The sequence below is a fragment of the Bidens hawaiensis genome, unplaced genomic scaffold (assembly GCF_021521415.1).
Source record: "Bidens hawaiensis isolate Kalapana, Puna unplaced genomic scaffold, B.hawaiensis_p1.1 tig00050919_1, whole genome shotgun sequence".
Taxonomy (NCBI): domain Eukaryota; kingdom Viridiplantae; phylum Streptophyta; class Magnoliopsida; order Asterales; family Asteraceae; genus Bidens; species Bidens hawaiensis.
In genome coordinates this window covers 2229-74317 of record NW_027499141.1, presented here as the reverse complement: position 1 = coordinate 74317, position 72089 = coordinate 2229, and the positions used below count along the sequence as shown (strand labels likewise).

Below are 72089 nucleotides of genomic sequence, written 5' to 3'. Positions count from 1 at the left end.
ATATCAGAGTTAATTAAAAACTTTCGCGGAATATTAAAACTTCGTACAAAACATTCAAACTTGTCTTTAACACATAACATAAATAGTTTATTAAAACATCATGACAAATCTTCTCTGGATGCCAGTCCCTTCAAATCATGTCATGTGTCTGCCTCTCAAGCCAAGTGCTTCAATCTATTCAACCGCGTGCATACTAAAAGTCAGCTACGCTGAGTGAGTTCTAGTTAAAACAGGTAACATATAATACATTCACATACTTACTTATACATTCACAAACTTACTTATACGTATCCAAAGATACATATTACTTACTTAACCTGTTCATTCTTTCTTTCGTACATACATAAGTATATACCTTCATTCTTTCTTTCTTTCATACTTTCATAATTTATCTTACTTTACATACATACATATTAGTTTTAAAGAGCCTTTCGCCTTATAACCTCACAAATATTATTAGGGTCTGCCACCCTCCTTCACAGATATTGTTAGGGTCTGCCACCCTCCTTCACAGATACTATTAGGGTCTGCCACCCTTTTTCACATATATTATTAGGGCCTGCCACCCTCTTGCCTTCAATTCATACATACCTTCCTTTTCTTTTATATGTATTTACTTTCATACATACTCTTAATCTTTTCTACATCATTCATATATCATACATACATCACTCATAGACATTCATATATCATACATACATCATTCATAAACATTCACATAGCATACATTTACCACTTAAGGTAGGTGTATTAACTAATCACATAGAGTATGCACACAACCACGAAAACATAACAAGGAAATGGGACTAGAAACTCACCTGGATCCTGTTACGTTCGGAGCCAACAATAATCCCTTTCTTTAATTGTGCACGGCTAACTGTTATATATATTTGTTAAGTAGCCGTATAATTAATTAAGTTGGTATTTCAGTTAACCAATGTACTAACCAAGTTAGGCTCGTTCGTTTAATTTATACAGATGGGCTAGCTTTGTTTTAAATTAGGGTATGGGCTTAGTAAACTTGTGGACTTAGTTAGATAAGGCCCAACTGTCAATAAGGGTATATGGGCCCAACTAGGAATCAGGCCCAAAGCGAAACAGAAAACTGAGTGGCCGATAACTCAAAGGCAGAGAACTCAATGGGAACCGAGAACTCAATGGGAACCGAGAACTCAAGGGGACCGAGAACCCATGACCGAGAACTCCAACAGAGAAGTCATGACCGAGAACTCTGACAGATAGCTCGTGACCAAGAACTCTAGACAGAGGTTTCGTGACCGAGATCTCATGTCTGATGCTTTTCCCTCTTTCATTCTTTTCTTTTCTTGCATCAACAGATGATCTTTATCATTGTTATTATTAATCATTGCTATTTTTCTTATCCATATTACTCTCATTATTATTATATCATTAAAATCTAACCCATTTTTGGTATAAAGCTTGAACCAACACTAACGGACGTTAAAACTTAATTGAAAAACTTCTCACATACTTAACATGTGAGGTATGTTGGTGATTTAAATCTTTAGTAAAATCATTTTTTGTTGAAGTCAAAATGGGTGTTTGCTTTTCAACCAAACACGTAAATATTTGTGCATACTGATGTTGATTCTTAGAACATCGGCTTCCCCTCCCCAGCGTTTTTGATCAATTTTTTTAGGTAGCACCTTATACGTAACGTTCAAATGGCACGTTGTTGGGCATAACAAAATTAAAAAAAATCTTTTTTATTTATATAATTGACAGAATATCAAAATACGTCCCTTATGTTTGAACGTTTTTTCAATGGACGTCATTTAGCAAAAAAAAAAATGACAGAAAACATACTCGGTGTTTTAAATATCTTTCATGTTAAGTCATTTAGCACTAATCTATTAAGTTTTCATGTTAAATCTGATCATTTGCAATGCACATAACGGTAGTTTTGTAAATTAACACAATTAATTATAATAAAACTAAAATATTACTCCCTCTCTCTTCGTTTGTCATGTGCGTCCACCATCACCACCCACCGTATCTTCATTCTTTCAACATCCAAAACCACCACCACCTGTTGCCGACTACCACCACTACCCATCGCCTACTACCGTCACCGCCACCGTCACCCCATGTTTCTGACTACCGTTGCCGCTCCTCCATTTGTCATCAACATCAGGATTTGGGGAAGAAACCGGTCAATAAAATCATACCATAATTAAGATCTAGAAATTGTTAGCATCCCCTTAACATCCCTAAATTTTGAAACATCTATGACGTTTACAATCTGCTACCAAGAAATCAACTACAGAGTTTTGGTTATTTCACCAAATTGGCCACCATATCCACCTATTACCGACTGCAACCATCATCTGCCCGTTAATCAAACCCACAAGATAAAGAACCCATGGAGATAAAAGAGAAGATTTTCAATTTAGGGTTTTTCTAAAGAGAGAGAGAGAGAGAGAGGCGACAGTGATGACGCCGAACAGAAGATCGACAACTAGATCGCTATTTGTGGTCGTTGCAGAAAGAAGCAGTGGGGATGGTGATGAACAGAAGACCCGCAATATCAGCCACGGTATCATCTAACTCTGCTCGTATAACATGAAACCCTCTGCTACAAAGCTTATAAGGTTCAAGCTGTGGTGGTTGCTGTCGTATGTGGTGGTGGGGTGGTGCTTGGTGTTCGTTATTTCTGTCCGAAACTGGTTATCGTTAGTTGGGGATAGGGTGAGAACTGAGAAGTGAGAGAGAGAGAGAGAGAGTCTAAAATATATTTTAAATAAACCTGATAAAAAACCAATCTACTCTCATGTGTCTTGCATATAATCATATTTAACAGAAAAGTTTAACCGGGTTAGTGCTAAAGAACTTCACATGAAAGGGATTTGAAACATCGAATATTTTTCTGCCACTTCTTTTGCTAAAGAACGTCCATTGAAAAAACGTTCAAACATAAATGATGTTATTTTGCTATTCTGTCTATATAATAAAAGAAACCCCCATTTCAATATTTTTAAACCATCTTCTTTACCATCTTCATTTTTTTAAATAACCCAACAAATACCCATCGGGTCACAAAGATTTACCCATGAAGAAGACATAGCATTAGCGAAGGCTTGGGTTTATGTTTCCGAAGACTTGGACCCATGGAACAACGAACGTCGGGATTTTGCTACGGGTTTGTAACAATTTTGTTTCAGAAGGAGAACCAAACGATCGTATAAAGCACCAACTGTGTTCGAAAAGGCAAAATATGGCCCGACAAATTAACGCTCTCGATAACGACCCATTTGAATTCATAACGAAAGTCAAACGCCGATGGAATTGGGAATATTGTTTTTGTGTATTTTTGTTTACTATATGAAGAGTTGTTTCAAGTAATGCATTTTGTTTATTAAAATATAAAGCTTAGGTAAGTAAATAATAATTATACATATATATAAATGATTGGGTCAAGTGGCGGCACCAAAGTGGTCCAAGCTGTTTTTTTTTGTTTTTTTTTTTAATTTTATAATTAAATTGTTATTCGTCTCGACTCGTCATTGAAACGCCCGAGATATACAAAATTATATTTTTACCAATGTATGGGTTTCACCGACATTTTTGTTTACAAGATCGTAACCGAAACTGACCGAATTCGCGTTGACTCGCCGCCGCAACGCTCGGAACCGGCAACACTTAGGTTTTACCAACACCCGAGTTTTACCAACTCACCATCGCAACACACGGAACCGACAACGCTCGGGTTCTAGCGACCGAACAAATGTTGTTTTTTATATTTTAATGTTTTATATGTTAATCAACCGAACCCATATTAATATATAACTGCAACGCAAGGGGTACATAAACAAATTCGACCCACCCCGCGCGTTATCCAACTTGTCCGGCGCAACGCGCCAGGTAAAAAAACTAGTTAAATATATTATGAAATTCTAAAACTATTAAAAAAACCTAACGTCTGATCATTTTCACCTTCGGCTTCTGAGTTCTACCAATTGCCTCACCATCAGACCAGGCAACCAGCCCTTCACGACAACCCTCCTAAATCATCAATAATTATCCATTAATTATCCATCTTTAATTTCTATTTTCAAATCCATATGAGCAAGTAAAAATTCAAGTTTAGTTTTTGTTCGACTGTTTATTTTATCCTTTATGATTTATGTGTAATTGTAATATTTTTAAGCTTGATTGGAATTATATGTTTTATATTTAGGATTATGTACGTATTGATTGTGTTAAATTTATGCATTTAGCAGTTTTGTTGATTTTTATAAAAGAAAGTCGAACCTTAAATCGACCCAACTCGAAAAATTTAACGTTGGATTGTAATAAACCAAGCACAAAAAAAAAAAAAAACTGAACCTAAAGATCTTTTGTGGCCCTACCACTACATACGAGTTACATGTTTATGGAGTTGCACGCTTATGAGTTTACAAGCTTACGGGCATATAAGTTTACATGTTCACATGTTATATATGCTTACAAATGTTAAAAGTTTACAAGGTAGCGTTTGGTATGCATGAATGGAGGACGGAATGGAATGACCCATTGTTAGAGAATGAGAAATAGTGTGTTTGGTTGACCAAAGAAATGAAATGACCCATTACATAGTCCATTCCATTCCCTCTAAAATACCCCGATTTCATTCTATCCATACCCCATGTTTTTTTTTTTCATTCCATTCCCTTTTTCACCCTACATCACCTCCACCACCCTCCCAACACCACCACCTCCCAACATCAACACCCACCACCACCACCAACCACCGACGCCACTGCCACCGGCCACCTCCATCGCCGCCCACAGCCGCCACCACCCACCTCCACCAACCATCGCCATCGGTGCCAGCCACCCAGCACCGCCTGCCGCATATATCAACCATCTCTCCACCATCACATGTCACCCATCGTCACCACTGCCCACTATCGCCGCCACTGCCACCAATCACCACTATCGTCGCCACCACCCACCTCCACAAACCATCGCCATCAGTGCCAGCCACCCACCACCTCCAGCCGCCCACCGCATCCATCAATCATCACCCCACCATCACACACGCCACCCACCGTCACCGCTGCCCACCACCACCTCCACTGTTACCGCCACCACCACCACTCACTACCATTTTAATTTAATTTTTTTTATTTTTTTCTTACCTACCAACAATACAAAGTATTGATTCATTTCATTCTCGTGTGTAACCAAACATTTCATTGGAATGGTAATAACCCATTCCATTTCTTTGTCTATTCCATTACCACGTCCATTCCATTTCGTCGTCCATTCCATTACCTCATACCAAACAGACCCCTTAAATCGACCCAACTCGAAAACTTTGACGTTGGATTGTAATAAACCAAGCACAAAAAAAAAACTGAACCCGAAAATCTTTTGTGGCCCTGCCACAACATACGAGTTACATGTTTATGGAGTTGCACGCTTATGAGTTTACAAGCTTACGGGCTGATATACATCTATTTATACATCTCGAATCCCTTGTAAAGTTATGTGTATTTAAGGTTTTGAGTTCGGTTTAGTTGGTGTTTCGTTCATCTTTTATTAATTTAGGTTTTGAGTCAAGTTTATTAATTTTTATGTGTTTTAAATCTTTTGGTGTCTTGCATGTTAAACTCTAATTCTTTCTTTCATTTAATGTTTTGGTGAAGTTTAAGTTCGTTTTTTCTCGTCAATGGTTGGATGATTACTTCACTTAGTGCTTGAATTGTTTTCTTTATAGATTCATGGCTTGAGAGTTGTCACACCCCAGTTTAGGGCCTAGGCGTGTGACCAATAGTTAGTACCTTTTTTGTAAATACATCAGAGTTGCGGTTTATTTTAGCGGAAGACTTTGGTTGAATAAATTATTAATTTATTTGAAGACTTTCTCGGATAATAAATACCCGGTGTTTGAGTTATAAAGCTTGTTGAAATACCGTTTGCAATATTTTAATAATTAAAAACTGAGCCATCTCTACCTTGCGAGCGTCTATCTCCATGAATGTCGATGTTCCTTGCTACCTGTGCTAATATGTTTCCCTGAAATGTGGGGAAAAATACGTCAGCTATATGCTGGTGAGCACGTATGACTCAATAAAACATTTGAATGACATTACAATACAAATATAGTTTTCTCTACAAGCTCAGCAGAAGCATTTCTACTTCTGGTCTATGTACCGCTGCCCTACATACACAATTGTTCTCGAGCCACGTAGCCCTTACTGGGAGACTAGTTATGACCATTAGCCCGCGGCCACGTAGCCTTGGAATGATTTAGGCTGAACGGTTATGTTTGGATCCAGACACATGTATAATTGGTCTGAGTTGATTTTATTCTCTATTTTTTATTATAACGTTTTAGAGATCACAAGACCTCATGTAAACATTGATTGACTCGTTAAGACAAACACCCGTTCGTCTCATTGAGTATAAATATATTTGACTGATAAAAAGGTTAACGTATTCACGTTATAAAAGGTTTGAACGTATTCACCTGTGATTGACTGTTCTGAATGATATGGTGTCACACCCTCAAAATCCATTAACGGAGTTTTACCATCAGAGGGTGTGAACTAACAAGATCGGAATCATTAGTTATAATCAAACACCATAAATAAAGTTTTCAAACCACGAAACATTAAGTTTAAATAAGTGCGGAAACGTAAAATCATAAACCAAGTGTTGCGTCATGCAGGACGACTTAAAACCCAATTAATAGCAGTTTAAAAACAAGTTTGCAAAAGCGATAGTGTTCAATGAAATGCATGTTCCTATACCGCGCGCCCGCCTCGGCTACCTGAGAATAACATACTAAAAGTGTCAACACAGGGTTGGTGAGTTCACATATATAAATAAAGAAAATGTTTGCGTTTGAGTGTTTGCGTTTGCGTTACCAGATAATGTTAAGTCAATTATATATCAATAGGTAGCTAGCCTATAAAACAAGTATTACTAAGTGTTCGACACCGAAGCTGACTGTTTATCAAATGCCTTGCCACCATGTCAACCACGACCATGGTAATGTGTTAGCCAAGATTACACCCACTCGACCTCCAGTCGAGTATAGAATTGGGTGGGATTTGTCAAACCCAGTAGTACTACTCAACAGTGACTCGCTATTATACAAATACTAAACGGTTCGATGTTATGAAGGACTTTAGTTGGTTCGTTTGCCACTTAGCCTTACAAGTGATATATAACTAATAACAAAATCTAAAGCGTTTGGAGTATGTTATCTCCCCCAAATAAAAAGCGTTTAAAAGAGTAAAAAGGGGACGTGAAACTCACTGTTTGCGAAGATAACCAAAAAGATCCGAGAAAAGATGTGCGTCACAGAAAATCCTCACTAGTAATCTATTAGCACCTTATTTCTTCAACAAAAGCTTGAAAATCCTTATATTTGTGTGTGTGTGTGTGTGTTTACAGCAGCCAAGAAGAGAGGGAGGGGGGGGGGGGATCGGTCTAGGGAGAGGGGAGGGAGTGTAGGGTTTTGTTAATTATTATAATAATAATATGTTACACAATGGCCCCTCTACTTTTAGTTATTAATTTTCTAGTGTAAACAATTAGTTCTTGCTTCTTGTGTTTAGCATTACACATAACATATCAAGTAACATATATGTTAACACATAATTATCACGTATTTGTTGTTTTGATGTTTGTCGTTTATTCACCAATGGTTTGAGTCGACTCGTGTGCGTTTCAGTGCAATCCCGAAAGACTACATGTGTAGTGATTGTCAAGCGTCATCTAAAACCCTAGTTTAAATATAATGAGATGTGCGTTATAGATCAAGTGATCTTAAGTTTGAATTGACGGAGTTTGGATTAACGGAGTTAACCTGAAATTGACGAGTGTCACATATGGTGATTTCATTTGAAACCTTGACTGTGAATGAATGATTGATTGATTGATTGACTGATTGACTGATTGACCTATAATAAAATAGGTATATGAATATCCGGATCGTCTCTTGATCCGGCTATAGACCTTTAGTCTGGTTTAAATATCTTTAAACCTTGATTGATCATTTGTTTGAATAAAATATTTAGACCCGTAGTCTTTATGTTTATTAACCAAATCATATGATGAGTTTTTTCTTCATGAAGAAACATCTATAATCTGTTTCTTCTTCAAGAAGAAACATTCATTGACTGCTATACATGTAAAATCTTATGTTTCTTACACATGAAGAAACAATGTTTTAACTATATTCTTTGTATACGAATGCTATGTTTCTAAATCGTGAAGAAACATTATTTCCATATGAGTGTGGAACTGATGTTTCTTAGTTGTAAAGAAATATTATTATAATCCTTTGTATGTTTAAATCTTATATAAACATAATTATGATCAAGGTTTGGGCTATACCCTGACTATGGTCTAAGCCATATAATAATACCATAATGACTTAGGTCAGAACCCTTACCTTACATGGGTATTCGAAGTTAGATACTGAAGTTTGTATGAGCAGCACTTCTACTCTATGTCGCGTACTGGTGCTTAGATTGTCGGAACTTCGGGGCTTAGCACGAACTTCGAGGTTGGCACGCAAAATGAGGCAACATATAGTGGCCGTCGTGACGTGCACGTACTTCGAGATAGAATGTCGGGTTATTCTAGTGTAGCACGCACTTCGAGGTTTCATCAGTGTATGTTACAGATTACGAGGTGACGTTTGTCGGGTCAGGGTACGGAAACCGAGGTAGTGAGAGAGTAATTTCTAGAGAGAGAATATAGAGAGGGAAAGTTTGGTGTCGGGGTATGAAACGTAGAAACTCTAGAGTGGTGTCGGGACTCCAACTTGGTGGTACAAACTTTGAGGAAGTGATAGTGGTTTGGTGTTCGGGATGCCACAAATGAGCAACCCACGACCACTATTTATAGTTGTTTCTTATACCGCCGGTTGGACCGTCTCTTGCCACCATTCATTCTTGTGATGACACATGTCCTTTCATGTGACATGTGGCGATACATGTCAATCTATTTGATTAGTCACCGTACATGTGTCAATTTCACTAGATTAGTCATCAGACACATGTCGATTCCATCCTATTAGTCATCGGACATGTGTCGCTTCAATAGCGTTTTATATTTTTATTTATAGCTAAATGATTAAATGGTCCCTCAACTTCCTAAATTGACAAAAATTGGTATGAATATTTTCGGGATGTTACATCCTCCCCACCTTGGAATGAATCTCGTCCTCGAGATTTGTTGTGAGTGATTTCTCACATCTCGATTTATGATCAGATCTTATCAAATTTGTTTCTAGTGTTTAACTTAGAGATGTTTGAATGATTTGAATTCTTGATTTGTTGTTAACTCACATCTTTGAATGCTGTATTCAGTTAATAGTTCAGAACGTCATAAGTAATTGTAAATTGCTAAGCACAGTGGCCAGTTGTGTTTAACTATTTACCTTACCTTGTGTATTCTAAACATTCACTGATGTTAACTCGATTGTATCTTGAATTCAGTCCATCGAGTCCTTTATTCATCTCGACAACTTTCAAGATATCCATTCTTGAATCATGTAATCTTTTACTTCATGATCTTGACGGATATTAATGATACCTTTGAACTTTCATAGTTTGGACATTCTTATGCCTTAGTTTTTCATCTTTCCATAGATGATGATTGAATAACAAAGTTTCTTGTATTTTGAATTCTTAACTATCTCTTTTCTTTTGTATATAACCATTCTTATGTAAAGATAGTATATGCATACTAATACCTTTATTTATATATATTAAATATTTGATTACCCTTTTTCTATTACATATTTTCTCCTTTAAACATGAGTAACAAGAGTTGAATATCTATTTCTCATGCCTTTGAGTTTTAGATATTTCTTAGATATACTCTTATTTGTTTCTATTCCTGATTGTCATATGTTCCTTATACTTCCTCTTTCTTATTATTGCTGGTCTTGTTACTGCTTATTGTACTTTTGCACATTCACTTCTAAGATGTTCTTTTCTTTCACATTTGAAACATGCAACTGCTTTCCTTCTACAGTCCTTTTCAGAATGACAAATTTTGTTACATAAGGTACAGGTGATTGCTATATTATTTCTGTTTTGTTTTCGACATTTTCCATGATGTCGTTTACCACAATTCTGACAAACTGGTCTTTTGTATTTAAATTGTTTCTCCTTATTGATGTTATTCTCTTGTTTGTTTGTTGCCTTTTTCCTTCTTTCTCATAATATGTTCTCTTTAACCTCCGTATTTCTTACCATGCTATTGATTAAATATCTAGCCAATTCCATGGCCGAGGAGGTAGTTTGTGGCATATGGGTTCTTACTATATCTCCTATTTCTTTGGGTAATCCTGATATGTATTGAATAACTCTGTCGTATTCTGAGTTGTCTAGAAGCGAAGTTGATTGGTAATCTCCAAGGAACCTAGTGTTGTACTCTATGAGATTTGTGATATCCATCCTAGTTTGAATAAGATTGGCTTCTGTTATGGGGCAAAACTGTTGTAATACGATTTCTTTGAATGTTTCCCATTTCATCTGATACAAGGTTTCTCTGCCCTTTCTTACGATTAGAGTGTTCTACCATTCAAAAGCTTCACCTTTGAATTTCAGAGATGCGTACTGAATCTTTTGAATCTCAGTATATTGACTAATGATGACGATGGACTAGATCTCTTCAAACCATCGTAAAGTTGGTATAACACCTTGGTTTCCATAAAATTCTTTTGGTTCATAGGTTTTGAAATTCTTAAAACTACAACCTTAAGTTACTAAATGGTTCTTGAAGTTCTTACTATCCATATTGAAACTATAATGGTTTTTCCATGATGATAAGGATTTTGGCTTAGATGGTTCTAACAATCTTATTTGAATATTCAATTTTGTATCTCTCTCCTTTCATTATAACAATAAGAGAGATCATTGTGTCATGAATTCTCTCTTACAATTTGACTAAATATCGTTCAGGAATCTCATGGTCAGGTTGTGTCATATTCTTGTTGTTTTTCTGATTGGAAATTTCATCATTATTTACTAACTATTTTGGTTCAACCTTCTGTAAATGAAATTACATCAGTTATGATAGGAACTTAGATACTGATGATAACTATGTGACTAATGAACTTAATGCTAAATGTAATCGTTTCATAGATTTGTCGTATCCTTAGAGAAATCTCCTTTCCAACTTTTCTCAGACCTAACTAACCTTTCCTTAAGGTTATTTGTTTTGTGTTGGGCACAATCCATATGTTTTTCCCTTTTTACTGAGAAATGATATTGAAGAACTTTTATAAGATGATATATCCATATATCTTTTAATTACCTTCAGAATATCTTAATGATTGTTGATAAGGTTCTACTTAGATATTACTAGTTTGTCTTTTATTGTATGCTCTTGAAATGACTAGTACATACCTTGTGTACAGACAACCCATGAGAATTTCCAATTCTCTTTCTAGGTTTGTTTATGTCTCTTTTGCCAAATACTTCATAACATTGATTTGAAGTTATTTATTCTCTGAATTTTGTCCACCTGAACTTTTCCTTTAAGCTGATAATTTCTTCCAGACTTGATGGGAGAATTACTCTTAAGAGTTTATGCTTTCTATTTCATAATGTAATTTAAAGATAAGTTTAGTATTTCGAAGAAAGTAAAACATATCTTAGGTTGTAGTAGCAAGAATGTACAAAACTACTATTGCTATATCTATTACAACTTATTGTCTACTTCTTCCAACGAATGATCAATTTCTTGTTCTTGTTTTTCCTTTTTGATGCTTTTGCTTATCTCCTTTTCTTTTGTCTTTCCTTGTTTTCCATTTCTTTCTTAAGCATTGCTTATGCTAATTTGGTGACATTGATTTCATAATGATTAGACTTATTTTCAATGTCATACATTCCTTCTAAGGAAATTTCTGAGTCGTATTCAAGCGTTTTTCCTTTGAAATGCTAAATATATTGTTTGTTCTTGATAATTGTTTCCATTACTCTTTTTCCCTTTTTGACGATATTGGTCTTGATTTACTTGATCCTACTCCTTGTGTATTCTGATTTACACTTATCAGAACTGGTGGAGTATCGAATGAATCTGAATTTCCTTCCATTGTCGTTTGATATGAATCTTTGTTACTGGACACATGAATTAGGAGTAGAGATGTTCCAATACATCCCTTTCTTTTACCGGATTGAGGTTTGAATGGTATAACTATTGTGATTGGAAATCTACGTGAGATTTGATTGAAAGTAGGAATGCGTTCCTATCTTATTTGTACAATTTACCTTATTCGTAATATTTGAATGTTTAGATAATTTTCTGTTAAATATCTAATTTATCATGACTGATGATTATGTAATAAGATTGCTCTTTCTATTTATTGATTGTCAAGAAGATTCTTTGTTTGTCTTTTATATGGCAAATTAGGAACCTTTGATTGTTCTTGACTGATAAAGATTGTATAACAGTTGTTATTATTACTGGCCATATCTGATGGCTCAGATTCGAATACAGTGATTGAATGTCTTGCTACTTAGCGTATATGCCTAAAGTAGTTTGTATAGGACATTTCTATAGATTATGTTTAGGGATATGTAACTTTCAATCTTTGCTTATCCCTATTTATTCAACATGTAGTTAAATCTTAGGTACTAATACCTAATTAGTTATGACCGATGGCTCTTATTTATGAGAATGATATCTATTTCTGATCAAAGCCTAGGTATGATTAAATACCCAATTCGCTAAGATCAATAGCTCTGATACCAACCTGTCACACCCCGGTTTAGGGCCTAGGCGTGTGACCAATAGTTGGTACCTTTTTTGTAAATACATCAGAGTTGCGGTTTATTTTAGCGGAAGACTTTGGTTGAATAAAATATTAATTTATTTGAAGACTTTCTCGGATAATAAATACCCAGTGTTTGAGTTATAAAGCTTGTTGAAATACCGTTTGCAATATTTTAATAATTAAAAACTGAGCCATCTCTACCTTGCGAGCGTCTATCTCCATGAATGTCGATGTTCCTTGCTACCTGTGCTAATATGTTTCCCTGAAATGTGGGGAAAAATACGTCAGCATAAGCTATATGTTGGTGAACACGTATGACTCAATAAAACATTTGAATGACATTACAATACAAATATAGTTTTCTCTACAAGCTCAGCAGAAGCATTTCTACTTCTTGTCTATGTACCACTGCCCTACACACACAATTGTTCCCGAGCCACGTAGCCCTTACTGGGAGACTAGTTATGACCATTAGCCCGCGGCCACGTAGCCTTGGGAGAAAGTTCTAGAAGGCTCCTATCGTTTCTTGGAGTTCAAGGAAGATATTTAACAAGTTCTAGCAATGAAATAAAAAAGAAAAATTCGTAGCCCTCCTGGTACACTCCGCGCTGCGCGATTAGGGAGGCCAAGGTCGGTCGCGCGGCAGCTAGAGCTTCTGTTCAACAATTTTTGCAAACCAAGCCCGTTATGCACTATATAAACATATGTTATAAACCTAGACGAGATGGTTACTGGTTGCAACAGATATTTGAAGAGAGAGAGCAAAGATTGAAGGGTTTTGAGGCGAGGAATTAAAGAGGATCAAGAGTTCTTCCAAGGAGGTGTTAAAAGATCAATTACCGAGGGTTTTATCGCTCTAACTTTCATTCCTTGTTCATTGTTTCTATCATGTCTTTCTTCTTTGTGTTTAATACTTGTTTGGGATTGTTTTTAAGAATGATTCTAGGCTGGACTTCATGTCTACCTAGGTTTGATGAACATGTTTTGATGCTTGATTCTTGCTTTGGACGATTGTTTTGATTATTGTTTCGTTATATTAATAGTAAAGACTTGATTTTGCTTTCATGATGCATATGAGTGTTTATTATCTTGGTTGATTATTAACTATTGCTTCACATGGATCTTGTTTCTATTGATTGTGTTCTTTAGATATTAGGGTTCATGTTTAATCAATTACTTGGTGTTTTGATTATTGTGATTGAATAGGCCTATTAGATCATAGAAGCTTGTTGATCGTTGATTAGGATTTTGAATGTTCTGCTGAATTCCAATAGCTGTGAGGTGAGGAGTTGTTCATGTGTCTTGGTCAATTGCATTTTAGGTTAGATTAGTGACAATATTCTTGCTTGGTTATTGTGTTGATCCTTGTTCATGATGTCGTGTTTAGTTTATCAAGATATCTAGGGTTTAGTGTTTCGTGATATTGCTTGCTTGTGATACTATTAATTAACCCTAATTGATGACTTTGAGGAAATCAATCCAACTGATTGCTTAATAATCTAATAATTATTCTTGGGATTTCGTTTGATTAGATCAAGGGTCCTTTAGGGTTTGTTAGATGAATATGTTTAGAAATCAGTTTCTATATCATGTTAGTTGTCCATTGCTTGATGATTGTTTATGCATGGGATTCTTACCTAGGTAGATTCCTTCTCTTATTGGTTTCGATCTTGTGATTTATTGCTTGTTTTGAGTTTACTTGTTTATTTACTTTTTCAGTTTAATATTAGTTTAAAAACCCCCTTAAAACATTAATAATAAATAGTCGTGTCATAAGTCGAGTCTAATTAGTTAATTTACGTAATTTATAGAGTTCTGTGGGTTCGATATTCCGGACTTACTTAGCTTTAGTACAATTGATCGGTTCACTTGCCGGTGTTTTGTGTAGTTGAGTCTTAGGTCTAGTGTTTATTACTTTTTTAATTTAGTTAATATTTAACTGATTGTTTTTAGCATATCACGGGCATATAAGTTTACATGTTCACATGTTATATATTCTTACAAATGTTAAAAGTTTACAAGTCTATATCTTTAAAAGTTGACGAGTTTACATGTCCTCATTCGCTCAGTTGTTTAGTTAAAAAAGCTTTAAGTTTTGATAATAAAAAAAAGTATGAAAAAAAACTGTACATACCTATATAAGTTAAAAAAGGTTAGAAATTTGATAATTAAAAAAAAGGAAAATTATAGAATGAACATCGTTTACCAAGAATTTTCAAAAATAGACATGTTTATTTTTAGTATTCGTCTATTTAATTATTGAGTTTTGGCCCAGTAAACAAGCGAGCTGCATGTCATGGTAGCCGTCTAAGACGGCTAAGCCTTAGCCGACACTTTATGGGCACTAAAATTTGTAAAAAGTAAATGGGACCCACTTTCAATAAAAATTCGACACGTGTCAAACACAGCTAAATTTGGCCTACAACTCTAGCTTTTTAGCAAGCATTCTTAACACTTAGCTGATTTTGGAATATGTATTAATTCACTTAGTTGGCTCATTATTTTCCCTCCTATTCTGCTCCAACTCGGCTCGCAAGCTAATCTTCACTTATTTCTTCCTTTTAGCCGCGCAGATTTAGCCGTTAAAATTAAATACTTTACCTACCGAATTAAATACTTAGTGGGCTTGCATTTTTCTCTCTATTAGCGGTCTTCTTTTATTTTTTTAGCCGAATAAATTTAGCCCCAAAGTTAAATAAATTTACCTACCCAATTAAATACTTGGTCGTCTTTTTTTTTTCTCTCAATCATCTTTTTTTCTCTTAGCTGACATGTTTTAGCCACGATATTAAATGTGTTTACTTACTAAGTTTAACATTTTTACCTATCTTTCTTACTCCACCATATCTATTTTTCCTCATTTTTTAAAATTAATATTAACTAAGATATTAAAGCAATCAAATAAGTAAATTAATACTGTGATTTTTAACAAACATTTTTTTTAAACATGAGGAAAAATATATCCAGTTTAGTTAAGAAAGTAAAAAATCTTTAGTAGGGTGAAGATGATTTTATAGGAATGGTAGGTAAAAATATATACCTAGTAAGTAAACACATTTAATAGCGTATAAAACATGTCGGCTAAGAGAAAAAAAAAACGGCCAAGAGAAAACAAATATAAGTCACTTAAGTATTTAATTGGAAAGGTAAAAGTATTAATATAACATTCGTTAATTTTAAAACCCGAAAACCCGACCCCATTATAATTTTTTTGTTTTGTTCTATTTAAATTTATATATCTTTATAATACTATTAATTAATCTCAATTTTCATTTCATGTATTTTATGTGATCATTTCTACGCAAATATACTTTTTACCACTTTTGTAGCATTGCATACTCATTTAAAACATTCATAATCAAGATAATTTATTCATAAACTTTTCTCATGCAAATCACTAGAATAAATCTTGGATTATTATTATTACCATCTTTTTCATATGTTTTTATTAACTAATAAAAATAAACCAATGATTTTTTAATTAAATAAAAATTTATTGGAAGAGTTAAAAACTTTGAAAACCTTTTAAACCATTTTAATTTTTTTAATTATATTAAATATCATTAATTTTCATAAATTCCATAAGACATAACAACTCTATATTTTCACTATAAAACGGGGACAAATCCTCCATTATTTGCACACCTCAATCCACTATTTTCTTATGATTGAAAGCACTAACAAGTAAGTTTTATGATTTCATGCACTTTATAGTTTTGTTTTGATTTAATGTTGAATGTTCATAATTTGTTCTTCATGGTCATGATAGGGCGAAAGGCTCTTTAAAACGTATAAGTATGTATGTAAAGTAAGATAAATTATGAAAGTATGAAAGAATGAAAGTAAGAATGAAGGTATATACTTATGTATGTACGAAAGAAAGAATGAACATGTTAAGTAATATGTATCTTTGGATACGTATAAGTAAGTATGTGAATGTATTATATGTTACCTGTTTTAACTAGAACTCACTCACCGTAGCTGGCTTTTAGTATGTATGCATGTGAATAGACTGAAGCACTTGGCTTGAGAGGTAGACACATGACATGATTTGAAGGGACTAGCATCCAGAGAAGATTTGTCATGATGTTTTAATAAATTATTAAACTATTTATGTTATGTGTTAAAGACAAGTTTATATGTTTTGTATGAAGTTTTAATATTCCGCGAAAGTTTTTAATTAACTTTGATATTTGATAATGTGTTTATGAGTAAATCCAACGTCAAAGTAGGGCACCGGGACCGGGGCCTTATAATATTTCCTTGGTTGAATGGTGTTTAAGTCTAATGTTGAGTGATGGAGAAAAACTGACGTGGCAAATGAGAGAAATGATTTGTAAAGACAAGTTTATATGTTTTGTAAGAAGTTTTAATATTCCGTGAAAGTTTTTAATTAACTTTGATATTTGATAATGTGTTTATGAGTAAATCCAACGTCAAAGTAGGGCACCGGGACCGGGGCCTTATAATATTTCCTTGGTTGAATGGTGTTTAAGTCTGATGTTGAGTGATGGAGAAAAAACTGACGTGGCAAATGAGAGAAATGATTTGTAAAGACAAGTTTATATGTTTTGTACGAAGTTTTAATATTCCGCGAAAGTTTTTAATTAACTTTGATATTTGATAATGTGTTTATGAGTAAATCCAACGTCAAAGTAGGGCACCGGAACCGGGGCCTTATAATATTTCCTTGGTTGAATGGTGTTTAAGTCTGATGTTGAGTGATGGAGAAAAAACTGACGTGACAAATGAGAGAAATGATTTTGAGTGATGTATACCCCCCTAGACTTACTTGAAAACCATAATAACATTACTTTTAAAAACCAAATACACGAATGGCATAATTAACTCTTATCTATATTTAGCTTAATTTATTTATTTTAATTTACCTATTCTTAACATAATATATCTTTATTTTTGTCCATAATCAATGGTTTTCTTAAAATATATTTATATTTAATTTCTTGTGTTCTTTTATAAACCGATGCAATAATATGCCCTAAGTAATACGATACATAGATTAAGGTTCATGTGATTACACGTGGTTCTGAATTTCTGATTCGAGTTAGGATCAGTGTGGTCCATGTGGTTGAGGAAATTAGAAAGCTAGTTGGAAGTGTGAATATGATATATATATAAATATATACATTTAAACTTTTTATCCAGCTGCAAAATGGTTCCAATTATAAAAACCCAATGGTTTTAGTTTCTGGTAGAGGATCATTCAAGCAGTTCTTCAATCAGAGAATTAATCCAGATGGCTTCTCAGATAAGTTTGCATGGTACGTACTACTGTTAAAAAGTATTTATATGTTTAACCTAGATCAGTGATAGTAAGGTGACGGGGGCGATTTTTTTGTTGAACACCACCCCGGCGACTAATGGGCGAAATGTGGGGGGATGAACTCTTGTCGCCCTTCTCACTTTTGTTTTATTATTATTACTAGTTTTAAAACTCGTGTAGTAAACGGGATAATCCTAATAAAGTTAAGCAATCATGCTACATTTATATGCAACTTGCCATTAATAGCTTTGCTAACTATGCATGCTAATATTCTGCATATATATTTAGTTATTTATCTCATCACACCACTCAAAACAGGTGAACAAAATCATGTAAAAGATTCATGAGATTAAAAAATCGTCCACATCATCAAAATGACCCACAAAAACTGCATTTGCTTATCGATTATTCCAAGATATATTGAAAGTTAGAAACTGATCCCTTGAGTTATTTTGGTTAAAACAAAAACTCATTTCCACAAAGAAAATTAGAGTTTTTTTTTTTTTTTCTTTCAAAATGGATGGAGAGGAAAAAATATTTATCAATATAGGTTATTTTGAAAATATTTACCAAAATGGGATTTTTTGGTTTCTCTCTTTTTATTTAATTCTTTTAACTCTAGGGTTAGGAAAAAAACCAAACAATTTTAAGCAACTAACACAACGAATTTTTTTAACAATCTAATGACTCTCATCTAACATCAATTTTGTATTTATTTTTTATTTTTAATGTTTTCGAGCAACTAATTTTTAGTTTTTATTTTTGTTTTTTTAACTAACTTATTACATTTATTTTCTTTTTATGTTTTCTTTAATCAAGCATGTTAGGTACAACTTAAAATTTTTAGTTTTATTACGTTCTCTACAAATTTCACAAAGGTTACCACTTTTTCCTTCTTTATTGTCCATTCTATTTCATAGCTTTTTTTGAGCGAGGGCAACCCTTTTTTATCTCGTTTTAGATCCGAGTTTGGAGTAATCTAATAGATGATGAGTGTGGCCAATAAGCTTCATGAGTAATTGAGGAAAACTCGGATGACCAAGTAGCACTATAATCTACAATTGAGTAATTATGAACGTATTGTCTAGTGTTCAAAGAATGTATTCGTAACCGTAAACTAGACATTGTGTTTAAATGTTCATTCAGAAGCACAAGCACTACTTGTATTGCATTAATTTGATCCATTTATGTTAAAAAAATTGACTCATAAGCATCAGACAATATAATTATTACAAGAATCAAACAAAATATTAAAGAATACAGATCTCAAAACACAAAATACAAGAAACAAAGTAAATATTATAATAATAAATAAAAAGAAGCAACGTCACAGTGAATAAAAACAAATAGAAGAATATACAAAATAAAATAATCAAACCCACATACATGCTATTTTTCCTATTAAACAAATTCGGACATTCGGAACAGTGGAAGAATGGACCTGCGATAGGAGAAAATTTATAAAAAAACCAAATCAACATGTATGAAAAAACAAACATGAAATCAATGAAAATGCTGAAGTATGAATATCAAACCGGGGCTTTGCATTTAAAAACTGAGACCGTGAGCCACAAAGAATTAAATAAATTAAAGGAGTGAGAAATAAAAAAAATCCTTATTTTGGTAAATATTTTTAAAATAACTTATATTGGTAATACTTTTTCCTTTTCACCTATTTTGATAAAAAACTCAAGAAAGTTATATATTGTAAAAAATAACCTGTATTAATAAATAATTTTTACTCTCAAGTCTCAAGAATGACAATTAAAGTTTTCAAAGCCATTATATTGTTAAAAAAATCATACATATTTTTTTTTCCAACATAGTATTATGAGGTGATTGATTAAAAGATGAATTTGTCACCCATGGCTTCTAGCCTTCTACTCTCATTGAGATCCTCATCATCAAAATCTCTTCCACTATCAGACCTGCATTTTCTTTTGCTTGCTTGCATGCCTACCAATTTGGATAATACTAAAATGACTTAAAAGCATAAACTTGTAGTTTAATTGAAATGCAAAGCAACCTATAAGAGGGAAAGGGCACTAATACGTACTACTCATGCATCGTCCAATCCTACATCGTCATTTCATATCTACCTCAAGTACCCACAAACCACGAAATCACTAGCAACACATACCCACAAGTACCCTAAAACTTTATGTGTAATAAATTGATTACTAATGAGTGTTTTTAATTCTACAAAGGTCTAAAGAGTAGTATATTCACGGTAAACGTTTGCCATAAATTGTTATTTAGCAATCTACCCATATAGGTAGGGGTTGTTTGCCATGTGATAAAGAACCCATAAAGTCTACCCACACAAGTGTCCCGACCCCTCTAATAAGGAATGTTCTCACCTTGTGGAGTTGTCTGACTATCTCTTAGATTTCCCATGAGATAAGAAACCATAGTAAGTTGCTTTTTCAAGAGTAAAGGTAAAATCCAATGAATTTAGTGCAACTGTGTAATTTAATTACCAAACTAACAATATCATTACAAAATTTAAGGATGCTTTACACATTATAAAATGCTTACCGCTGCGAAAAATCACTCTGTTCCTTGAGCAAGAACTCGAATAGTTGGTTTCAGTTTCTAATCCAACCGTAAAAAGTTATAAGAATCGTTACTGGACCATGAAATTGAAATATACCTTATCTAGTCATATGCTTCTTTTTCTAAAGCTCAAGATGCCATGAAGTGATTGCTATATTACAAACAAACAAACAAAAGTTGTCGCACTGAAAGCATAATTATCTAATGGAAAAAATATAACTTATGTGCAATCTGCAACTTAGCGAAAAGGGATCTATAAAAATATTCCTGATAATCCGAGTTGATAATAGTTGTAAATTTATTTTCATAATCTGTTAAAACAACACCATTACACCCTTAAAACAAAAACTCACTATTTGCTAACTGGACGCCACATAGCGCAAGTCGACCAATTTTGTATCTGCTCCAGTTCACATAGCCTAATGATTGTGTCGGTTGGTTATACGTTTTTAAGCGTCACGATCCAACTGTATATATGTTTAAAATAAAGTTAACATCAAGAGGTGTTGCAAATAAAGAAACCATATTTGTTTAAATGCATTGTATGTTCGTTTATTATCCAAACATATATTCTACAGCAAAGTGGTACCATTAAGGGCAGAGGTGGATCCAGGAATTTTAGCTACGAGGGGCATAAAATACTGGGTTTGGATCAAATACAAATGAAATTAACATGCTAATTGTGAGAATCAAGTAGAGTAATTATATATACAAGTATAGTAATTATGTAATTACATCATAGAGTTATTACATAATAACTCTATGATGTAATTACATAATTACTATACTTGTATATATAATTACTCTACTTGATTCTCACAATTAACATGTTAATTTCATTTGTATGTTAACTTTTCCCCAAAATAAGTTGGGTAAGAAAACGGGTTGGGTCAAAGAGAACATGGTCGGCCAACCATTCTAACGGTCCAGAGCAGAAATTGAAATTTCGGCCAAGCATATAAGATGGTAAATTGATCTTTTCACCGCCCTTTAAAATTTAAAATACCACCCTTTAAAAATTAAAATAGATATTTAATTTTGTACCGAAGAGTCACACTAATTTTCTTTTACAATTATTAATGAATAAGTTCTTTTTCTTAAAACAAGCATTATAAAGAATTCATAAAATCAATTAAATAATATATCAAATAAAATTAAATTCAAAGCTAATGACTAAAACTACCATCTAAAATAAGCAAAAAAAAAAAAGTTTAATATATCCGTTAAAAAAATTCAGCTCAAATGATAAAAGTTGTTACAAAATAATTAAAATGATTAAGTAAATAGTAAATAACAAACTTAATTTAAATTTAATACGCCCTGCTTGCGGTGTGCGCATATAATGTATATATGTGTGAACCCTCGGGTGGGCAAAAGTAAAATTGCACCAATTTTGACATTATTTTACTAATCTCATGAAAATAACGTTAAAAGTGGCGGAAGGTTAATCAGGCATCATGTGGTGGCGTTGATAGCCGAAAGACAAGGGCACATGCACTAGTCAGCCGGTGTCCCCATGATTGAGTGCTATGTGCTTTATGTCCAAGGCTTGATGCAAAACTACTATCGAGCCGGGGGTCACACCGGAAGCAGCCTCTCTATCTCTATGGGATAGAGGTAAGGTTGTCTACATCTTACCCTTCTCAGACCCTACCATAACATTGCTATTGATGAGATATGAGTACGATGATGATGATGATGATGATGATGATGATGATGATGATGATATGAATTTAAATTTAATGTCAAAAAAATTAGAGAAGGTCACGATTTAAAAATGAAAATAAAAAGATACTCAATAAACTGTTAGGGTTGAAATGTGGTTTTACAACACTACCCTTAATTCCTTATATCATTTACCCACTTTCTTTTCCACCATTCTTCAACCTGTTACCTTCTACCGTCGCTGACCGGAAAAATTTTGATAGTTCCGCCTTGCTGTCTGATTTATTTCGTAACTGGCGATAACAGACGATGGGCACTGGAGTGATTATTGACTCATCATAAACTTTCGTATACCCGTAACCACAGTATTCTGGCAGGTGGACGGTGGTCACTGGCCCACCGTACACAAGCTTTAAATCTGCCCATGATTGAGGGTATAATTGAAACAACATCAATCATAACCAATAAACCCACCTATAGAAAAATCATATCTAGTAAACCCACCTATAGCAAAACTATACACGTGAATCTTTATGTATATCCGTGAAGACAGAGAGGCTGTTTTAAGGACACTTCCGACTCCACGCCAAACAGACCAACAAACAAAACTAAAATATAAAAGAAATATGAAGCTACCAATAACTCAAGGAAAAGAAAAAATAGTAAAGTAAAAAACATATATAACATATATACATAAATAGAGATAAGCAATAACACATACGATAATCTACCTTGTAGAAAAATCTAAGACCCAAGACAAAGCTAAAACCACAAACCTTTTCCCTAAAAGTCCTTAACCTAACATGGATCATGTCCTCAGAAACGTGCATGTCTATCGAATCAAGCTTAATTCTCTCATCCCAAGTCAATTTGGGTTTGCCGCTACTCCTCCTCCCATCTACATTAAGGGTTTCGACTACCGTAACTGGTGTTGTCTCATGCCTCCTCTTCACATACCCAGTTCATCTCAACCTCCCTCCCTATTTTATTTGATATACGTTATCCCTAACTTTTCCTTAAAAACATAATTTCAAATCCGATCAAACCTAGTGCAACCATGCATCCATCTCAAGATCCTCATCCCTGCTACCTCCAGATTAAACCTATAATATTTTACTTTTATTTTAGCTTGGAAAATTTTTACTCACAATACCCGAGTGGCTGCTCTCCATCAACACTAGGTTGTCTACACGCAGTGGGCTACATAATTGTCTCTCTCCATCTCCTTTTACAAATGATCCTAAATACTTGAATTTGGTTGAGTGCGAAACTATTTGATATTTAATATGTGTCCTTACCACCACCTGTACACTTAATTCATCATAAATTCACTCCATCTTAGATCGAAAAATCCTCAAACATTTGCCCTTGTGAGCTACACGTCGCTCATCTAGCCTTACATTCAAGCTTTGTTTACTCTATGAAATCAACAGACTATCATCCACACACATTCAAGCTTAATTTGTTTACTCTATGAAATCAGCACACTATCATCCACACATATTCAGGCTTTGTTTACTCTATGAAATCAACACACTATCATCCACAAAAAGCAAGCACCATGAATCGTCTCCCGAATTGACTTTGACAACTAATCTAGGACCACAATGAATAAAATAATGCACACCCTTAGTGTAGTCCTATCTCCACGGGGAAGAAATTGGTACCCCCACAGGTGCATGAACGCTCATTGTGGCCTTGGGATACATACTCCTGTTTAAGTCAATATATTTCTGATCGATGTCGAAAGGTTAATAAAAAATATTTATAAAAATTACCTTTACTAGCTAGGAAGAGTAAGGTGTCAAATCCACAGGAATTAGTGGAAAGTGCAAGTAAGACTCATGACTTACTAATATTTAAACTAGGTGGATAGACGATGTCAAGTACGTATTTTGAAAATTTATTTGGTTGTAACACATGAGAAACAATGATTATACATCAGGTTCGGGATATGCAATAAAATGACTGGAGATAATTTATAAAAATTGGTAAATAACACAGACATGATACATTTATTAGAATATATAAATAACTACTATAAACGGTAGTTTGGTTATGATGATTCACATAACCTAATCCGAAGATTTGACACAATTGAACGCAGTTTACCTAATTATCAATTCGTTAACTTGACTTATATCAATGATTAATGGTAAATGGTTCAATGACAATAAGGACTTAATCCTAAATTATGCTGATCAACACGAACCAAATAACTAATGATAAACGAAAGTCCTAGAAAAAAAACTGTTTAATCGATTCCAATAAAATATAGATTCAATCAACCAAAATATTAATCAAAACTAAATCCCAATAAATTTAATGTTCATAATAATAAGCATTTCATATGCAAACCCTACACCAAAAGTGGTCACAAGCGGTTTAGCCTTGCCTTTGCATCATGAATCCTTTAATTGTTGGTTGGAAGGATGAAACCATGGAAGAATTGATGATCGGGAAGTGTTTAATGGTGGATAATCACTTCCCAATACCCTAAAACGGCTGGAAGAAGTTAAGTTTTCGTAACCCTAAGGTTATGTTTATATATGAGGTCAAAAACCTCATTTTCGCGTCCTTTTACGAACTTGGCACAAATTGTGCTCATGGGACCGCAAGTTGCGGTCTTTCTCCCAAAATTGTCTGATCTTCGCTAGTACTTGCGACCTTTCTCATCATACAAGACCACAAATTGTGCCCTGGCGGTGAAACTGCGGCCTGTCTAGTCTTTTTCATTTTGCCTCCATATCTTGACACCGGCATCATTCATCTTCGTATTAACTCTTGAGCAAGGTTGCAAAAGTCGCTAGACGGACCCTAGGCGGTGGACTGGAGAGTTGGGAGTACTTGGGGTTAGTCGGTGAGTATTTGGCCTTAGTCAGAGAGTACTTAGGGATGACTCACCGAGAACTCGACCTAGGCGGAGATTAGTCGGGGATTACTCATTGAGTACTCGGCGCCTAGGCGCTATTTTTACAACCATGCTCTTGAGTATCATCCCAATTGCTTCCACTAAGCTCTGTTTAGCTCCATTAAGCACTAACACACCTCTAATCATAATAGATTTCAAAGTAATCATGTCTGATATGTATAAATAACTAAAACACACGACATTAGACATTAAAAACACATTCTTTTACCCACTCATCAATTTCCTCGGAACACTTCTATCCTCTAGACTATCCCAAATCAATCTACGTGGAACACTATCATATGTCTTTTCTGGGTCAATGAACACCACATGTAGGTCTCTTCTTGTTCACTATATACTTTTCCATCAATCTTCTTTGAATGTGTATCGCTTTAGTAGTTGGCTATCCTTTAAACCAAATTAGTTTACCTTCGACTTTTGTATGTCCATGGAGCTTAATCCCTCTATATGCGTCACCCATCTTCTTATAGAGGGAAAGTACGTCACTACTCCTCCACTGATCTGGAAGTTTTTCAGTTTTGAAAATAGGATTGAACAAAGTAGTTAACCATTGGACTCCTTCATCTCCCAAATATTTCCACACCAAAATCGGTATGTTATCTAAACCAACCACCTTAGCTTTTCCCGTCTTCCTAAGTGTCGTCTTCACCTCTTCATGTGTAATACGTCGACAATAGTAGTGTTTTGTTGCCACCTTTGAGTGTGTTTTTGACTAATTAAACTGAGAACATGAGTACATGGTATTTAAAATAAAAACCTAGCTTGGGAACTAAGTTCCCAGAATAAAGGAAACAAAATAGTATTGAGAAATACGTCCTTCCTATACTTCCCCTCAAGCTGGAGCATGAAGATTGCAATGACCTAACTTGTCTAATAACGAATGTAGTTTCTTTTCACCGATGGGCTTCGTGAAGATATCAACCATAGGACACATAGTATCAATATGTAAGCCTTCAAATTTTCCCATTTTCTCACAAAATAACAATCTATTTCCACGTGCTTTGTTTGTTGGTGGAGGACTGAATTACTAACAATATGTTTAACCTCCAAGTTGTCACAAAACAATTGAGTAGGGAATTTTGTTCAACTCCTAAGTCCTTCAAAAGCCACCGAAGCCACAAGACTACACTAACAATGGAGGCCATGGCCCGTACTCGGCCTCCACTAATGAACACGAAACAACTAATTGTTTTTTTTGACTTCCACGAGATAGTGCCCTAACCAACATGATCAAATAACTTTTCTTGTGTATGGACATCCGAGACAGTTTGAGTCACTATAACCAACCAAGTTAGTTTCACCTACCTTTGTAAGTAAAACTATAATTATTTATCTGAAATAAAAAGTTATTATTATTATAGTAACTATTTAATTGACTTAAATTATTATTAGTTAATGTTAGTAATTTTTATTTGATTCAAATAATTGAAAATGGTTTTGGATCGGAAGGGATGAAAAGTGAATGCGTTCTCTTTGTTTTGGGATGGTGGGATATGATGGAAAAGGGTGAGGTGGTGTGATACTGAGGAGAGAGTTATATGATGAGTGGGATGGAAAAATGTATTTGCTTCACCCTTAGGATATGGTTTGTTAATTAGCTTATATATAGACTAGTTTGAGGCCTGTGTATTACACGAGTAGTTCTTGAAAATACAATAGTTAATAAATAATCAATATACAAGAAACAATAAACCCGTTAAACACTAATACATTCGTTTTAGAATAGTCTTTATAACAATTTTAAAGTAAAAGATAATTATAAATATCAAATATTTGAAAAAAAAATAGGAAGTAAATATTAAATTAACAAATTTTGAAGCATAAATTTTAATAATGGTATCTATTATTTTACTATTATAAATTTGTTAAAAAGGGTGATGTTTAATGTAGATGTGATAAGTGGCAAAACTTGTAGCCTTTTATTAGAGAGCATGGATTATTATGTGAACGCATTTTGTATGTTCACTCAAGTTGTTTTTCGGGTTTATTAATGAGAAAAGATTTGTGAACAGCGTGTTCGCAAAATTACCCTCGTGTTATCTGTGTTTTTATACCATTGAAGAGGCTTCAATTATGACAATGTATGTTTTCTAATAAACATTGAATATTTCAGAGATTTTTTTAAACTTGAATATTAACTGTATTTGATTTTTGATTCAGTACCATGCATGTAACCTTCTGATTCCTAAAATAAATATTTGAACACTAATACTGTGATTCTAACATGTTTTGATCTATAAGCTGATTACTAACTGATATATAAGCTATCTGCAGGGGGGGGCATACATTGTCCGAGCCCTTGTTGGTTGAAGAAAATTCAAGCCAACTAGAAGAACCTAGTTTCTTTAGCAAATTGACTTTTTCTTGGGTGAACCCATTGCTTAATAAAGGTTACAAAAAACCGCTAGTTCTCGATGATATCCCATCTCTAGAATCCATAGACCAAGCTGTGGTTGCCCACGAAAATTTCACAAAAGCATGGATTCGCTTCAAACAGAAAGATTCTTAAACAATGGTAACATGGTTCTTAAAACATTAGCCAGAGTTTATTTCAAAGAGATTGTTATATCAGGAGTTTGTGTGTTTCTTAGGACAATAGCCGTTGTGTGTAGCCCATTATTACTATATGCTATTGTATGCTATACAAACCGTGAAAGTAAACATCTGTATCAAGGGTTTTTTCTAGTCGGGTGTTTATTTGTAGTTAAAGTGACCGAGTCACTAAGTCATCGACAGTTTTACTTTATTGCAAGAAGAACGGGCATGAGAATGAGGTCGGCTTTAATGGTGAAAGTGTATGGAAAACAACTCAAACTTTCTCATTTAGGAAAGAAACGACATTCCGCAGGGGAAGTTGTGAATTACATAGCGGTTGATGCTTATAGAATGGTTGAACTTCCTATGTGGCTTCATGTGGCATGGTCTAGTTTCATTCAACAATTTCTAGCTATTGGTGTATTGTTTTCGATAGTAGGAATAGGTGCATTTCCCGGTTTAGTCCCTCTAATCATATGTGGGCTTCTTAATTTACCATTTGCAAAATCTATTAAGAAATGTCAATTAGAATTCATGGCGGCCCAAGATCAGAGACTAAGATCCACTTCTGAGATCTTAAACAACATGAAGGTTATAAAGTTACAATCTTGGGAAGAATAATTCAAAGAAATAATTGAATCTTGTAGAGAAGTTGAATTTAGCTGGTTGACCGAAGCCCTATTCAAGAAGATTTATGCCACAATTTTGTTTTGGATGTCGCCAACACTCGTTTCTTCAGTGGTATTTTTTGGATGCTTGTTTTTGGAAGTGCCCCTTTAGATTCTGCCACAATTTTTACCGTTTTGGCCACCTTAAGAACTATGAGTGAGCCCGTAAGGTTCTTGCCCGAGGCGATTTCTGCATTAATTCAAGTCAAAGTATCTTTTGATCGGATTAATTCTTTCTTAGTTGATGATGAACTTAAAGATGATTTAGTGCAACTAGGCCAAGAATTGGAGAAACCAGATGTTCGTATTCGAATAAAAGATGGGAATTTTGCATGGGATCCAGAATCGCCTATTCCAACACTTAGTGATGTAAATCTTGAAGTGAAATGTGGTCAGAAAGTTGCCATATGCGGATCAGTTGGTGCGGGAAAATCATCTTTGTTATATGCTATTCTCGGAGAAATATCCAAAACTTCAGGAATAGTAAGTTGATGTATATTGGTACTTGTTTTACCAGGTAATCATTTTGTATTTTATATGACGATATGTACGTCGTTTAATTGCTGCAGGTGGATATTTTTGGATCATTGCTTACGTTAGCCAAACATCTTGGATTCAAAGTGGTACAATTCAAGATAACATATTGTTTGGAAAGCCAATGGATAGAAATAAATATGAAAAAGCCATAGAAGCTTGTGCTTTGGATAAAGACATTGAATCTTTTACCCATGGAGATCTAACCGAAATAGGCCAAAGGGGGATTAACATGAGTGGGGGTCAAAAGCAAAGGATTCAACTCGCACGAGCAGTATACAATGATGCTGGCTTCTAGATGACCCTTTCAGTGCAGTAGATGCACACACTGCAACAACCCTTTTTAAGGTAAGATTTTGCCCAACCTTCGCCACTGTATCTTACTATCAATTTCTTAAATTTTTTTACGTCAATGCGATATAGTATTTGTTTGTTTCCTTTAGTTGATTTTGAAAGTGAATTCCATATACGAGATATAAGAAAATGCAATTTGATTATCAATTTATCATTAACCTTTCAACACCAAATTATATTCAACATTTCTTGACAGGAAATTTTTTAAAATTTTCGTTTCAGGATTGTGTTATGACTTGTCTTGAGGGTAAAACTGTCATTCTTGTCACTCATGAAGTGGAGTTTCTCTCATCTGTTGACAATATTATGGTAAGCAGGATTAAAATTATCATTATTATATTAGGATCTTTTTACATATATACTTCTAAAACATCTTGTTATATGTCATAATATGGTCTTTACCCTTTTAAAACATGAGAATTTTCATTTTTCTTCCCATTAGCTAATAATAAATAAAATTAATTACTAACTAACAGTCTAAGTCTAAGTCTATTTCAATGTATAAACAAATTGGAAAAATTGATATACTACGTTATGTTTTCTTTCTTCATTCAATAGAACAATCAAATTGTTTATGTTTTCAAACTATAATAATTTTATATGTAAATTTGAGTTTTAAAAGGATATATAAATAAATTTTGCGAGTACATGCATAAAATGCATAAAAAATGTAAGTTATATCGCCTACACATAATCTAGACATATGTATTATGGTTGAAAATTAAAAACATATGTACAATTATTATGATTGTTTTTTTTTTTGAATAAAAACAATCAATGTAAAAAGTACAAAGATTAAAAAAATATGTAATGTTATGTAATTCAGTTAACCATATATATACACTATATAATATATAAGGTAATTAGATTTAAATACTTCCAACTTCACTTGTTGACCAAGAGCACTCCCAAATAACAATATATTTACCATTACTTCTAACTTTCACATATTTTTTTTTGACACTCTCAAACTGATGAGACACCAACTCCCTTCGTTTTATTGCCGAGGTTGCATTTTCTTTAAGGAGGTGGCATGCATCATTAAGTGTAATATTGTTTTAAATCCGAAATCCTTGAAAAGCCAAAGCCCTAATCTTAAATCCCTCACCGTAGTGTCTCTCCACCTAAGTTCTCGGACCTTCATTACCATAGCCAACACCACCACAGCTGCACATCAACTGCCCAACCACCACACATACTGCAGTCTCTCTCTCTCTCTCTATATATATATATGTATGTATATCAAAATTTTTCATCAATTCATATTCTACCCCACCGTAATCAGCCACCATACCATCACCAGTGCCATCATTTGAACCACCACCACCACCACTTATACCGTCAAAACCATCTAAAACACCGCAAGTATCTATTTATTTCCTCATCACTATAGATTTTCTCTTTCTCTCTTTAGGTTGGGAATCGATTTCACAAATATATCTTTGCCTCGTCCGAAAAATGAGATGGCCCGATGGTTAGTTCAGAAGAGGCTCTCGTACTCGCTGATGAGGTGTGGTTGACAACGAAAGATGATGAGTGTTGGTGTATGGAACGACATTGGTGGTGACAGGGCGATGGTTGTGGTGGGGTGGGTTGGTGGTTGTAGAACAATAATTTCCATTAAACTAATTACAATACAAATACAGAGGAAATAACAATACATTGCAAATCAATATATAATTATGAAATTAACTATAAAAACAAGAATACAAAAATAAACAAAAGCAAAATAAAATGGTGTTGAGGATTTCTCGTAAAATGAGGTCCCTTAATGTTAGAAAAGTAAAATACAATATTATAATACATACATATGGATAGTGGTTACATCATTTCCTTACTTAGAGATTTGACAACTATTGCTAGCTAGCAAAGGAACGTTGAAGCAAGAATCAAGGACTCTCAATCTTTTTTTTATTGTATTTCCATACTTAAGAATTGTACTCTCTATTTAAGATTTCTTTTTCTCTTATGGAATTACAACGAATACAATCAATAAACAACTTTGATTTTTCCATTTGACAATATGGTATCAAAGCAGAGTACATGGTCTTAGGATCGATCTGCTCGAAATCGCTCATCATCTACCTTTATTTTTTTTCCTTTTTAACACCCGTTCAGCCTTATAAACACCATACTTCACCCTCCTTTTTTGAACCCGTGATAAAAACACCATGGCTGGGAACAATCTCAGCGGTGACCTCGCATTGCAGCACACTAATTTTCTCAAAAATAGTTTCAACAGGCAACATCAAACTCAGAAACAAACCCGGATAGATAAGACAAAATTAAAGTGCAGCCATGGTGGGATGAAGAAACACACCAGAGAGCGGTGCTTTAAACTCGCCGGCTTTCCCGAAGGGTGGAACGAAGGGCTCAAAAAGGGGAATAAAGAAGGAGCAAAGGCGGTGGCTTCCGCCATTGGCAACACCGGGTCTAGCGCTGCCGAAAATCTCGACAACCAGGGTGGAGGATTCGGTGGTGTTGCATCTGCTGAGAAAGAAGTTTCATACCACATGAATAGCGACCAGAGAGGTGAATAGCGACCAGAGAGGTAAAGGGTTTGAGAAAATATTCTCAAACCCTTGTATTTGCAATCCATTGTTTATAGACCCTTTAGTACAGAAAATGCTTAATACATCTCCGGAAGAAAATACGAATTTCAGTAAGGATACTTTGAACGCTTTGTTGTCTAAGCATCCCATCATGGCACCTCCGATTATGCCTGCTTCCTTGCTCTCTGGGTCTCCCCTTGTCGTGGACGTTGATAGTGTGCTTGGGTGCATTAAGTCTTTCCCTAAAGGGACTTCGTGTGGGCGGGACGGTTTGCGAGCCCAACACATTTTAGATGCGTTGTGCGGAGAGGGGTCTCCGATTGCGGATGGTTTGCTCAAGGCTATCTCTGCGGTGGTTAATTTATTTTTGGGGGGAAGGTGTCCTAAGGTGTTGGCAGAGTTTGTTGCGTCTGCCCCACTTACGCCGTTGCTTAAACCGGACAATGGGATTAGACCTATTGCCGTTGGGGCTATTTGGAGGCGGTTGGTCTCTAAGGTGGCTATGAGGGGTGTCGGGAAGGAGATGGTTAAATACCTCGGTGACTTTCAATTTGGGGTGGGAGTCCCCAGTGGGGCAGAGGCCGTGCTTCATAGCGCGAACAGGTTTCTAAATCAGTTTCATTCGGATGGGTCATTGGCTATGCTTACTGTTGATTTCTCCAATGCCTTCAACTTAGTAGATAGGACGACCCTTCTACATGAGGTTCGGAGTCGATGTCCTTCCATTTCTCTTTGGGTGGATTTTTTATAGGGGCAGTCGGCTAGGTTATATGTGGGTGATACTTTCATTAAATCCACCACTGGGGTTCAACAGGGGGACCCTCTTGGGCCTCTCCTTTTTGCCTTAGCTTTGCACCCACTTGTTCACCAAATCAGAGATCGGTGCAAGCTTTTCTTTCATGCTTGGTACTTGGATGTTGGCACGATTATCGGGGATACTAGAGAGGTAGCCAAAGCATTAGATATTATCAGGTCTGAGGGGCCTCGTTTGGGTCTTGAATTAAACGTTAAGAAAACAGAGTTATTTTGGCCAACATGCAATGGGGTGAAGGCACAGGAAGGGTTGTTCCCTTGCGGGATTGGAAGGCGGGTGCTTGGCGTGAAACTCCTTGGTGGTGCTGTAAGCCAGGATGCGGGGTTTATCAGCAGTTTGGCTATGAAAAGGGCATCTAGCGCTGTGGAACTGATGAGCTGTCTCCCAAGACTTCGGGATCCTCAATGCGAGCTTCTTTTGCTTCGCTCATGTATGGGAGTCGCCAAGCTTTTGTTCGGTTTGAGAACATGCCAACCTATGTATGTGGGGGAAGCTGTTTCTATATTTGACAATGGTCTTCGAAGGGCGATTGAGGACATCATGGTTTGTGGAGGTCCGTTCTTTGGGAATCTCCAATGGAGGTTGGCATCACTTCCGATCCGTTATGGGGGGTTGGGTCTCTGTTCGGCCGAGGATGTATCTACATATGCTTTTGTGGCTTCGAGAGCACAGTCGTGGTGTTTGCAAGACCATATTCTTCGGGGTTGTGATATTTATGGGTTGGACTCTGATTATGGGTGTGCGATGGATCGTTTACGTACTTCACTTCCAGATTTTGATCTTAGCGAGTTCTCTAATAAGGACACCGCCCCCCCCTAAAGCCCAACATGTTGTGGCGAGTGCCTTATTTAGTGGAATCGTCAAGAGTTTAGAAGTGAAGTTTGATCTATCCCCTCGCCAAAAGGCGGTGTTTGATTGCCTTCGGGCTCCTCGGGCTCAGGATTTTCTAACGGCCATCCCCATTGAAGGATTAGGCCAACGTATGTCGGGTTTGGAGTATCGGGCTATCCTTAAGTACCGGTAATGATCCCTATGTTCCCAACGGATGAACCTTGCCCAATTTGTCGTAAGGTCTGTTTGGATTCTTTTGGTGACTATGCGGTGCATTGCAAAGAATTGCCTGGCTTTAAATACAGACATGATCTGGTTAGGGATGTTCTGTGTGATGTTCTTAAACGGGCAGGGATTTCTGCTAAAAAGGAGGCCCCTGTTAACTTTCTCACGGATCCTATTGAAGGGAGGTCTACTTTACGACCAGCTGATATTCTTGTGTTCGGGTGGGCAGGGGGAAACACGCCTGTGTGGATCTTACAGGAGTGTCTCCTCTTGTTGGGCTCAGGGACCGTGGGTTTGTTGTGGGTCAGGCTGCGTTGAAGGCTGAATCGGGCAAAGTTGTTAAACACGAGAAAGCTTGTTTAGATAATCAACATGTCTTTCTACCATTTGCCTTTGATACATTTGGTTTTCTGGCTCCAGAGGCTGTGAAATTTTTGAGTAGGGTTCAGCGCGTCGTACACGGAACCTCTTCAGCTTCTAGGTCCCAAAACTTCGTTTTTAGCAGGATTGGCTTTGCTGTTCAAAAGGGGGTTGCGGCGCAACTTGTTGCTTGTTTGCCTGCCACTTTATTGTAATCGTTTTATAGTAAATTATATAAAAAAAAAATTTATTACTTTAAAAAAAAAAAAAAAAAAAAAGTAAAAATCTTAAAAGGTCTATTTATACTAACAAAGAGTCTCAAGAATATGTTTTTTTAAACAAACCCACTGAAGAGTCTAACAATATGAATAACGAATCTATTATTTTTGATACTGGTCAAATGCATAAAGGTTCTATTTTGGAAGTCGCCGGAGATTATGTTTTTCATGAAAATAATTAAATAAATCTATGGGAGAAGTTAATATGGTTGAAAAACATGAAAATTTGAATAAATCATGGATTTTTTATTGTGGTGCTACCGACACCATGACGTATGAATTATCTGATATAGTTTTAAAATCTCAACCAAAAATTAACCACATAAAAACCGCGAATGGGGGGGGGGGGGGTTGTTCCTGTAAAAGGAGGAGGAACCATTGAAATATCACCCACTTTAAAACTTTCGAATTGTCTGTATGTTCCGTCTTTGTCACATAAATTATTATCTATTAGTCATGTGACAAAAGAATTAAATTGTATCTTTTTAATGCACCCGACCTTCTGTATACTACAAGATATCAGGACGGGAGCAATTATTGGGCGTGACACTGAACGCCACAGATTATATTATGTGGAAGAAGTGACTCAACATGGCACTGTAATGCTGGCTCATGGAACTATTAATAGAGAAGCTTGGTTATGGCATAGGAGATTGGGACACCCATCTATCGGTTATTTACATCTTTTATTTCCGAAATTATTTCCCTTAAATGAGACATTATATTTTGAAACTTGTGTCATGGCCAAAAGCCATAGACACACTTTTAAACCAAATAACACGAAAGTTAATTCACCATTTTCCCTTATCCATTCGGACGTTTGGGGAACGGCAAAAGTCGTTGGTGGACAAAATTTTCGTTTTTTGTCATCTTTGTCGATGATTGCACTCGTATGACATGGATTTATTTTTTAAAACATAAATATGAAGTTTTTGATAAATTTATAATGTTTTATGCCATGATACAAACATAATTTAAGACAAATATCCAAATTCTTCGATCCGATAATGGAGGGGAGTACATAAAAGATTCAATGAAACATTTCTGTCAAACGAAAGGAGTAGTTCACCAAACATCATGCCCCCACACTCCCGAACAAAACGGCACTGTCGAACGGAAAAACCGCATTCTCCTAGAAATAACTCGAGCTGTCTTGATTGAATCTCAAGTTCCTAAGTCATTCTGGCCTGAAGCTCTAGCTACTGCTACATATCTCATCAATTGACTACCAACAAAAGCACTTGACCTAAAAACCCCTCTTCAAGCCCTTTCAGAATTTACCAATCTACCACCTGACCTTAAATTGCAACCACGAGTATTTGGGTGCTCTGTCTTTGTCCACATACCCAAAAACAATCGAACCAAACTCGATCCTTGCGCTGAAAAATGTGTATTTGTAGGCTACGGTGTCAATCAAAAAGAGTACTACTGCTACAGTCCAAAAACCAGTCATATGTATACTACCATGAACTGTGACTTCCTCGAAACTGAGTTCTTTTATACCTCCGATCAAAGTGGTCAGGGGGAGAAAGAACATGACTCACTGAGTTGGCTAAAATGGGTTCCAAAATGGGATTCATCATCCGAAGAAGTCAATCACAGTACCCAAGATGAGTCACACACTTCACAACGATCTACTGGACCAACAATACAACAATCTGGTGGACCAACAATCAATGTTCCAGACCAAAATCATCCCAACCTAACATCCGAGATAGAAGTAGAACAAACAATGCAGGTGGAACAAGAAGAATTGATACAAGAAGTGACAAGACAAGCGGAAACGACCAACAATCAGTGTTCCAGACCAGAATCATCCCAACCTAACATCCCAGTTGAACAAATAATACAGGAGGAACAAGATGAACCGATACAAGAAGGAATAAGACTGGAGGAAACAACCGAGGGGTATGTTCTTCCACCAAGAGTCAACAGAGGCATCCCAGCAAAATGATACTCTCCAGAAAGACAGTCTAAATCCTCTAGGTATCCCATGGCGAACATAGCCAGAGGGAACCTTTCCCAAGAAGCCAAGGCCTTTATGTCTTCCCTATACACTGAACAAATTCCTACGTCTGTAGAACAAGCCCTTGAATCAAAGAGTTGGAAGGATGTAATGGATACCGAAATGAAGGCACTAATTAAAAACAACACTTGGGAAAAATGTGACCTTCCTCCAGAAAAGAAGCCAGTGGTGTGCCGTTGGGTCTTTACAATCAAACACAAACCCGATGGAACAATTAAAAGGTATAAAGCACGATTAGTAGCTAAAGGTTACACCCAAACATATGGGGTTGACTACTCAGAAACGTTTTCTCCGGTAGCAAAATTTGACACAATAAGGGTTCTTTTTTCCATCGCTGCAAATGAAGGATGGCCTCTTCATCAGTTTGATGTGAAGAATGCCTTCTTACACGGAGAATTAGAAGAAAAAGTTTACATGGAAGCTCCACCAGGGCAATGAATTTCAAGACACATGAAGTTTGTAGATTGAAGAAATCTCTCTACGGGCTCAAGCAATCTCCTCGAGCTTGGTTTGGAAGATTCACTCTAGCAATGAAGAAATATGGATACCAACAAAGCAACTCCGATCATACATTGTTCCTCAAACAAAAAGGTAAACTTGTAACTTGTTTAATTATATATGTTGATGACATGATAATTACAGGAAATGATGAGGAAGAAATGAGGAAGTTGAAGGCAAACTTGTTCACAGATTTTGAAATGAAGGATTTAGGAAGACTTAAGTACTTTCTTGGAATTGAGGTACTAAGATCCAAACGGGGGATTTTTATATGCCAAAAAAAGTACATTCTTGACCTCCTAGCCGAGACGGGAATGATTGACTGCAAGCCTGTCGACACACCAATAAGGGTGAATCATAAACTCCAGATGGAAAAAGAATCTAAGCTAACAAATAAAGAAAGATACCAACGCCTCGTAGGCAAACTAATATACCTCTCACATACTCGTGCTGATATCGCATATGCAGTTGGAGTGGTTAGCAAGTTTATGCCTCAATCTCAAGTATCACATATGGAAGCAGTAATGAGGATTATCAGTTATCTCAAAGGAACAGTGGGTCATGGAGTTCTCTTCCAGCAAAACAAACATATGGATCCACAAACTTCTGACTGAGGTCGGGTTCCCTCCAAGCGAAGCAAGCAAGATTATGTGTGATAACAGAGCCGCAATACAAATTTCAGAGAATCCAGTCCAACACGATCGTACAAAACACATTGAGGTTGATCGAAACATCATAAAAGAAAAAATTGATGCTAGAATTATAGAGTTACCATTCATCCGATCAGAAGATCAGTTAGAAGATATATTAACAAAAGCTATCAATGGAAGGATATTCAACAAATGTCTTGGCAAGTTAAGTATTGGAGACCCCACTACTCAACTTGAGGGGGAGTGCTAGAAAAGTAAAATACAATATTATAATACATACATATGGATAGTGGTTACATCATTTCCTTACTTAAAGATTTGACAACTATTGCCAGCTAGCAAAGGAACGTTGAAGCAAGAATCAAGGACTCTCAATCTTTTTTTTATTGTATTTCCATACTTAAGAATTGTACTCTCTATTTAAGATTTCTTTTTCTCTTCTGGAATTACACAAATACAATCAATAAACAACTTTGATTTTTCCATTTGACAATACTTAAAACAGATTTGGGCCACCCAGAAATCAGGGATTACAACGTACAATCGAAACAGTATGTACTGTCGGGATTAACTTATCACCCGAACTGTACCTGAAATGATAGCGTGGAGGGTCAAGATATAACAATCATTGTGTGTCTTATCTTTCTGGCTCACTCATACTTGCTATATAAAGCAGTTTCAAGTGATGGCTCACCACTAAGGTGTCACAGATGCAGATATATTTGGTTGAGGCGCTAACATATGGAGCATGACTCACCACTACTAACGACACTTGTCACACACTTTCTAGGCAGTGGATACACGGCTCATACATTCTTATAGTGTTGACACATGGAAGCTACCACACGACACTTGTCACAAAAGATCAGATGTGACGACACTTGTTAAACCTATACACCTAGTGACACCACATAGTACCTGACAGTGGACACATGCCACACTTCCCGGTCCTACCACATAAAAATACTAAGGCGGCTCTCGGTGATGCGAGTGTGCGAAGTGCAAACTACGCCATTAAAGCGCCACATTGCGCACATCGCTCTTCGCCCGAACATGTGCCCTTGCGCGAGCGCGTCAGGTTCCCGCAACCTTGCTCATGCCACTGAATGTGTATTAATGTCATTCAAGAATGCATCCTTGGGAGCTCTCCTTCTTACAAGCCACTTCATAATTTCTCATTCTATCAATGTGAGACAAACTCATTTTCCCACTTTTACTAGTGCGGAATAAACCCACTTTCCATAGTTTACATTCTCAACCATACAACTTAGAGTGTCGATTTCGCATTCATCATTACTCTACCTTAGACACGTTTGCAATTAATTTAATAGTAACACATACTAATCATTATATGTGTCCAAAATTTCCAATAGTGCCCAAATTTAGGGTTTCATCTGTTGCTAGGTGGAATGGTCTGAAGGTGAATAGTGGTAGCTGATGTTGGTGGTGGATGGTAGGGTTTGTGTCCGGTTATTGCACATGTTGTCGGAAAATGAAATGAAGGTGAAGGGGATGGTGGTGGTAGGGGGTATGTCTATAATAAGTTTGAAGGAGAGAGATAGAGAGACTAAATCATGGGGAATAATATAAATATGCGCATGCTACATCAGAAAAGTGTATGTGCCACTTCAACAATAAAACTAACGAAGTTAATGTCCCGCTAATTTGGAAATGCCAAAAGAAACTAAGGTGAATGTTAGAAGTGACAGAAAACATCTCATTAATTAGGAGTGTTTTCAACCAATAAGTGAAAGTTTTGAGTATTTAAATGCAGTAACCCTGTTATATATGATATTAAAACTTTTCGAGGATATAGGTATAGCAACCGTGACATTCATAAATTGGTATAATATTGTACTAAAATAAAATTGTAATACAAAGGTAAAAGAAATAACATTGTACTATCGGTTACAAACAATGTTGTAGATATAGCTAGGCGCTAGTCGGGCGGTAGGGTAGGGACAAACGATTAATCGGAATTAATAGGGATTATCGGAATTTATCGGATTGTGATTTATATGTATAAAATTTCAATATTGACCGTTATTGGACAAATAAGGATTAATCAACGACAAGTCGGTAGACTAGCGATTAATCGACGCCTAGTCAGGATTTTTACAACACTTGTTACAAGAAAAATTAAAAAAAAAAACATGAACAAGAGAAAAAAGAAATGAAAGTTAACGATTCCTCTTCAACATGGGTCTCCTAAAAGTTAGGCTGCTTCTCAATAATAATGTGTTTGTCTTCTAAAGTACAAAATATGATTGGATGTACAGTGTCGGGAAGACATTAGCGTTTGAAACATGTAGCAAGAAAGTGCTCCGATCATTAGAAACTTGCTATGGTTGATTTGTGGTGGGGTTATGAATCCAAGATATGCTTAATTGTGTTTTAAACTAAGGCTTCGGCCTTAGTTTTATACTCGAACCTAATGAGAAACAATTATCTATATATAGTAAACGTGAATGTTGGCGCCGCAGAAAGCTTGAGAATATTGACTTAAAGTTCGGTTTATAGTAAACATAGATTTTGTTATAGTCCAGTGGTCATGCAGTTATTGTAACTACTAAAAATGTTAAACGGAACGCAGGTTCGAGTCTGGCTGATTTGTGGTTACTTAGTTTTTGATTTTTTTAGTTCAGTTACCATAATAAATATAACGGAACCGACCAAATGTCATTTTTTTGGTTTTAGTTCCGGGACCATAACAAATCTAAAAGGAACCGACCGAGTTCGCGCAGACTCGTGGCCTTATTTAAAGCCCATGACCAACAACGCATTTTTGTTTTTTAGTTCCGGTATCATAAGGTACGTAATCAAAACTGACCGAATTAGTGTCAAGTTACCGCGTCAATGTTCGGGACCGACAACGCTTAGTTTTTACCACGGCCCGGGTTTGCCAACCAAATAAACATCGTCTTAAATATTTTGTTTTCTTATATGTTAATTTGACGAATTATTTTTTTGGGTTATAAGTTTTAACCCTCATGTTTTATCAATGGTGTCTATATCGTAACGAACGCAACCGGTAGTGACCGAATTCGTGTGGACTAATCGTTGTAACGCTAAGGTTTACCAACACCCGATTTTCAACACGGGGGTTTTGCCAGCTGTCCCGGCGCAACGGGCCGGGGAGAAAAACTAGTTAATACTAATTTGCATGGGTTGGAACCGAAAATACGTGATTGAACCACGTGGCAGCAAACCCCCCCCCCCCTGATCGTCATTTTAGTCATGCAAAAACCTAGTTAAACTAGATAGCTATAGTAAGTAGAGTATCGTATTCACGAAAAACATATTGCACTTCTCGTTTAATTATTTATTCTAAAACTTCATTTAAAATTAAGTAACTTAAGTGGGTAGTCAATTTTAAGCAAAATTTGAAAAATGGATTACAAAAAGCAAATAAACTTGATTAGAAAACAATAATTTAAAAGTTGTAGACTAAATAACCTAGTTACTATCAAATGAAAACCACATACATTGTTCGTCAATTAAGTTTGATAAATAATTAAAAGACATTATGTTTGGTCATGCTAATTAAGAGAACTCAATTCGATCAATTGACACAACTAAATACGATCTAATCAGTTACACGTTCAATATATAAGATTCAATCCCAATCAATGGTGAATGGTAAACGGATCATTGATAATTAACTCAATCCCAAAATGTTGATGATTTCAAACCAATAACTAATGACATATAAGAATCCCAGATAAATAATTTTTTAATCAGTCGTAAATAAACATACAAGTTTGATTAACCAAATGACTAATCAAAACTCAAATCCAAACACAAATAAAAACCAGATTAAATCAAGTTACTAGCGCAAACCTTACTCCCGAATATGAGTATAAGTGGTCTAGCCTTGAATCTTATGGCGATTTATTGAGGGTTCATAATAGTCCAACTCGAAGAACCGTGCACTGTTGGGAAAAACGACCACCTAGCCACGAATGGTAAACAAAGAGTGTGGAATTAATATTCGTTTGGCTAAACTTTTTCCCGACCCGAATGAACCAATGAGGATGCAAACAAATAGGATATTTAAACGTAAATAGGACACAAGAATTTTAGCGTAGAAAACCTCTCAAGGCGAAAGTAAAAACCACGGAACTACTAGAGCCGCTTCAAATCCACTATAACCAATAATAGCAATACAAAGTCTTCTCTATATAAAACTAAAGGCATACACAAATCATCATATACTTGGTACAAACTGACATCAAGTATATGGAATAAAAGAAACGAGTAAGAGGTAACATCAACGAGAAAATACCGGTCTCTGAAACGTCTCTTATCTTCAAAACACCAAAAGAATGGAGCACGCAAAAACCTTCTCTTCGTAACCTTACTGTGTTGACAGAAGAGGAACCAAAAATTAAAACTCAACCATTTTTTTATGCTTTTGTTGTCGGCAAAATTGAATCCCCCCAAAAGAATATAAAACCATATATATATATATATATATATATATATATATATATATATATATATATATTTCTTTTGTTACGTGTCTCCAAAGACAAAGCCCATCCGAAAAATATTACCACACCAAATTTGTGGTCATGGGCCAAAAAACCTACCAACCTAAAGTTGGTTTGTGCTTATGAACCATTTATTCTTTTTTTTTTTCTTTTCTTATTATTAATAACTAGTAATAACCCATGTAGGAAAAATATTTGTCGGGTTTTCTCATTGGCAAAAAATACCCCAACAAATCTCCGCCTTTTTGTCTATGAGAAAGAACTCACCACCCGGGCGAGTGAACAACATATCTTCAGTTTCTCCTTTTCCAAACCTTTGGTCAACATATCGGAACAATTATCATCGGTGTGAACTTTTTTTAATTTCAAACAACTTGTCTTCAATTGCATCTTTAATCCAATAATACCTCACATCAATATATTTGGTTCTCTTATAAAACATAGAATTCTTAGCAAGGTGAATAGCACATTGATTATCACAAAGAACCACATAACGTTGTTGCATAAGACAAGCTCTTGCATAAATCTTTTCAACCACAATAATTCTTTGCATGCTTCTGATGCTGCCATATACTCTCCTCGGTAGTAAACAAAGCAACACACTTTTGCAGTCTTGACTGCTATGACACGGCTCCCCCTGCAAATAACATCAAATATCCGGAAGTGGATTTCATGTTGTCCATATTTCCTGCCATATCAGAATCCGTGTAACCAACAAGCATCGGCTCCCCATTTCCAAATGTTATATCCAATTTGTAAGTACCCCGGAGATATCTAAGGATCCACTTAACTGCTTCCCAATGCTTCTTACCCGAATTTGACAAGAATCGACTAACAACACCTACTGCATGGGCAATATCAGGTCGTGTACATACCATTGCATACATCAAGCTTCTTACCGCTGATGCATATGGAACACCATCCATCTCTTCAATCTCTTTCTCAGACGTAGGACAATCTTTTTTAGTTAACTGAAAGTTGGGAGTAAGAGGTGTACTAACCACAGTAACTTTAGACATCTTGAATCTGCTAAGCACCTTTTCAATGTATTGCTCTTGTGACATGTGTAACTTCTTTGAAGCTCTATCTCTAGTAATCCGAATGCCAAGAATGTTCTTAGATGGCCCCAAGTCTTTAATAGAAAACGACTTGCTTAAGTCTTTCTTCAGCTGGACAATTCTTTCTACATTCTTGCCAACAATCAACATATCATCAACATAAAGCAATAAAATGATGAAGTCATCATCACCAGACCTCTTAAAGTAAACACAGCGATCAGACGCATTCTTTCAGTAGCCTTGCTTCCCCATAACTGACTCAAATTTCTTGTACCACTGTGTCGGTGCTTGCTTCAACCCATAAAGACTTTTATGAAGTTTACAAACATAATCTTCTTTACCTTTAACCTGAAAACCTCCAGGTTACTCCATATATATTTCTTTATCCAGATCACCATGAAGGAATGTTGTCTTGACATCCATTTGCTCTACCTAAAGAACAATACTAGCAGCTAAACCAAGGATCACCCTGATGGAACTCATCTTCACAACTAGAGAGAAAATCTCATCAAAAAGCAATACCCTTTCTTTGACTGAACCATTTGACCACCAATCTTGCCTTGTACCTAGGGCGTGAGGTATGTTCTTCAGTCTTCAATTTGTAAACCCACTTTTTCTTCAAAACTCTTTTGCTCTTAGGAAACTTCACTAACTCAAATGTATTGTTCTCATACAAGGATTTCATCTCATCTTGCAAGGCTTCAACCCACTCTCTTTTAATCCATGGCCTCTTTGTAATACTCGTGCTCTCCCCGATCAGTGAGTAAGACGTACTCACCGGTTGAATAATGAGTAGAAGGTTGACGGTCTCTCGTAGACCGCCTGAGTGGGACAAATGCAGACATATCTACCGGTAAATCAGAATGAATATCCTCATCATTTTGAATACCATCTTCGTGATGTGGCTCAGAATGCTGAGTAGGAATAGGATGCAAATCAATGAGATCATCAGTGTACTGAGGAACGACCTATGTCTTCTCAATATCTTTCAAACTCTCATATTCCACAAACACAACATCACGACTTCTTACAAGCTTCTTTAAAACGGATCATATAGCATGTATCCAAACTCATCTTGCCCATAACCAAGGAATATACACTGTATGGACTTCACATCAAGCTTTGATCTTTCATCTTTAGGAATATGCACAAATTCTTTGCATCCAAAGATCGCAAATGATGATATGAAACATCTTTGCCACTCCAGACCCTGTCTGGAACATCAATATGCAAAGGAATACAAGGAGTAAGATTAATAACATGTACCGCTGCATTTAAAGCTTCTCCCCAAAAGGAGTTAGGCAACCCCGCATGTGAGCGCAAACACTTAAAACTTTCAACCAAAGTTCTGCTCATCCAATCTGCTAAACCATTCAACTGTGGTGTCTTAGAAGGTGGCGTTTGATATCAAATACCCTCTACAATAAGCATTGAAATGACCAATATATTCACCTCCATTGTCTGTGCGAATACACTTTAGCATCTTCCCAGTTTGTCTCTCATATAGGGCATGAAACTGCTTAAACACGTCAAATACTTGATTTTTAGACTTTAAAGTATAAACCCATACCTTCCTCGAATGATCGTCTATAAATGTGACAAAATATAAGTAGCCCCCAAGTGTTCTAGTCTTCATAGGACAACATACATCTGATTGCACCAAGTCAAGTATACTTTCTTTTCTATGAGGCGAATGACTATGAAAAGAAACTCTCTTTTGCTTACCATTCATACAATGAGAACACTTCTTTAAATGAACATCGTTCACACCACAAAAGGCACCTTTCTTCAATAAACATACATCCCTTTTTCACTCATGTGAGCAAGTCTTTTATGCCACATATCTGTCACATCAGAATTCGTCAATGAATAACCCGAGTCTCTGGAAATCTTTGGATGTGCCATGTATAACTTTGAAGCTGTTTTACCTCTTGCCACGATCAATGAACCACGAGTGAGTTTCTAAATTTCACCACCAAAGGTACTGTGGAAACCATCATCATCTAATGTGCATGCGAAGATCAAATTAAGTCTAATATCCGGAACATGTTGAACATTGTGGAAAACCAAATCCATTCCAGTATCAAACTTCATACAAACATCCCCAACACCAACGATCTTTGATAGCCTATTATTACCCATCTTGACATTCCCAAAATCACCAGGAGTATAAGACGAATAAAAATCCCTTTATGATGTCGCATGACAAGTAGCACCACTGTCAACAACCCAACTCGAATCATCACATGCAATGTTCACCCAATCATAATAACAACAAATATGTAACTCTTCTGTGGCAGTGTTAGTTTCTAATGTACATTCATCACCGTCGCCTTTCTTATGGTTGTTCTTTTTATTGTTGTAATTGGCCTTGTTGTTCTCCTTTTTCAATTGTTTGTAATATTTTATTGTGTGTCCTTTTCTACCACAATGATAACACTCATAATCTTCAAACTTCCCTCTAGACTTACTGCGGTGCTTTGCTTTATTACTCGGACCTCTGCTATGGCTTCTCCCCCTACTTAGTATCCAAGGCATCTGAATGTGAGGAACCTTGTGACTTTCTTCTCATCTCTTCATTTATAATACCACCTTTAGCCAATTCCATAGTAATAATACCGTTTGCTGTGAAGTTGGACAACGATGTCCTAAAAGTTTCCCAAGAATCCGGTAAAGTACCAAGAAGCCATAAACCTTGTATATTGTCTTCAAACTTAATATACATACCTTCAAGCTGATTAATAACACCCTGAAAAACATTCAAATGATCAGTAATAGGAGTTCCATCACGGTATTTCAAATTTATCAACTGTTTAATCAAGAACAACTTATTGTTCCCGGTCTTTCGAGCATACAACTCTTCAAGCTTGGTCCATAGAGTACGAGCATGACTCTCCCCGCTAATATGGTTCAAAACATTATCATCAACCCATTTCCGAATATACCCACAAACCTTTCTATGCAAAATATTTCACTCTTCAACAGTTTTATCGGTACTAAAATCTGGCAAATAATAATCCTTCACATAAAGAAGGTCTTCCATCTTGCCTTTCCAAACATGATAATTAGAACCATTCAAATTCACCATCCTACCTGTATTAGCTTCCATCGTTCAAACAAGCCTTAAGCCAAGAATAAGAGTCGAAGCTCTGATACCACTCTGTTGGAAAAACGACCACCTAGTCACGAACGGTAAACATGAAGTGCGGAATTAATCTTCGTTTGGCTAAACTTTTTCCCAACCCGAATGAACCAATGAGGATGCAAACAAAGGATATTTAAAAGTACATAGTACAAAAATTTTTTATCGTGGTAAACCTCTCAAGGTGAGGGTAAAAACCACGGGACTACTAGAGCCGCTTCAAATCCATTATAACCAATAATAGCAATACAAAGTCTTCTCTAGGTAAAACTAGAGGCATACACAAATCATCATATACTTGGTACAAACTAACATCAAGTATATGGAATAAAAGAAACGAGTAAGAGGTAACACCAATGAAAAAATACCGATCTCTGAAACGTCTCTTATCTTCAAAACACCAAAAGAATGGAGCACGCAAAAACCTTCTCTTCGTAACCTAACTGTGTCGACATAAGAGGAACCAAAAATTAAAACTCATCCTTTTTTTGTATGCTTTTGTTGTCGGCAGAATTGAATCCCCACAAAAGAAAATAAAAACACACACACACACACATATATATATATATATATATATATATATATATATATATATTTCTTTTGTTACGTGTCTCCAAAGCCAAAGCCCATCTGAAAAATATTACCAAACCAAATTTGTGGCCATGGGCCAAAAAACCTACCAACCTAAAGTTGGTTTGTGCTTACGAACCATTTATTCTTTTTTTTCTTTTCTTATTATTAATAAATAGTAATAACCCATGTAGGAAAAATATTTGTCGGGTTTTCTCATTGGCAAAAAATACCCCAACAAATCTCCGCTTTTTTGTCTATGAGAAAGAACTCACCACCCCGGCGAGTGAGCAACATATCTTTAGTTTTTCCCTTGCCAAAGCTTTGGTCAACATATTAGAACAATTATCATTGGTGTGAAGTTTATCAAGTTCAAACAACTTGTCTTCAATAGCATCTCTAATCAATAATACCTCATATCAATATGTTTTGTTCTCTTATAAAACATAGAATTCTTAGCAAGGTGAATAACACTTTGATTATTACAAAGAACCACATAGCGCTGTTGAATAAAGCCAAGCTCTTGCATAAATTTTTTCAACCACAATAATTCTTTGCATGCTTCTGTTGCTGCCATATACTCTCCTCGATAGTAGACAAAGCAACACATCTTTGCAGTCTTGACTGCCATGATACGGCTCCCCCTGCAAATAACATCAAATATCCAGAAGTGGATTACATGTTGTCCATATTTCCTGCTATATCATAATCCGTGTTACCAACAAGCATCGGCTCCCCATTTCCAAATGTTATACCCAATTTGGAAGTACCCCACAAATATCTAAGGATCCACTTAACTACTTCCCAATGCTTCTTACCCGGATTTGACAAGAATCGACTAACAACACCTACTGCATGGGCAATATCAGGTCGTGTACATACCATTCCATAATCAAACTTCCAACCGCTGATGCATATGGAACACCATCCATCTCTTCAATTTCTTTCTCAGAAGTAGGACAATCTTTTTCAGTTAACTCAAAGTTGGGAGTAAGAGGTGTACTACCCACATTAACTTTAGACATATTGAATCTACTAAGAACCTTTTCAATGTGTTGCTCTTGTGACATGTGTAATTTTTTTGAAACTCTATCTCTAGTAATTCGAATGCCAAGAATGTTCTTGGCCCCAAGTCTTTCATAGAAAACGACTTGCTTAACTCTTTCTTCAGCTGGACAATTCTTTCTACATTCTTGCTAACAATCAACATATCATCAACATAAAGCAATAAAATGATGAAGCCATCATCACCAAACCTCTTAAAGAAAACACAGTGATCAGACGCATTCTTTCAGTAGCCTTGCTTCCTCATAACTGACTCAAATTTCTTGTACCACTGTCTCGGTGCTTGCTTCAACCCATAAAGACTTTTATGAAGTTTACAAACATAATCTTCTTTACCTTTAACCTGTAAACCTTCATGAGATCATTAGTGTTCATCGTCATTAACGGTGCCATGTCATCGTCATTTTAAATACCATTTTCGTGATGTGGCTCAGAATGCTGAGTAGGAATCGGATCCAAATCAATGAGATCATCAGTGTACTGAGGAACTACCTGTGTCTTCTCAGTATCTTTCAAATTCTCATCTTCCACAAACACAACATCACGACTTCTTACAAGCTTCTTTAAAACCGGATCATATAGCATGTATCCAAACTCGTGTTTTCCATAACCAAGGAATATACACTGTATGGACTTCACATCAAGCTTTGATCTTTCATCTTTAGGAATATGCACAAATGCTTTGCATCCAAAGACCCGTAAATGATGATATGAAACATCTTTGCCACTCCAGACCCTGTCTGGAACATCAATATGCAAAGGAATACAAGGAGTAAGATTAATAACATGTACCGATTTATTTAAAGCTTCTCCCCAAAAGGAATTAGGCAACCCTGCATGTGAGAGCAAACACTTAAACCTTTCAACCAAAGTTCTGTTCATCCGTTCTACTAAACCATTCAACTGTTGTGTCTTAGGAGGTGGCCTTTGATGTCAAATACCCTCTACAGTAAGCATTGAAATGACCAATATATTCACCTTCATTGTCTGTTCGAATACACTTGAGCTTCTTCCCAGTTTGTCTCTCAACTAGGGCATGAAACTGCATAAACACATCAAATACTTGATCTTTAGACTTTAAAGTATAAAACCATACCTTCCTCGAATGATCATCTATAAATGTGACAAAATATAAGCAGCCCCCAAGTGTTCTAGTCTTCATAGGACCACATACATCTGAATACACCAAGTCAAGTATACTTTCTTTTCTATGAGGCGAATGACTATGAAAAGAAACTCTCTTTTGCTTACCATTCATACAATGAGAACACTTATTTAAATGAACATCTTTCACACCATACAAGGCACCTTTCTTCAATAAAATAGACATCCCTTTTTCACTCATGTGAGCAAGTCTTTTATGCCACATATCACTCACATCAGAATTCGCACATACCCACAAAGTTTTGTGAGGGTTTCTATCGCACATACCCACAAAGTTCTTCGGGTTGTCCTCGAAGCGCTAAATTTTAGGTCCTCGGCCTAGACAATCGCTGATATCCCACCAATCAACAAGCATGAACTGTGTGCATTAGAGCATTCCCAGCCCATCTTTCATCCCTAGCTCTATACTTACATTAAAATCATTATATTTATGTATTCTAGTTAATTAAATAATACTTATTACACATTTATCATCGTAATTTTGTATGTCCTCTACTTACAATGAATTCAACAAATATTGAAAAATAATGAGGACAAACAAAGTTTCCTTAAATTTAAAAAAAGATCGTTAACTTTTCTCTCTCTAGTCTCCTTTACTAACAACCACTCAAAATCACGTGCTATAATTTACACCAAAAATTTAAGGGAATGATTGAGATGGCTCTTAGGTAGGAACCATCAGTAATAGTAATTGTGTAGAGAACTACCATCAATAGTCAGTTGATACTTTTTTAATTGGTAAGAGCCCTTAGCATGAACGCCAATGCAGTCCCCACCTCTTAGGGTCATCACTTATTCCTTAGTAGAAAGAAGTAGTAGCAAATAAGTCTCCCACTTATAGACCCAGTTTTTTCAGAGCTTTTCCATTTCAAACACCACTTTAAATATCAATATCTCATTCATTTTATATTCATTTTGCTTCATTGCGAGGCTCTTATCGAGGATATCACAAACTTATTAAGTGAGTTTTCATTAAATAACTACTACACGGTCCAATTTAGTTGGTAAAACGCATATTTTTCACTTACTAAAATACATGCGTTTTCGAGATTTTTATTTTTTTCCAGCAAATTAGTAAATGGTTTTTTCAATCAATATAACCAGTTGTGGTTGTTCTTAATTATAGGTTATGCAAGATGGTCGGGTTACACAATCAGGAAAGTATGAGGATCTCTTAATGGCAGGAACAACTTTTGAAGAGCTTGTGAATGCTCATAAAGATGCCATTACAAGCTTAGATACTGAAACTAAAAGCGAAGGCAACGACACATATAATAATAAAAGTGGGGTAAGTAGTAACAACAAGGAAAAGATATTCACAGGAGTACAATTGACTGTGAGTACAATTGACTGAAGAAGAAGAAAAGGAGACAGGGAATGTTGGGTGGAAGACATTCTTAGATTATGTTGTCATCTTAGAAGGAGTATGGTTTTTTGTTTTATGTGTCATAAGTTATGTTGGTTTTGTTGCTCTTCAGGCTGCAGCAAGTTATTGGCTAGCATTTGGTATTCAAACCCCTGAAATCACCACTTTCATGTTGATTTGTATTTACACTTTGGCTTCAACTACAAGCATTTTCTTCGTGTATTTGAGATCGCTCTTTGCTACACTTTTGGGATTAAAAGCTTCTAAATTACTTTTCCATAAGATCACAGATTCGATTTTCACTGCTCCGATGGTCTTCTTTGACTCTACTCCAGTTGGTCGAATACTAACAAGGGTAATTTAGACATCATTTGCCTGTACATGCTGTACTATTTGGAAATATTTAATCTATTGTACTAGCTTCATGCAGATCTCATCTGATTTGAGTGTGGTTGATTTTGACATACCATTTTCTTTCGCCTTTGTGGTTGGTGGTGGCCTTGAATTACTTGTCACAATTGGTATTATGGCTTCAGTGACTTGGCAAGTTCTCATTGTAGCAGTCTTTGCCATCGTGGCTTCAAAATATGTACAGGTGAATCCTCATTAATATTATCCTTAATTACTACAAGTGTTGTTAGTCCCATGACTAGTATAAGATCTTTTCTAAACTAGGGATATTATCAACCAACTGCAAGGGAACTAATGAGAATCAATGGAATCACAAAAGCACCTGTGATGAATTATGCATCTGAAACATCACTTGGAGTTGCAACAATAAGAGCATTTAAAATGCAAGATAGGTTTTTTAAAGAATACCTAAAATTGGTGGACAAAGGTACAAGTACTTTGATATTCTCAAATGCAACTTTAGAATGGTTGATTTTGAGAACGGAAGCCTTTTCAAACCTCACCCTAATCACAACTGGTTTTCTTCTGGTTTACACTCGAAAAGACTCCGCGTCTTCAGGTATGCTTGTTATATCAAAACAAGTTTGGTTTGGTCTTCTTTGTGCTATAATCAACCTTAAAAACCTACTTTTGATGTAAGTTGCAACTAACTTTTAAAGTTTTATCTATTGAAACGTGTCCAGCTTTTCACCTTTTAAAGTTTCTATATAATATATCAAACTTTCAAAACATACCTCTTGATGTATTCTAGTAGTTCCTTTTTGTTATTTTAATTTTCTACATCAAATGGTAACATACAATAGTAAAAAATGGAAAGTATCTACACGTTCTATTAAGTTTTAAAAGTTGTAACATATAAAAAATAACTTCTTAAGTCCCATACACACAATCAAGATATTTGTCTAAGTTGATACATCTTGGCGTATTTAACACCCATTTTTAGGTCGTTATTAATTTGGAAGTTTTGAAAGTTCCTAACATCAAATGTTAAGACTTAACGTCTGCAATGACAATAGGTTAAAACATTTTAATGCCCTGTATATATTGAATTGTTAACTACAGAAATTCGATCTTTGTATAGGGTTGGTTGGCCTCTCTCTATCTTATGCGTTGGCACTATCGAGTATACAAGTGTTCTTTACTAGATGGTATTGCAGCTTAGCCAATTACATCATATCGGTAGAAAGAATCAAACAATTTATGCATATTCCACCTGAGCAACCAGCAATTGTGGAAAACAATAGACCGCCTTCATGTTGGCCTTCCAAAGGAAAGATACAGTTTGAGGATCTAAAGGTAATTAAAATCATATTATTCAGCTTTTCTGATGAAGAACTGAACTGACATTACAGTGCCCTTTCTCTTGAAACTATAGTACTTAAAAGATCTTATTTAAAGTGACAATGTTTGACCAACATACTCAAAGATTGAGTTTATTACGTTGCTTTTACTTCAAACATGTCAAATTAAACAAGTTGGCTAAAAAGGAATGAATAAAAATGGTTGTAAGTAGCCTAAAATATATGATGGATAGGATTTTGTTGTGTTTAATTGAAACATCTCACTAAAAAAAAAAACTAAAAAGGACTTATTCATGACTCCATTCATAATATTTTCATCTCAAATTGACGAGGTAGTTCTAGGTAGTTAATGTCATTTCCATTTTGGTGGGAGGGGAAGGAGGTTAGAGTGTAGAATAAGAGGTCAATCAGAGTTCAATACATGTAGAGTGTAACATTTAGTCGTTAAAAAAAGTTCTAGGTGGTTAATGCACGTACTCCCGCCGCCATTTTACGTGTAACTTAAATTAGAAAACAATTTGATGACTGTTACCTACCTTGACCATCTTGCCACATGCACATCTAAATTAATGGTGTTTTGGTTGTGATTTTAGTTGAGGTATCGTCCAAACGCACCACTAGTTCTCAAAGGAATTACTTGTACATTCAAAGAAGGGACTAGAGTAGGCATTGCTGGAAGAACAGGAAGTGGCAAGACCACACTAGTAACAGCATTATTTCGTTTGGTGGAACCTCATAGTGGGAGAATTCTTATAGATGGGCTAAATATTTGCCGTATTGGACTCAAAGATCTGAGGATGAAAGTAAGTGTCATTCCACAAGAACCCACCCTTTTTCGGGGTAGTATTCGAACAAATATGGATCCGCTTGGTCTTCATTCTGATGATGACATATGGAAGGTAAGGATAAGCATGATTACAGAACTCTTAAATTATTTAAGAACTTGAAGGAACCCTTGAAAATTAACGTTTTCGATAATTTTTTTTGTATGTTAGTGTTATTTGAGTGTAGTTATATCACTTTTTATATCTATAATTACGATTACAATTATGAAAATTAGTTTTTAAACATATCTAAACTTTTTTCTGCATATATGTAAATTTTCTATTACATAAATTTTACACATATGTAAACTTGTGATTTATATATGTAATAACAAATTTATATATAAAATATGGTAAAACTAGTCTCAAACAATGTTAATATATGAAAAAAATTAAAAAAAATGTTTGTTTCATATGAGTTCCTAGAAGTTTTTAACATTTTAGGGGTTCTCAAATGATACTAACCCTGGAAGGTAACTTTCTTATCTTCATAACTAGATATCATGATGCAGTTTAGACTCATTTACTAATGAATAAGTATACTTGGCTTGTGATTTTTATTCTTATAAAAAATTAACAATAATAGCTTTAAAGGAATCCGATCAAATGGGTCGAAACTCGCCAAAATGTATTATAACTTAGTAACTTACTAACCCTCTTAAACTATTTAAAATCATATTGTATTAGATCAATTTAGGTTTTACTACGTTAACATAATATGATTTTTATTCTTATAAAAAATTAAAAATAATAGCTTTAAAGGAATCCGATCAAATGGGTCGAAACTCGCCAAAATGTATTATAACTTAGTAACTTACTAACCCTCTTAAACTATTTAAAATCATATTGTATTAGATCAATTTAGGTTTTACTACGTTAACATAATATATATAGTCGAGTTATATCATATTACCAGTTAAATAACAAGTAATTGATCATCTTTGAAGTATGTATTATTTATAAATGCATATAAGCATTCGACAAAAAATGCTTTAGTTACGCCAAGTCCACCAAACCCTACCTTTGTTTATGCAATAAAACGCATGATTTAAATGGATTTTCCGGCATTAGAGAAATGTCGGCTAAAAGACACGATCAGATGTCTTCCAAATTTGCTAGATTCTTCGGGTTAGTCGATTTTATGATTATATCATATATACTAGCTAGCAAAAATCTAAATCATGACTTGGATGATCACTATATATATATTTGTTTGTTAGTGAGTGATGAAGGAGAGAATTGGAGTGCCGGACAAAGACAGTTATTCTGTTTAGGAAGAGTTTTACTTAGAAGAAACAAAATTCTAGTACTTGATGAAGCAACCGCATCCATTGATTCTGCAACAGATGCCATTCTTCAGAGAATCATAAGGGAAGAATTCTCAAGTTGCACTGTCATAACCATTGCCCATAGATTTCCAACAGTTGTAGACAGTGACAAGGTCATGGTTCTCTCTTTTGGTATGTTCAGGCTTCAACATTGTTCGATTAATTAAACAATTTTAACAGAGTCGGTTTTGCTATTAAAAAAGCTCATTACGACGCAGCTTGTTGCCCGTTTAGAAACATTTTTTTTATATTAATTTTATAACTGAACATGTATTAAATATGATAATCTTTAAAAATACATTACAGGCAACTTTTAACCCGTTTGACTTGTTTCTTTTAGTCAACTTTTTAAAATTTAACCAATATGATCTTGTTGATTTATAGGGGAAATGGTGGAGTATGATGAGCCTTCAAAGCTAATGGGAACAGATTCTTTTTTCTCCAAGCTTGTAGCTGAGTACTGGGCTAGTTGCAGAAATAACTCTGCTAATAAATTTGATGGCTTTCAATGAGAGCAAAACAATATCTATTTTTTTTGTATTTATAATGTTCCTTTTCGTTACAAGAATAAGTTTCGCCATGTGGGGGAATAGAAGTAATGTAGATTGCATGTATGCCATTCGAAAGTTTATCTCATAATAGACGAATAAAAAATTCACTAATATTATGATCTAAAACCACATGTTTTTCATTATAAGATCGATACATAGTCTTAAAAGTGTTGATAACTTGAATCCCTTATTTCTGTCGATCTTGTATTTATCGAATAATTTAATTTTGTAAATTACGAAATGTATGTATGTCTTTGAACTCGATATGGACAGATTTGTAATACTTCTAAACAAATTATTCTTGTGTTTTGTATTCTTGATATTGTTATCCGATATTTTGTAGATATATGAAAATGTCTATAGTGATTAAAATGGTTTCGTAGTTTGAAATGTTATTCGCGCGAATAATATGTATGAATCGTGTATAATCCCTTTCAAATTAATTAAAGATATTTACCGTACTCTCGAAGTCTTAATAAAATAATATAACAAATAACAACAATAGAATATATACTTGTGTCTCTGAAATAGACCAAATAATTTTGTTTAGTTGAAATGACAAAATGTTTCATGAAAAAGTGTTGCAGTTGACGGCTAATTCTCGTAGTCGGTTAAAACAGTTAGGGGTTACTATTTTGTTAGTAGGGACTTAGTGTTGTCAGTGTCAGATGTGGTTTCAGTAGTATCTAGTCATTGTTAATGGTTACCATCTGTCAATGGTAATTAGTAAGTTCCTACTAATAGCCCTGATGTTTTTTATTGCAAATACTGCTAGGCAAATGTGTTGTAAATTCTTAAGGGAAGTTGCAACAAAGACCAGAAAGAGTAAAACAACAGACCAGAAGGGCCTGAAAAATCCCAAACTCATGCATGGCTCTGGCCACCAAAAGAATAGTTGAAGATAACCTCACAATGAGAGCTCCGAAGCACATAGTTGTAAATGATCATACTCTTAGTACTTGAATTAATATCAAGTACTTTGACTATTTAGGTAAATGCTTTGGAGATTTTGACAATTATTAAATGATGGTGTCATGGTTGGAGATATATCTGATAAAACCCAACCTGCTTATTTGCCCGAGTTCGATTAATTCATGTTTCATAGACTTCTGTTCTTTTTTATTTTTTTAATCTTTGACACCACTTTTCTTTTCCCTTTTCTTCGACTGAGTCTTTTTCTCTGCATCTCATGTTTAGCTCTATTGAGCCACCATACTCTAGGTAATTTATGTTGGAAGTTTTAAGTGTGTGAATGAAAGAAGTTGTAAATGTTTGTCCCACATCGGATTGAGAACAAAATAATGAATGGTTTATAAGGTAGGGCCCTTACACCAATTTGAATTCTTTGTGACATGTTTTACCACAAGTTCTACGCGCGGCGCAGGGTGGGGGTTTGCAAATTTGGGTTTCTGGACTAGAGACATTTGAAAGCACGAAAAGAAGATGAAGGTACCTCTGAACCAAAGGAAAAGGTGAAAGGTCATAAATCTCACTCAAACTTGTCGCTTACGCTTAACACAACATAACAAATGAAAGAGCCAGGGGAGGCTTGGAGTGTGTGTGAGCCGCACATTATTACATATATATGTTTTTTCGTGTTAAAAATAAGGTTATTTGCTATGGTTTATGAGATAAGTACATGCTTAGAATGGTTATGCTTTTAATAAACCGGTCGTAAAAGTTTTATCCATGTACACTAGCGAATAAAAAATTTTCGTTAAGGCATACGGCCTTTTTATTTTTACTCGGCCGAGGTATATAAATTCTCGGAGACGGCCCTAGAAAGAGCAATGCCCATATCCATGTGTCAGGATAGTATATTCCTAAAATAACAATACTATGAAGGTCTATGTATACCGCAATCAATCTCAGAGTAATAACAACATTTACATGAGTCCTACTCCGTGTATGCCTTTAGCTTCACCCGATCAAGTTTTAAAGATTAAGAAGTCTCTTTCTGGTTTGATTCAAGCTTCTGGACAGTTCTATAGGAAGTTATCCGATGCTCTTAAAACCAAAGGTTATGTGTAGTTCGCTAATATTATTTGTTTTCCAGGTCAATAGGTGTTCCGGTTGTTCATGTGGCAGTATGCGTGGATAACATTCTTCAAACAGGTAACGATTAAAAGGAAATGTATGCTTTGAAAGCTTTCTTACATTCCACAGTTCAAATCAAGGATTGTGGCTCTATAAGCTATATCTTGGGTATTGAAGTTTTAAAGAATGATTCTGTCGGTCAGATTTTTTTATGAAACTTTTGGATTACCGAACGTTAGCCAGGAATTCAAATTGCTTAAATACTAGACCCGATTTAGCTTTCATTATTCATTTCCTAGTCAGTGTATTTGTGATCTAAGGATTCCTCACTAAGATGCAGCATGACATACTTTTCGTTATATAAAGGGTACTTGTTACCAAAGATAATTTTTTTAACAACCACCCAGACTAGCAGCTTATTATGATTTAAATTGGGCTCCATGTTGTTATTTCATTTCTTTAGGACAATCTTATATTCTTGGAGTCCAAGACGTCAAGGGCGGATCTAGTGTTCGGCCAGTGGGAACGTTTGCACTCACTTAATTCATAGTTTCCTTTATAAATTTGTAATATATTAGGTCCAAAAACCCAAGTGACCCATCCAAAAAAATTTTAGTGACTAAATCATATTTTTTTTAGTGCCTCAAACTTAACTTTTTAAATTCTAAGCCAGAATTTGTAAGCCCAAATTTAATTTTGTTATGAACAATAGCAATTAAGCCCATATTAGTTAATTGCTCAACCACTTTAATTGAAAATTTGGAATTAGTGGGAGGAGAACATATTAGAGTGATGGCGGCTTCACATGTTGTCGATGACACTGATTATAGACCCAAAAGACAAACGTACACAATCACCAATCAACATTATTATAATATTGATTGTTTCAACAGTGTTGTCGATATGGAAATTTAAGAATTTGGTGATCGCTTTAATGAGATTAACATAGATTTACTTCAAAACATGTTGGTTTTCAATCAATATGATTCATTTTTCAAGTTTGATGCATCAAAGTTAATGATATTGTGTGAGTTGTTTGCATATGATTTTGATAATAGAGAAAAAATTGTTCTTGCATCTCAACTGGGTTTGTATGTTGATAGTGTACGAAAAGATGAAAGATTTGCTAATCTGAAAGGTATTGCAGATCTTGCTTGAGTTATGGTGGAAACAAGGAAACATGTCTCTTTCATTTTGTTTATCGATTATTAAAGCTAATATTAGCTTTGCCTATTGCAACTGCAACGGTTGAGAGATGTTTTACGGCAATAAAGATCTTAAAGACAGATTTACGTAATCGAATAGGTGAAGATTTTTTGAATTCTTGTGTAATTTGTAGTGTTGAAAAAGAAGCACTTTTAAGTGTTACGAATGAAGCTGAAATAGATCGTTTTTAAATGATGAAATCACGTAGATGTCAATTGTAATATGTATTTTGTTTATCTTTAATAAAATTTATTGTTTTCATTTCTATACGTAGCTTGTTTAATGTAATTTTTTTATTCAACCCATTTTGGTTTGACCTGACTCATTTTGGTTTGACTTGTTTTAGTTTGAATTGAAGAGTTCTAGGTTGAACTTTTTTTCACCCACTGACTAAATTTTCTGGATCCGTCACTGCAAGACGTCACACCCCAACCTAACGGCCAAACATGCCAGGACGGGACAAATATTTGCATCATAGCTCAGAAGACACTAAATAAATATAGTAACAATAAATATTATTTTATTCAATATCAAAGTACACAAGTGTCACCAAATCAAAATACAATCCAAAACCATTACATCAACTTAAACAAAACAATTGTTATTTATTTTATTAAAACTTAAGATCCAACTTGTCTTTAATTTTTCATTCATCCCATATAGTTACCTGCGATATGCGTAAAGATAATATAGGTTGTCAACATAATGTTGAGAAAGTAATCACAATATGATATATGTATAATAAATAAAAATGACAATTCCTTGTGATAATGTGAATTACATCAACTGGCATAACATAAATAAAAGTGTCTTTTCCCTCGACCCAAATGGTGTCGAGTTACTCTAACTGCGTATGATCATATTATGAGGATGAGGATGAGATATCAACCAAAACATAAAAATTGTACACAGTCATTTAGCAACTATCAACCAATCGAGCAATATCACAACTACGCAAATAGTGGAATTGCGTTTAAGTATGTACTTGTGTAATAAATAAATACTAGGGTTTTGTGTACGCATAAAGCCCACAAAATATAAAAATGAAAAAAAGGTGAGTGTGATTAGTAGTCACCTGCGGATAGTAGGTTAGTTAAAGAAGTGTCATATTTTACGAGCCAACAACTTCAAAAGAAATGTACTAAAAATAAAGTGTAATTAACTTATTAAAAACCGTGAATATGCAAACTGAAATTACTTTAAAATGCAATCTATAACTCCCGTTATGGAGAAACGAGAGTTAAGCGAGCCGACTGGCTTAAAAATAAAATATTCTGGAAAAACCATAGAAAAGTTCTCTTTTGAAAATCGAACTTAACCGAACAAGAATTATTAATTAATTATTAGCCTAACTCTATTTATGGAGAAAACAAAAGTTAAACGAATGTCGGAATGTTGTTGACCCGGATGTCGATATGAGACCAGATTCTATTTAAATAGGTTCAAAATGATAAAATAAAACTAAAACATAAAAGGCTCAGAGGCTAACTCGGAACGATTCATGATAAAATCGAAAAGTCCCAAACTAACTTTGATATAAACTCTAACGGGCCGGAATGCAATTGACCCCCGAGACCCCATCAATCATTGAAATTGATCGAGGCTTTCATTTAAAACACAAAAATGAACATGTTTGATGTTCAATACTTACCCGGAAAATGGATGGAATGAGTAAAGCCGGAAATAGTCAAACACTTGGACTCTTGAAAATCAAACTGTCAAGAACATGAGCAATTGGATACCAAAAACCGAAATTAAGAGAAGGGTTTCAAAGAATAGCAGAGGAATAGGGTTTAAGGGTGTCATATTAAATATAGGGGCCGGTTAATCATGATTGATTGAAGACATTCGGTGAATAATTTGTTTATGGTATGAAATGAAAGTAATTCACACTAAATCAACCAGCTTGGAGAGAAAGATAACGAATTGAAATAGGGAAATCATCCACATACATCCATTGGAGGTTACTTCACACATGAATGAAGCATGTCTTTGAGAGTTTGAATTGTTCGCCTGCATTGACCTAAGCACCGCTTACCACCCGCAAACAAATCTTTTGAAGTAACCTCTAAGGGATGTATGTGGACGATTTCTCTCTTCCAATTCGTTATCTTTCTGCCCAAGTTGGTCGATTTAGTGTTGTTATTGCATTCATTTCATTCCATAAAGGAAATATTCACCAAATCTCTTCAATCATTCATGATTAACCGACCCCTCTATATAATCGAACACCCCTAAACCTATTCCACTTCTGTTCTTCAAAACCCCTTTCTCAATTTCGGTTTTTGGTGCCCAATTGCTCAAGTTCATAATGGTTGACTTTCAAGAGTCCAAGTGTTTGACTTTTCTGGTTCTGCTCATTCCATCCATTTTCCAGGTAAGTGTCGAACATTAAACACGTTCATATATATGGACATGAAGTTGATGATAACCCGAACAGAGATCGATCTTAGAGAAACATGCAGCTCCTTGAAGTTGGTCAAAAAGGTCATCGATGCGCAGGAGAGGATAACGGTTCTTGATGGTGAGCTTATTGAGTTAACGATAATCTAGCACATTTGAAGCGTATAGTCCTTCTTCTTGACAAACAAAATGAGTGCACCCCATGGAGATGAACTCGAGAGAATGAAACCATTGTCCGTGAGTTCTTGGATTTGGTTAGAAAGTTCTTGCATCTCGAATTGTGCAAGTCGGTAAGGTGCTTTGGCTACAGGGTTTTCTTTGGGCACAAGGTTGATGCGAAACTCCACTTGACGAACACGGGGGAGTCCAGAGACTTCATTAGGAAAGACTTCGGGGAAGTCGCAGATAATTGGGTTGTCGGAAATTTTCTTTTCATCATGGGATTTTATGGCAACGTGTGATAAGAGGGCGATGTACTTCTTGCGAAAGTAATGTTAGGCTTCGAGGCATGATATGAGGTTCAGCTTAGGGAAGGGTCTTTCACTAGGAAAGCTCTAGATTACGCATCCCTTAAGAGTAATTTGGATGAGTTTCTCGAAACACAAAATTTTGGCATGATGTAAGGAGAGTCAATTCATACCAATGATGATGTCAAAGCTACCCATTTGCATAGGTGTTATGTTGATAGACAACTTGTGCTAATTAAGGACGAGGGAGCAATTACGAATAACGGAATCTATAACGATCGAGCTACCGTTAGTTATATCTACCATAAGGGCTTAGATAATTTACTACTAACACATCAAGTATATATTAAAATTCAAAAAAAATAAAACTCCTATCGGGCCCCGAATCAAATAACACCGAATCTTAGTGATTGTTAACTAGAAATGTACCGTTCACCACATCGCTTGAGTTTTTGGCTTGGTGAGCATTGATGGCATAAGCTCGCCCTTGAGTTCCTTGAGGTACATGGGTTTGAGAAATTGAAGCTTGGTGAGTCAGGGCTTGAAGAGTTGGGACGGCCATGGGTTGGACTTGAGGAGTTTGGGGAGCCATGAGTTGGGGCACTTGAGGTTGATAAGCTTGGACTTGGTAGTCTTGGTAGGTGTAGTAGGGTAGAGATGCAACATAGACTTGGTGGACTTGAGCTAGATGAGGACACGCGTTGTGGAGGTGATTTGGGTCGCCACTCACCACAATTATAGCAAGCCCTAACAGGAGTGATGATCGGAGCACGGGGTATGGCTCGTTTAGTTGGGTTTGATGGTGCGAACTGCGGTGGGGTGATCGATGTCGAAAGGTCTATCAAAAACACTTATAAAATATATTTACTAGCTATGGTAAGTAAGGTGACGAATCCACAGGGAATCAGGGGAAAGTGCAAGTGAAACTCAAATTTTATTATAAAATAAGTAAAGTGGACAAACGATGTCAAGCGGTTTAAATGAGTAGTTTGTAAATAATGATATGAAAATAACCAAACTCCAGGGTTTGGGTTTTGAAGCAAGTTAGGGAATTGATAAACTCCTTTGGACTGTTTCTTGTGAAAATATGTAAACCAAAAGACTTAAAGATTGGATAATTTGATCGTCAGAACTGAATCCGAACAATTGACACAGCTTAATGAAAATCTATTTGATGATCAGTTCTAGATGGTGAGCTTATTGATTTAACGATAATCGATGCACATTTGAAGAGTATAGACCTTCTTCTTGACAAAAAAAACGATTGCACCCCATGGAGATGAACTCGAGAGAATGAAACCATTGTCCGTGAGTTCTTGGATTTGGTTCGAAAGTTCTTGCATCTCGAAGGGTGCAAGTCGGTAAGGTGCTTTGGCTACGGGGTTTTCTTTGGGCACAAGGTTGATGCGAAACTCCACTTGACGAACACGGGGGAGTCCAGAAACTTCATCAGGAAAGACTTCGGGGAAGTCGCGGATAATTGGGTTGTCGAAAATTTTCTTTTCATCATGGGATTTTGTGGCAACGTGTGATAAGAGGGCGATGTACTTCTTGTGAAAGTAACGTTAGGCTTCTAGGCATGACATGAGTTTCAGCTTAGGGAAGGGTCTTTCACTAGGAACGCTCTAGATTACGCATCCCTTAAGAGAAATTTGGATGAGTTTCTCGAAACACAAAATTTTGGCATGATGTAGGGAGAGTCAATTCATACCAATGATGATGTCAAAGCTACCTATTTTCATAGGTGTTATGTTGATAGACAACTTGTGTTAATTAAGGATGAGGGAGCAATTACTAATAACGGAATCTATAACGATCGAGCTACCGTTAGATATATCTACCATAAGGGCTTAGATAATTTAAGTTTAACTCTTAAAGAAGCACTTCACGAAGCCTCCCATAATTTGATTGATTTATTGATTCCCTTTTTACTAACACATCAAGTATATATTCAAAATCGAAAAAAATAAAACTCCTATCGGGCCCGAATCAAATATCACCGAATCTTAGTGATTGTTAACTAGAAACATACCCTTCACCACATCGCTTGAGTTTTGGGCTTGGTGAGCATTGCTGGCATAAGCTCTCCCTTGAGTTCCTTGAGGTACTTGGGTTTGAGAAATTAAAGCTTGGTGAGTCAGGGCTTGAAGAGTTGGGACGGCCATGGGTTGGACTTGAGGAGTTTGGGGAGCCATGAGTTGGGGCACTTGAGGTTGATAAGCTTGGACTTGGTAGGTGTAGTAGGGTAGAGATGCAACATGGACTTGGTGGACTTGAGCTAGTTGAGGACACGCGTTGTGGAGGTGATTTGGGTCGCCACTCACCACAATTATAGCAAGCCCTAACAGGAGTGATGATCGGAGCACGGGGTATGGCTCGGTTAGTTGGGTTTGATGGTGCGAACTGCGGTAGGGTTATTGATGTCGAAAGGTCAATCAAAAATACTTATAAAATATATTTACTAGCTTTGGCAAGTAAGGTGATGAATCCACATGGAATCAGGGGAAAGTGCAAGTGAAACTCAAATTTTATTATAAAATAAGTAAAGTGGACAAACGATGTCAAGCGGTTTAAATGAGTAGTTTGTAAACAATGATATGAAAATAACCAAACTTCAGGATTCGGGTTTTGAAGCAAGTTAGGGAATTGATAAACTCCTGTGGACTGTTTCTTGTGAAAATATGTAAACCAAAAGACTTAAAGATTGGCTAACTTGATCGTCATAACTGAATCCGAACAATTGACACAGCTTAATGAAAATCTATCTGATGGTCGGTTTTACTTGTTGAAACACAAAATCAGTAATATGGTTAATAATAAACGGGATAATGACGAAAGAACTTAATCCTAATTGTTGATGGCCACAAATCGATTAACTGACAAAAGATTAAGTAATCAATTACTAAAAACCGTTTAAGCACAAAAGCAAACACAAAGAATTGATCAACCGAATAATTAACCAAATCCAAATCCAAAGTTAAAAGTATAGAATATCAAAACCTGGCATACAACTCAACCCTACACCCGGAGATGGTTATGAAGTCTTTAGCCTTGCATCTTGATCTTCTTGATTATGATGTTGGCGAAGGATTTTATGGATTAATCATGTGATTAGGATGTGTTATAGTGGTGTAAAGTGGCCTCCAAGAAGTCCCAAAACTGGTGAAGAATGAATCCCATCGACCTTTGGGTTTTTCCCCTTAAATATGGAATAAAAAACATCAAAAAAACTAGTTTTCCGTCAGAACCAGCCGTAAGCTACGGTCGGACCGTCGTAGCCTACGGCTGGACCACCGTAGCCCACAGCTTCTTCTTGCTTCCTTACGCCGCCCTTCAGGCCGTAGGCTACAGCCTGTGAGGCGTTGCCTACGGCTTCCCTTGCTCCAATTCTTCGTTTTCTCGTTTCTTTTGATTCTTGATCGCCCGGATAAGCTCCCGATCACCTCTCTTCATATAATCTCGATTCTTCCATCTTTAAACACTTCTAATTAGCCCCAAATAAGCTTCGTTAAGCTCCGTACACCAGTAACCACAAACGTACTCAAAGTACTCGTGTACGCAATACTTAACTAATTAAAACACACGAAATTAAACACTTAATGCACATACTTTTACCCACACATCACATCCCCACACTTATCATTTGCTTGCCCTCAAGCAAACTCTCATGCAACACATACACCTCGATCGATGGTTCATCAATTATCAGTATTAATACTAGTGAGGTATAAGGTCATACCCAATTCCCAAGAACTGACATTGTCAAGGTTGATAACCCATCAAACAATTTAATGATACGTTTAAAAACTATGAAACCACCTAAACGAGTGTACTTTGTTTCCGGTTATGGCACTCATGTTTATACCCCTCATAATATAACATCTCTCCACTCGATTTAATATCTGGACCAACAAAAAATGTGCTAGTATCCCTCTGCCCTCAGTACCAAGTATGAAAACAATGTAATAAGCTTGGAAGCAAGTCATATCTCCACCCATTACCCACCAGTTGCATAGAGAATAGAACTAAGGGTTTTGTTGTGGCTTAGGTTAGGGTGTGGAAGTGGATTTATTTAGTGACTGATGGTGGATGAAACCCAATTTATTTAATAAACAAACAGACAAACACTCACTAATATTTACAAACAATACTGACTCAAACATTGACTATTTTTAATATCACATACGTAAACAACTGATATTACATAAACAGAGACTGAACTGAGACATACATACATTGTGTATTATGCTCGACAAATAACTCCATTACAACTCTTATTATATCAGGTGTCATCCACAGGGTTAAAATAAAAAGTTAAGGCTTACATGGCTTGTAATGTGGGTTAAAAAGAACAAAGAAAAATGGGATAGGCAACAATTGGCTCCTAGGGGATAATGTATGGTAGGGATTTTTTTAGGCCAAAATACTGTGGGTTTTCTACAGTCCTATTTCTCCATACAGGTGGTGGTATTGAGATCTCGAAATGCATGAGACAACCAAGTTCTAGATATCATGGTCATACTGGTTACTCTCTATAATGGCACTCATATGACATGTGTATATACAATATATATTATATGTGTATTATATATAAGGCAAATCTCACACACGTACCGGAGGAATTAGGCTGCCGACATGAAACATGTGTACCCGTCCCCATGACTCATTATCCCCATCTAAACGGTCCATTTTAATTTTCTAATTTTGAAAAACATTTGCATGGGAAGAGTTTCAAGAAGCTTAAAAACTGACCATGACCAAAGACCTCTACTTGGCATTAATACTAACAATTAACAAGTTACAATTCTGGCTTTTGCGCACAATCAAGCTACTCTAAGGCTAAAAATTTCAATTTTTCCATCCCCACACTTAAGATTAACAATGCCCTCAATGTAACCTATATTTTCAAAAATAGATGCAAAACACGGGATGCTCATACCAATCACTCTTAAGGAACAAATGACTACCCATCTCGGGTTTCAAATAAAGTTGCAAACCATAAAATAAAACACACATAGTTTTGAACATAAACACAAACACCAACACCAACCACACTACCTAAAATTTCAACACGCCACCCAACCGCCCATAAACACAAATATTAAACAGTCAATAGAAAATAAAAGATAGGGAGAGACATATGGACCTGGTCAGCGGATCAGCGAGTGCTCAATAATAAGGTGGTTGCGGGTCACCAAAGATAGATCTCATGGTATCCATAACACTAGAGAAGTTAAACGCATCCGACGAACTACCTGCACCAGCATCACGAGTTGCATCCGCATGAGGATTCACCTACCTCGAATGATGAATCTGAAGTGGTGGATAGTGTGTACTCCCGTCAAACTGCCCCAGAGTTGTGTAGTCAATCATTGGTGGATTATCCACCACTAGCTCATCCCGATGCCATGCCTCATGTGCTCGACTCTGGTGATCATCCTCATATCTGTCATTGATTTCTCTCTTCCAATTATACGCATGAGTTTGATTCCACAACTCCATCCGGTCATACAACCTTTGAGTCCCCCTCTGCTGCATACCCGCATTCCTATTCTGTTGATCATACATGTACTGAAACTCACTACCCCAACTACCATAGACTGGTGGCCTCGACGCCTGAAGCCAGTCATCCATCCCTGCATCATTCTGAACCATCTCATGTGGATGTTGAATTGGGGCTTTTTGTGGCTGCCCCGATGAACTTCCACCCTGATCACTTCCCACTGTACTTTGTGGAACCTGATGACCTCGACTACTCGGAAGAAACACGTAAGGTTCCTCTTCATGACCACTCTTCAGTGCCCTCATCTACATCTGTGCATCAAAATGTTGGATATAAACATAACCCCCTTCTCATGGTAAATCAACCCCTCTTTCTGCAACTGCTCTTTATCAAAAGGGCTAAGATTATTTTTAGTCATAGGTGTATCGGCTCAAATAACTCATTTGACTTCGATAGTGATGTATTCAAACGACAGTGTGGTATGATTAACTTTGGCTTCGATTCCCTTGCCATCCAAATGTTCATCATAACCAAATACCGGTAAGTAATCTTCGGTGTACCCATCTTCAATGAATACAACACCAGAATCTCCCATTTTCTAATTTGTGTTTTATCACCTCGCCTAGGCATGACATTACGAATCACCAAACTCAACAAAAATCTCACTTGCATCTTCAAATTATTTCGCAACATCGTATGGGCAAATCCCGGATTAAAAAGCTCGAGTTTCATTCTCTCATACGAAGGATGTTTATCCGGGTTTGCGTACAGTTCATCCTTGGAGGGATACACATACTCTCATGATGGTTTCAGATCGAATGATGCTATCCTACGCAAAGTTTCCAACGACATAATCACCTCTTTGTTATTTGCCTTTCCAATCAACCTCATCGACTTTGTCGGATTACTTCCCCAATCGACTTGCAATGATGCAACCCATTCTTGAATAGTATCCATGTAAATTTCCTTATCTTCGCCATCATAGCACTTCAAAGTCGCTTCCCAACCTAAGTTCTCAAACATAGTCACAATACCAAACGGCCTCAACTGAGTCTTCGAAACCTGTTCTCACACATAAACCCATCTCTCTTGTTTTTCGGTTTGGCTATCTCATAATTATATAACTCTGCTTGCCAATACGGATCCATTACCGATAGCGCCCCCCCCCCCAAAGTGGCTTAAGGGGAGGCTCCATCCCTTCGTCTTCGTATGGTTCTTGCATTGGATCCTCCTCATCCTCATAATCACGTAAAATCAATCTTCTCTTGGGAAAAGGCAGTGGGTAGGCCGACGATGAGGAAGCCTTTCCCATGTTCCTTCACGGGTTCTTCCTCGTGTCACCAGTCCTTCCCATCCTTCACAATCACAACTAACTAAACAATGCAAGTCAAATGACATATTCCAAACTAATAAACCCCCAAACGTTCCCACACTTGTTGTTGGTTATGGGTATACGAATTGTTACCTTAATGCTTATAAAAACGACTTCAAACTTTAACTTGCAAAGGTTTGATATATTCAATTAACCCAACATGCTTTTGTTAATTTTATAAACATCAATCACACTATCATCAACTTCCATCTTGTAAAAATTCAACAAGTCAACATAACCAAATCATTATAACCAATGACACCCATATTCCAATCCCTTAAAAAAATTATCTATCTAACAAGCATGGAGGAATTATCCCATAACCATACCTAACCTCAATCAAAATCCATAATGTAAAAATTGAAACTTTATTACCTACCTTGGTAATCTTCAATCAAAATAAGTTAAATACATACCTTCTTAGTGATGAAAGAAGATGTACTAAGCTTCAATTACAAGAAAAAACACTTAAACTTGAAAACCCCCAAACGTGGTTCTTAGGGTTCTTCACACTCAACACGAATCCGACAAAAAAGAGGAGGAATTGATGAAAACAGATACCACACTTGAATTCCTCTGAAAAAATTAATGAGTTTAGGGTCCGGAATCAAGTGATTTGGTTAAGTATTGGAAGAGTTAGAGGGTTAGAGATTTGAGGTTTGTGGTGAGTGTAGAGAAGAAGAAGAAGAAGAAGAAGAAGAAGAAGAAGAAGAAGAAGAAGAAGTGGTGGAGATTTAATCTCTAAAAAAATTATTAATTTTTATACTATTATTATTATTATTATTATTATTATTTTTCGGAAAAACGCGGAACCCCGACCATAGGCTACGGTCGTGGCGCCGTAGCTTACGGCGGCTATGTATTGGACAGACGGCGTATAGCAGAAAACCAAAGCCGTAGCCTACGGTCTGGCCGTAAGCTACGACTAGCCGTAGGCTGCTAAAGTATATTTTTTTTAATTAAAGAATAAGCAAAATACGCTCGGTTTGCCTCCCGAGAAGCGCTGAATTTAAAGTCTATAGCCCGACGTTACGCGGCCCTTATCACTCGGCTGAATATGATGGTGCAATAGCTATAAAGCTCACCACCGACTCATGTATGCTCTTGTTCAAGTCCGCATCTTCCAAATAAGGTTTCAACTGATGCCCATTCACTGTCTGCCTTAGATGATCGTCAAAATCTTCAATTTCGACATCGCCAAACTGACCGACACGCTTTACCTGATATGGTCCCATCCATTTATTCTTTAACTTACCCGGGAATAGTATTGCTCTCGAGTTGTATAACCAGACCCGATGTCCTTCTTCAAAGTCTTCCTCTTGATCTTGGCACCATGCACTTGCTTCATCCTGTCATTATATGCTGACGCGCATTCATACGCTTCATCTCGCGACTCCTCCAGCTCACATATATTCAACTTCCTTTCTTTTCCTGCACACTCATAATCTAAATCAACATTTTTTCACGGCCCATAATGCACAATGGGCAAGTTCCATAGGTAAATGACATCCTTTCCCGTAAATCAACCGATAAGGGGTGGTACCAATAGGTGTTTAAAAGCAGTACGGTAAGCCCATAAAGCATCATTCAATTTCGTTGGCCAATCTTTTCTATCGGGTCTTACCGTCTTTTGTAAGATTTCTTTAATTTGCCTATTGGATACCTCAACATGACCACTCATTTGAGGATGATATTGTGTGGCTATTCGATGGTTTACGCCATACCGTTTAAGTAATTTGCCAAAATTAAAGTTTTTAAAATGAGAACCCCCGTCACTTATAATAATGCGAGGAACACCAAATCTCGAGAAAATATTTGTTTGGACAAATTTACAAACAACAACATGGTCATTCGTTTTGGTGACGATTGCTTCAACCCATTTTGAAACATAATCAATCGCCACCAAAATATAATAATTCCCGAAGGAATTTGGGAACGGGCCCATAAAATCAATCCCCCAAACATCAAAGATGTTGACAACGAGGATTGGTTGCATGGGCATCTCGTTCCTCCTGGAAATCCTACCTAATTGTTAACATCTCACATAGTTCTTAGCATATTCTGCTGCATCTTTAAATAAACTAGGCCAATAAAAACCACAAGCTAAAATTTTATGACCCGTTTTATGCCCGCTAAAATGTCCACCGCATGCGAGTGAGTTTGCTTGTGATAACACACTTTGAATCTCCTCATCTGGAATGCATCTCCGATAGACTTGATCGACTCCAATCTTGAACAAGGCCGAGTCTTCCCACACATATTGTTTCACCTTAAACATAAATTGATGTTTTTTCTGGGCCAGAATTCTGGAATGGTACCTGCAACAAGAAAATTAATGATATTAGCATACCAAGGTAGAAATAGCAAATAATTGCTCGTCGGGAATGATTCATTTATAGCCCTCATATTCTCTTCATCTTGACCCGTCAGTCTAGATAGGTGATCAGCAACTGCATTCTCGCTTCCTTTTTTATCGCGTATCTCCACGTCAAACTCTTGGATCAACAAAATCCATGTAATCAAGCGTGGCTTTGCATCCTTCTTCTCCATCAAATACTTAAAAACTCTGTGATATGAAAACACAATAACCTTTCTCCCACAAATATAAGATCTAAACTTATCCAATGCATATACTACTGCAAGTAACTCCTTTTCCGTAGTTGTGTAATTTATTTGAGCATCGGAAAGGGTTTTGATTTCATAGTATATGGCAACAGGTTTCTTATCCACCCGTTGACCCAAAACAGCCCCAACCGCATAATCACTTGCATCACACATAATTTCAAATGGAAGTGACCAATCAGGTTATAGCAAAATTGGGCCTTCAACCAATTTGTTTTTAAGAACGTTAAATGCGTTCAAACAATCTTCATAAAAAATAAATGGTACATCTTTTAAAAGCAAATTACACAACGCTTTTGTGATGACACTAAAAATTTTAATAAACCGTCGGTAAAATCCAGCATGCCCCAAAATGAGGATTCCTTTAAAATTTTTAGGAGGTGGAAAATTAGTTATGACATTAACTTTAGCCCGGTCAACCTCAATCCCCCTACTTGAGATGGCATGTCCTAAATTTGTTCCCTCTTGAACCATGAAATGGCTCTTTTACCAACTTAAGACCAGATTCGTTTCCACACATCTTTTTAAAACCTTTGTTAATTCGTTTAAACATGAATCAAAAGATGAGCCAAAAATAGAAAAATCATCCATAAAAATTTCAAGTGATTCCCCGTCCATATCTGAAAAGATACTCATCATGCACCTTTGAAAGGTGGTTGGGGGCATTACACAAGCCAAAAGGATAATTTTTCATTGATTTGGTCAATGAATGGTAGAGGGAAATGGTCTTTATGTGTCGCGGCGTTTAACTTCCGGTTGTCAACGCAAATTCTCCACCCGGTCACCGGTCGAGTAGCAATTTCCTCACCTTCCTCATTACGGGTTATCTGAATACCAGCTTTTTTTGGAACAGTTCGTGTTAGACTTACCCAAGTACTATCTGAAATCGGGAAAATAATTCCCGCATCCAACCACTTCAAGGCTTCTTTCTTCACAACTTCCCACATATTTGGATTAAACCGTCTTGTGCATCATGTGCGGGTTTCACTTAGGGGCCATGATAATCTTATGCATCAAAATAGATGGACTAATTCCATTCGAGTCCGTAATCGTCCACACAATTTCCGCTTTATGCTCTTTCAACACTTCCATCAACGTCTTTTCCTGATTTTCTTGTAAGTTTGAGGCGATGATGGCGGGTAAAGTGTTGTTGTCTTCCAAAAACACATATTTGAGGTGTTTTTGGGAGTTCCTTCAACTCAACCGCCGGTGGATTCTCAAGTGAAGGCCTCAACTTAGAGTCAATGATATTTGGTAGTTTCTCCACCTGTTGAGACCATGGCGGTTTCCTGATACTTGCAGCATATACCTCAACTTCTCTTTCTTCCTTCTCCAACTGATGTGAATGGTCAACTGCTGACCTGCAACAATTGACACACTCCTCTCTGGCATCTTCCTCATTTTCATGAGGATTCCGCCCGTCAATGATTTTAGCCGCAAAGCATTCGACATGCTAAAACAGAAATTTACAAATGCATCAATCTTGTCTTTGCCAGAAGGTACCGAAGACTTTGTTGTATATGGTGACGCTTCTCACACAGGTTTGGGTTGTGTTATTATGCAAAGAAACAAAGTCATAGCTTATGTTTCACGACAACTGAAAGTACATGAAAAAAACTATACAACTCACGATCTAGAGTTAGGTGTCGTAATATTTGCGTTGAAATTATGGAGGAACTAGAATTGAATATGT

At 36.0% G+C, this 72089-nt stretch overlaps 1 pseudogene across 1 annotated transcript; it reads left to right on the top strand.

The window, feature by feature from the left end:
* The first annotated feature begins 27261 nt into the window (after positions 1-27261).
* LOC143598844 (ABC transporter C family member 8-like) lies at positions 27262-54799 on the top strand (annotated as a pseudogene). The gene is made up of 12 exons (XR_013147194.1): positions 27262-27269; positions 27463-28874; positions 28961-29273; positions 29502-29588; positions 50132-50726; positions 50802-50966; positions 51047-51341; positions 51864-52078; positions 52677-52981; positions 53971-54035; positions 54128-54367; positions 54620-54799. The product of XR_013147194.1 is annotated as an ABC transporter C family member 8-like (transcript).
* The last annotated feature ends 17290 nt before the right edge of the window (positions 54800-72089 follow it).